The sequence below is a fragment of the Cariama cristata genome, unplaced genomic scaffold (genome assembly GCF_000690535.1).
Source record: "Cariama cristata isolate BGI_N322 unplaced genomic scaffold, ASM69053v1 scaffold30371, whole genome shotgun sequence".
NCBI lineage: Eukaryota > Metazoa > Chordata > Aves > Cariamiformes > Cariamidae > Cariama > Cariama cristata.
In genome coordinates, this window is record NW_009600374.1 from 1 (window position 1) to 58,029 (window position 58,029).

At 37.6% G+C, this 58,029-nt stretch overlaps 2 protein-coding genes across 2 annotated transcripts; one reads left to right on the forward strand and one right to left on the reverse strand.

Moving 5' to 3' along the window:
• The first annotated feature begins 3,866 nt into the window (after positions 1 to 3,866).
• Positions 3,867 to 8,522, forward strand: ZNF518A (zinc finger protein 518A). The gene has a single exon (XM_009710006.1). The coding sequence runs from the start codon at positions 3,867 to 3,869 to the stop codon at positions 8,520 to 8,522; it is 4,656 nt and encodes a 1,551-aa protein (XP_009708308.1).
• A 6,353-nt stretch (positions 8,523 to 14,875) lies between these two features.
• On the reverse strand, positions 14,876 to 46,437 carry BLNK (B-cell linker). Its single transcript, XM_009710008.1, has 22 exons — positions 46,373 to 46,437; positions 41,092 to 41,148; positions 38,995 to 39,044; positions 37,983 to 38,023; positions 36,942 to 37,098; positions 35,550 to 35,719; positions 34,958 to 35,039; positions 34,101 to 34,181; positions 32,635 to 32,660; positions 32,057 to 32,085; positions 31,642 to 31,737; positions 30,817 to 30,859; positions 28,345 to 28,372; positions 27,967 to 28,039; positions 27,339 to 27,369; positions 26,230 to 26,272; positions 25,366 to 25,444; positions 24,866 to 24,897; positions 21,813 to 21,892; positions 18,164 to 18,247; positions 16,992 to 17,147; positions 14,876 to 15,634 (listed from the first exon to the last, which is right to left on the reverse strand). The coding sequence occupies exons 1-22, from the start codon at positions 46,423 to 46,425 to the stop codon at positions 15,515 to 15,517; spliced, it is 1,611 nt and encodes a 536-aa protein (XP_009708310.1). The 5' UTR covers positions 46,426 to 46,437; the 3' UTR covers positions 14,876 to 15,514.
• Between the last annotated feature and the right edge of the window lie 11,592 nt (positions 46,438 to 58,029).

The following is a 58,029-nucleotide window of genomic DNA, read 5'->3' on the forward strand; positions in this document are numbered from 1 at the left end:
GTTGAGCTGTTTTCGTAAAGGGCAAGTTTTCTGTGTGGCATGGGTGTCTGTTAGCTTTGAGAGTGATCGAGTAGTTTAGTTTTATTTTATATTTTATTTTTGCAAAAGCAGCGTTTTGCTGTGTCAGATAGATTGTATCTGACAGGCAGAAGCTTCAGCTCTATGGGTTCTTAGAGATCTAGTTCTGTAAGTTCCTGTATGTGTCCAGATCTTTGTAGAGATGAAGGCACCACTCTCAGTTTGCAGACAGACGTAGGATGGGACCAAGCACGGAAAATACTTTAAGATAGTTTGGAATTTTTTTTAGTAAAATTTAAATGAGTATAAACAATTTTTACAGAAATCTTGAAAATACTACTTGCCTGGAAGTGTATTTTGAATTTCTGTTTTTTTGTTCTGAATAGAAAAACTGTAAAAGGTACCTAACTTAGCAGTGTCTTACTCCTATCTGTCATTTCTTGCTAGATTAAAGTATATAGCTAAAACTTTTTTCTCCATGTGTACTTTTTTTTTAAACAAAATACTGATATATTGGAGCATTTTTGGGGGAAGAAAACTGAGGCTTAGAACCTTAAGTGGTTACTTGTGCTTAGTGTGTTTTGGTTTTTTTATTTAATGGGAGTTAGCTGTGGTGCATGCTTATGTATTTTCAGAGTTTGTATTCATTATATCTTCTTTGTAATCTACTTGGTTGTTTCAAATATTTTGAATGTAATATTCTACCTCTCTCCCAGGCTTTTGCAAAATAGTCTAGAAAATTATAATTAGGTCTTTGCTATAGAACTTATTACAGTTTTTACCTAAGAAAAGATAAGTGTCTTTCGAGTTCAAGTTAAAATTTGATGGACTGAGGTACCAAAATTTTTTTCTGTCCTGTTTTTTAAGTTATTGTATGTTTATGCTTACCAGTTACGAATGCCTGAGATGTAGCCACAAAGCTAAGGTTAAAATAGGCCTTGTTAGGAGGAATTTGCTAGCGATTTTTAATCCCACTGATTAATTTAGAATTTGTATTGTATTTGATGGTGTTCTTCGGGAGAGAACATAGTACACGTTTACAGTTTTTGTATCTTCAACGTGTTAAAAATGCACATCATGTAAAATTGTGAAGGATTTGTGCTTTTCAGCTTATTCTTTCATTTATGCTTGTATTTACACCTTTTAAAATAACTTTCCTTTTGTTTCCAGACCTTTTTTCAGTATTTCTCCTGACTGTGGCCTTTTCTGAGTCTTACGTACTTACCTCTTCTATGTGAGTAGAAAAATGTTAAAAAGCCTGTTGAAGAATTGAAGTCAAGTCTTTTCTTAATGTGTAAGTCTGACTACTTCTTTGATAATGTATGTTTAAAGATCCCAGTTTGCCTTTTTTTTTTTACTAGTTGGTTGTTTCTAGTAAATATTTTTATTTGTTGTGCTGCAGGTGCTTGTCAATAGTTGCATGCTACCCAATAATAACAAAGTTAAACTGTAATTTGTGTGGTTAATTAGTTAAAGGAGATCTCAAGTCAGGTTTGAATATACCCAACTGAGACTCTTTGCCAAACATAAATGTTTTATCCAGTTAGTGAAATGTTGCCCAACTGAGGACCACATTGGCCCCATGTTAAAGTCCTGAGGCTTGTTCTGTGCAGCACTTTATCCACTTCTAATTTTTATGTTAACGGCATACATGTTTCAGTATTTGACAGTATAACACCCTAATCTGAATGATAGGCAGATACCATCAGGATGATGTATTGCATCATGCAACCTGTAATCTTCATGTGTTGCGTCTCTGTATTAAAAAAGTTCTTCAAACAAACTAGTCCAAGTAATTTTTAGTTACTTATTCTTTATATGGGTGTTCAACTTGCTGCTGTTCAGATAAGGGATTTACCAAAAGCATTGTAGTATGGTACTGTTTTGGTGAAAATGGAGTGTAATGTAGATGAGCTGTTCTTTTCTGAAGGCTCAAAGTAGAGTAATATCCTATGTGTTAATCCCCTGTGTGGAAGATGGGCAATGTATCACTGAGTTTAAAAAAAGAAATAATCCTGTACCTAAAGTGTTTTACTTTGGAAAGACTCTGAAGGAGGGAGTGTGTGTGTGTATGTGTCTGTGGTTTGTGTTTGTTTGTTTTTTGTTTGTTTGTTTTTTTGGATGTCAAATGTATAGTTGAATTCTTGCAGGTCTCATAGGTGGAGAACGCAGTTAATTGAATTTATCTGATATTGTAGTCTGTATAAAATGTCAAGTCTGTTTTGGTTATTATTTTCAAGCATTGTGCAGAAATGCTAATGTCTTTTCGAAAGGAATGCAATAAAGCATATGCTTAAAAAAATTTATTTTGCTTTTCTTGCTACGTGATACATGAACACGACCTTGAAAATTTTTCAGTCTCCATTTTCTTTGTTGGATATTTGCGTGTCTAGTGCTGGATATTTCCTTCTCACAGGACTATGGGAAAGTATTTGGAAGACTTTAGTGGTAATGCTTGTGACGGCCTGGAGCTCTAGAAGCTGCTCTTGCACCTCATTGCAATGAGGGAGAGGATATGATTGTTCTTTCAGTTTGAATGTGAAGAAATAAGATGATCTTAATGAGTTCCGAGTCTGTGTTGCTTCAGGGTGGCCAGGAGAATAGTGGAGAGAGATGCTGATCAGATTTCAACTAACACTTTACTAACTTTTGCTAGTAAAGAAGAAAGTGACACTATGACTTCTACTGTGGAAGAAGTTTTTAGTAAAAAGTGTCACATACTAGTGGAGAAACAGTCGTCTTCCTTTTCAGTTTCACTTTTCACAGTCCAAGTTATTTTCACTGCTATTCTATTTCTGCTGATTTTATGTTGACATGTGGGAATGTTGTTCGAGCATAGACTTGAGCTGCTATAAATTGTCGGTGCAGCCTGTTACGGAAACACTGACATTAAGTCTGTAGCGAGACAGTGATGCTGACCATACCTATTCAAGCCTCTTAATCCATAGAGGAGTACTGTTGTCAGTCATGCACTTGTTCTGAAAAGATTAACCTATACCTAGGAACATATGGTGAGAAACCAGAGTTAACTTTTATCTGTTGACTGCTTCAGACTTGTGTGATACTAAAGGCAGGCATGCAAAAAGTTCATTGTAGATCAGTGTGGTGGGTTCTTTGGTGTTGATAAAGATACTGTATCCTTTAGCGAAGTGATCTTTTGTCAGATTTTGATTTACTTTTTTTCTTTTCTTTTAAAGCACAATAGTTAGCTACTAATAGAGTAGCAGACTTGAGTAATAAAAATATCAACTCCTGCTGAAGTAGGTTCAGTTAGTGATCCATGCAACAGAGGAGGTACTGTGTTTATATTTGCTTGAAATCCTGAATAAGTAATAAATACTAGCTTTATTTTAAAAAAGCGGCTCTTGGGATTTCTCATGCTTACAGGCTGTCCCAGTGGGAGAAAACCAAACTTTGATGGCATGGAATGTCAAGGTTTTCATCTTTCAGTAGATGTTGTTCTTTAAAGCTTATTTTTCAAGATTTATGTATATTTTGTGGGGAAAAACAAACCCTCAAGCAACAAGCCAACAAACAACTCCCCCCAGCACAAACAAACAAGAAAAGGTTACAGTGTAATGTCTCATTTTTTTCCTCATCTTTTTTTCTCTCAAATGCTGTTATAAAAATCAACAGCTTCCAAGATTGGCATATATTTATTAATGAATTGTAATGAGTGTTCTAATTGCATTAGTTCTAAAAGTAATATTTGCTTTGTTTGTTTTCTAATTTCAGGAGAATAAAATGGGGAAGTTCTAGAACCTTGGTAATAACTTGGCGCAGTAGTCTTGCTTGCTGCAGGAACTAAGACTAATCTCAAGAATTCACTTAACGGAAAACCTAAAATCATGTCATCTGAAAATGAACAGGTTTTTTGTGATAAAAAGCAAATTATTTTGTTAAAACACAATGCTGCAAAGAATTTTTGTACAGATACTACTTTGGAAAAAGCACTGGTGAATGATCCTTTAAGTATGATGACTCAACCAGCAATTTTAGATGTCAGTCTCGCTTACAAACTAAAAAATGTGAAAATTGATTTACCCAAGGTGAACATTCCAAATGAAGTATTAATGAAACATGAAGTTGATAGATTTAGAAAACTCTTTCAGTGTAAACAGCAAACTGCAAGAAAGTCCTTAAGTCTAGAGAAAATAAACGGAAGCAATCCCAGTTGTTCAGAGAGAAGCCACTTGCAAAATAAACTAGAAGTGCAATTTGAAGAAGGATTGAAAACTACTGCAAAGATACTGAATTTCACTTGTACGAAGTGCAAGGATAACGTTAGATACAGCCCAAACGATCTACAGAAACATTTTCAGCTGTTACACTATGGCGAGTTGCCTTTGTATCCTTGTGAGATGTGTAACTTCTCGGCTAATGACTTTCAGTCATTTAAACAGCATAGACGCACCCATCGTAGCACTTTAGTAAAATGTGAGCTCTGTAATGATGAGCATACGTACACTTTGTTGGATTTGACAAAACACTTCACATCAAAGCATTGTGTAAATGGTCACTTTCAATGTGAAAAATGTGGGTTTTCTACCCAGGATGTGGGCACATTTGTTCAGCACATTCACAGACATAATGAAATTCCATATACATGTGGAAAATGCAATCATGTAAGCTTTACAAAAGAGGAGTTGCAGAAACATCTTCTTGTTCATACCAGTATGTTTCCTTTTGGTTGTCAATATTGCAGTTACAGAACACCACGGAAAGATTATCTTTTAAAACACATCATAGCTTTGCATAGAGACCACTTGTATGCAAAAGAAAAACTGGAAAAGGATAAATGTGAAAAAAGAATAGTGAAGACTCCAGCAGGACTGAAGCTTGTGTTAAGAAGGTGTAAAATGGGAGCATCGAAAAAAGCATTCTGGAGACGGAAAAAAATAAGCAGTGAAAGTGACAAAACTGGAGACAAAAATGCACAAGTGCTAAGAAGTGTGAATAAAATTCAAACAAAAGCTGAGGAGCTGAACCACTATATGAGAGATGCAGAAGCAAATGAAGAAAAAGATCAAAATATATATACAGAAAAGCATAATTTCACAGGGGGAATGCTCTCTGCTACTACTGCACAATACAATAAAGCAGATGATGGAACAAGTTATGGCCTAGGATTGTTGAAAAATGCTGTTCATGGGCCAACAGTATTGATGGTCAAAAACAATAAAATATCTGTTCCAGCAAATTACAGTGCTAAATTTATGGGATTTAAAATGGTAGATGGAAAACAACATATTGTTATAAAATTATTACCTACGAGTAAGCAAAATGTACATTTGTTAGGTCAGAAAGCTGATCCTATTAAAGATGGTTCTACAGCTCCTTTGCTACAGACTGCTGATCCCTGTGGCTTGTCTTCAGGTGCTATACCACAAGTAACTGCTCAGTCGACCTTAAAGAACAATTCTCTTCATCCATTAACCTCCCCTCCATTTTCTTGTTCTGCTCCTCATTCAGGAAATGCAAAAGTGGAAAAGCAAAATAACTCCTTGTTGTATAGCAGATGTGTTTCTCAAACTGTAGCACCTTCTAATGTAGTTGTAGGAAAAAGTTCAAATTATTTGCCAATGAAGTTGGGCTCAACTGTACCTCTATGTGATGAGGTGACAAAAGTTGGAACTCGAAGTAATATCTCATGGGGAAGCTATAGTCCACCAAGTCATCCTCAGGTATTACCACCCACTGTTACAAATACGCTTCACTATGACCCTATGAAAATGCCCTTATTTCCTGAACTGAAAATACAAAATGGTGGCCTGAATAATAGTAATGGAACTAATAATCTCTATTATTCAACTTCAGTGGATTCTTCTAATGAAGGGTTACTGTCTTTTCACAACTATTCCAAAATGGACACTTCAGATAATCCATGTAGCATTTGGATGTCAGCAGATGACAGATATAAAGAATTTATATCTAGCAAAACATTTTCTTTGCAGAACAGCAGGAGAAGTGAATCTGCATCTTCATATTCAGAGTCAATGAAATGCTTAAAGACAGAGAAAGTTGTATCAGCCCAATCAAATACTAATAAAACTTATGGACACGCAAACACTAAGAATAACTCTGTATCTTCTAAAAGTCAATCTAAATGTGTTGTTGACAGCGAGTGTTTTATGGAGGACCAACATAATGGCCAGCAGTATTGGGATGCTAACATACATCAAGGCTTTGAGAACGTAGCTGAGAAATTCCAAGAAAATGCCTCTGATTGTGTTAACTCGGTCTTAATGCCTAAAATTACATCTGTTTTCTCATTGCAGAGTGAACAGGCAGCTAATTATTTATCGCCTGAAATAAACCAGCTACTGCAAGATGTGTTAAAAGTGAAAGCAACTACTCAGCAAGAATCCTACAGCAAGTCAAATAACTGCGTAAAACTTCATTCTGACAAGCTGCTTTCTGGTCACGAGACAGGGAGTAAAGCTTTTGCGCATTTAAAAAGCTCTGCAACTGCATGTGGTTTTCAGAGGCCTCCTTCTAATGTAGGCTTTCATTTACATAAGAAAGAGATGAACACAAGATGTAGCACAAATGAAGGTACACATTGCGGGAGAGACAGACAGACAGACAGAACATCGTTTGATTCACAGGGAATAGATAAATTATCCAGAACTCCGGGTGTTGGTTCGTTGCTAAAAACTCATACAGATGCAATCATAACACAGCAGTTAGTAAAAGATAAAATGCTGTCTACAACCCAAAATCCTAGCAGCTTTTCGCCAGCTCTTCAGGAACAGAAGAAAACCCTTTTAGTTCCGTCCCCTCCATCTGGAATTTTTGTTCCTTTGCACCTTGCTAACCAGCCTGGACTACAGGTGGTTTCAGGAAAATCTCTTCCGTCAACCAGTTCATCAGATGGGCATGCGACTAAAGGTGTACCTGCATCTTTTGTTTTAAATAAAGGACCTGGAATGATTTTAACTTTTAGTGGGGCAATTGGAACAGTTGCAAATGTCCCTAGTGATAGTTCTCAGGTTTTAGGGAGAGTTGCATCCAGAGAATATGGTAAAATAACCATACCAGCGTCAAAAGTGGAGGGGAAAAATGACAGTTTCAGAAGTGTAAGAAATTCCTGTAATAGGAGAGCATGTAGTACAGCAAATGACTCATTGAATCCCATGCCATTTAAAGGACCTCTTGTAATTACAAACTCATCAGAGTCATCTGTGAAAGGAATTTCTTCTGTGAAGGTGTTATCAGAGCATCAGGATGCTGTCTTTGGTTCCTTGGAGTCAGTAAACCAACAGGAAGTTAACCAGAAACAACATGTTTATGCACTTTTGCCTGAGGGACGGCAGGCAGTTTTTCTGAAATGTATGACACCAAACAAGCCTGTAGTTCATAAACATAGTGTTTTTCAGGATCATGCTCATTATCAAAATTGTCAACCAAAGAAAACTGGAGCCATGCAACAAAAGCTTTTGCTGAAAATTAAGACCTCTACTTCAGATACACTGGCTGATACCACTCAGTCAGTAAGCAACTCAGTGCCCTCACTACAGTTGGATAACTTGCAGTCCCTTACTCCTGCACTAGCACAGAAGCAAACTAATCTTACTTCTAATGATGCCTTAATCTTACCAGGTAGGTTAATGCCAGCAAATGCCTCTTTGGCAAGTTGTAATCCAGCATGTTGTGTTCCTCCTGTAGAACCTGTTTATTCTACTAGGTCTGCAGGGACACAGTTGCAAAAAGGTTCTCTTGAGAGTATGCAAGTAATAACTGCTAACAACAGGAATAACTTTGGTAGTCAGAAGTCCACATGGAGCACCCGAAACAGAACCACAAAAGTAACACCTCGTTTAAAACAAACTGGGTCTAAAAGTTCAGAAACTGTGGGTCTGCGAAGAAACAAGAATTTCAAACGTAAAAGTAAGGATAATTGCCCAGAACCTCCAAGAAAGAAAGTAATGTTGCCCAGAAGGTGTAAGGAAAAGAATCAAACTGAAGTTGTTAGCGAATCAGGTGGCCCTTACAAACCAAGAGCATCCAAAGAAACTGTGAGGACTTTGAAATTACTTCCTTTTAATTCTAAACAGCTTATAAAATGCCCTCGGAGAAATCAACCAGTTGTTGTGCTTAACCATCCTGATGCAGATGTTCCAGAAGTTGTAAATGTAATGAAAACCATTGCTAAATTTAAGGGACATGTTCTTAAGGTTTCATTGTCAAAAAGAACTATCGAAGCGCTTTTGCAGCCAGCCTTCTACAATACTTTGGATGTAACTACTGATGTTCTTTCTCAAAAGAGGCACAGGACAATAAAACCTATTAGCCCTGTAAAAGAAAGATTTGTCTTAAAATTGACACTGAAAAAGACTAGCAAAAACAATTATCAGATTGTGAAAACTACCTCTGATAATACTTTGAAAGCTAAGTTTAGCTGCTGGTTTTGCGGTAGAATATTTGACAATCAGGATAATTGGGTAGGACATGGACAGAGGCATCTGATGGAGGCTACTCGAGATTGGAATTCATTAATGTAATGATGACCGGTGAAGAAAATAAAACTTAAATATAATACATTACAGATTTTTTTAACAAGAGAATCAGTTGAATTAGGATACACACATAATTTTGGTTTGTATTTCAGTATTGTAACTGAAATTTAAAAATGATGCAAAGTGCTTGTGTTTTAAAAGGAAGAGCAGATTCTCTGTTGCCATCAAGCTTTGGGATAGATCAAGGAGCTTTGTGGTTTAGATAACTTGTAACTAACTGCAAATACAATTCCATAAAAATCTATATTATTTTTTGTTACTACTATCATGTCCTATATTTTTATTCTATAGAATGAGTCTTCAGGGCTTTTGTTCTGTACATATTTAAAAAATCCTAAACATGTAAATATTTTTATACTTTTCAGTTATTTGGTATAATTCTTGCACAGAAATCCCCCCTCCCCATTTTTGAGTTCTGTGCATGCACTACTAAAACCAGTTTTTAGAATTTTTCAACTACACACAGCTGTTATCCTGGGATTTTTGTTATTTTCACTTGTTAGCTCTTGATTTTGTTTTTCAGGGATTGAACACTATTGTTAGCAAGTGCCTAAAGATGTGAAGCAGTTTACATTATGTCAACTGTGTAACCATAGGTCCATATAGGGCCTTTTCCCCAATAGTTTCATTTAAACAAAGCCATATGTGAATGCTTTAAGCTATATTGCTATGCACATGACACTTGTACTATTTCTGTGCAGTTTGTCTACTTTCTTAGTGAAGTATTTTTCATATAAATTAATAAAATATGTTACAATTGTGTTAATACGGTGAGCCTGAGAATGGAGTCTATTGAAAATAATACAGTATATATATTCATAAGGTATATGGTGTTTAAGAATGGTGAACATTCCTAATCTGTATTGACTCTGTCACTATTAAATTTGCTATAACTTGTGTTTACAGAATATGACTGTGAGCATTTCTAGAAAATACTTCTATTTTGTTTTATACTATGTCTGTCACAAACCGTATAGGAAGACCAGGGTACGATGAAGTGCAAAGTACCATTTCAGGCCTGTAACTGCATTATAGTTTTATTCCAGGTGAATGTAACTTGCCCCCATAATATGTAATATGCCCCGCCATAAACTAAGTACTATTTTCTGCTATTGCTTATTCAGATGAAATGCCTTTTAGGATACCAGGGGTTTGGCAAAACCAAGGCTTGAGTTATTCCTCCCTCATTTTACTGGCCAGTAGGGTAATATTCTTAGAAGCCTGCTTGCTTCCTAGTTTAGGGATAACAATGAAAGGAGAATATGCTTCACATTTCTTAATGTTTATGTGAGGCTATGCATACAAAAGACCTTATCCGTAGTGACTGAAAGTATACAAATGAAGGTCCTTATTATCCACAGTAAGCGTTATGTTTAGAGGCTTTGTCCTCCAGATTCCTAATGAACCCAGAGGCTAGATCCAGTCTTCAGTGGGAGTGCCCTTACCATATGGCACCTTTTGCCCAAGTACTGGAAGATTACATCTTAGGTGTGCAAGTCAGATTCCCAAAGTATTGATGGAAGAACTGTCAAAATTGAACACTGGACTCGGCAAGGACTGGGGCATTTAGATCTCTGAGGTTTTAGATTGTATGCAAGCCCAGGGGTAGTGCTCTGTGACTATTTCCGTAAGGTGAAAGTAAAGATTGACTTGCTACGAAGGAAACAATTGGAAGTCTTTCAGGGATGTTGCCAGTAACAGAATTTGACTTCTGTTTTAAAAAGTGTTAAAATTAAAATGATTTAAAAAAAAATTACTTCAGTAGCTAGATATATTTTTCTTTCTTGATGTGTCTGTTGGCAGGAAGATGCACACTAGCCTTGTAGCTGATGAGTTATGTACAGCAGTCAACTGAAGTACGTGAGACAGTCAAGGCAGTGTAGTTTGGCTGAATTAGTACACAGTTGGTGTGTGTTCTGTATCAAAATTGTAATGGTCTCAAGTTGCACCAGGGGAGGTTCAGGCTGGAAATTAGGAAGAACTTCTTCACTGTTGGAGTCGTTAGGCATTGGAGCAGGCACGTTTAGATGTGGCAGTTCAAGATGTGGTTTAGTGGGTTTAGCGGGCATGGTGGTGTCAGGTATACGGTTGGACTTGATGATCTTTGAGGTCTCTTCCAATCATAATGATTCTATGATTCTGTGAAAATTGAATCATTTTGTGCTGCACAGTGGGCTTGAGCTCTGACATTAATTTGGCTAGGAACTTTGAAGACTACTGTAGTGGTGAGGAAGTGTATTGGAAAGAAGCAGCATTAGGAAAGGAGAAATATGTGTTAAGCTTTTTTGACTGGATGGATCTATTGGCTACTTCAGCTTGCTCTCCTCTAAACCCTGAAATTGAACTCCTGAATTCTGTGACATTGTCATTGCCTTCTTTGGCAGAAATATCTGTGAAGTTTGTTGCTAAAACCTGCTTGGTGCAACTTCACCAAGGATGACCAACTCTAGTTAACAGTTACTTAGGATTGAGGTGGAGGTTCTGCTGTAGAGTTAGGGGGTTTTCTTTATCTTGATGAATCATGAGAGTGACAACTGTCATTGAAATTTTTTTTCCCTCCAGCTTGTTTTCTTATGAATTGGGTAACTTTAAACAATACTGTGAAAAAGAACATTGTAAAGCTAGGAAATGTTGAAATAAGGTTGCTTTATACAGTCTTAAATCATTGTCATGTGTCAGTTTATTCATGGACATCCATCTCATTCAGTGCAGAGAATTGTTGCTGCTTCTTGAGCAGTGATTTAATATTTTGTTTCCCCACCCTTAATTATGTCCTTGTATTATTTCATGCACATAGCTCAAGTACCGTTCTGAATATGTCATTCTTTTTTTCTTAAGAGCTTTTCCATAATACTTTCTTTGATGTCCTAAGAGTTTGGCACTTCTGCAGATCAGATTTCAAAAAGACTTTCAAGTGAGACTTCAGTGAAATTAAGATCACAATGATCATCAGGAGAAAGTTTGGCTTAAACAATCCGGCCAGCATTGCAGTGGATGGTGCAGTAGAAGGTGCAGGGACAATATAGTTCTTCAATGAAATGTTCAACTGCTTTAACAATATCAAGGCTACCTTTTTACTGTCTGACTCCTGCAATGTTTGCTTGTGCATCTCTCAGCATCTTCAGTAAATGGGAAAGGTATCTTACAAATATCCTACAAACCACAGGCTTTCATTACACAGCTACAATTTATCCCTGAAGTATCATGCAAACTAAGTGAAATATATAAATCCATATGGAAAAATAGTCAATTATCACATATTTAATGCTTATATTGTAATGTATATATCTGATGCGACAAATTAAGATTGCATGGATAATCTGATCTGAAGAGTATCTTGATTTTGAGTGCTTGACTTTGCAACCGTAACATTTTAAGATAGCTTGTAACATCGCGCATATAGCAAGATAAGAAAACCTTAACTTGGTTATAGTGTTTTGGGACATACAGAAATAGGTGCAAGTGCAGGGTCAACAAGTGTTTGTACAGTATTTGTATGTTTGTGTAAGGTGGCCTTAAAGAGGTCTAAAATCTAGCCCATTGTATATTCTTTGCAAGATGTATATTCATCAGTAAGTCATGGTTTCTCTTCCTCAGTAACTCCAATGTTTTAACAAAAAACTTGTGTTCAGTATTTGTTCCAGGGCTGTTATCATGTGATACATGGGTTTTTTTTTTACACTACTTCTTAAGAATGTCTGCCTGCTTCTGGTGGTTTAGATTGAAGGAGGAATGTAGTTTTGTAACTTTCATGTCTGAACACTTGGATTTTTGAGAATGCAAGTTCTTACTCCTTTCATGGAACAACATTGTCAGGAATGATGTGCAGTACTCATTGTACTCTCCTTTCTGTATCAGGTAGGCCAACAATACTTCTGCTCCTTTGTACATTAGTAAATATGATACTTTGCCCTCAGACAAAAAATTTACCTCAATTTAAAGCCAATTTTTTATTTAGTTTTAGTTTTAGGTCTTCTTTGTTTATTTTCCTAGCCATTTGGTTAAGGACAATTACATGGAAGAGGCATTAGTTAACAATATCAAAGAAATGTGGGGGGAGAGGTGTGTTGCTCTGTCTGTCAGAGGTCAGACTTGACATACCTGCTACCTGGTGGAAACACCTGACAGCATTAACTAGCGGCAGCTGCTGGCACTGCAACAATTGCAAGATAAAGTTTCAGGTATAGGATTGCACCAAGTTACCATGTCCTAGATTATGTATTGGTTGCTGAATCAATAGCGTCAGGATTTTTAACATAGCATGCTCCATTCCGAGTGCTAATTTTTTTTTATATCCTTGCAAATGCAAAATTTTATATTTTATATAAATTTTATATTCTTGCAAAATGCAAAACACAAAATTAAAAATTCTGACATGATTGATTCAGCAGTCAATACAGAATCTAGGACATGGTAACTTGGTGCAATCCTATACCTGAAACTTGCTCAAACTTTTCTTTTCTCCAGCTAAAATTATGTTTCAAAATATGTCTACACTGCAGTCTGTCTAAGCTACAAAAGATCTAGCTTGGGTATAGAAAGCAGAGTAACTAGTCTGCTTCCTTCCTGTATAAAACTGTGACTATAGTAAAATAGGTGATCACGTGCAGATGGGTTTGTTTGGGTCCCCCCTGCCCTCCATGGAGCCTTATTTTGTGCCTAGGGTGTTCTCATCTCAGGATGAATGGATTATTTTGTGGAAGGTGGTGTTGCCTATCAAATCCCTGCCTCATTTTGTTGTCAAAACTGTAAGGTACCCCTGTAACGATGTAGAACATGGCTAAAAAGAAAAGAAGGGTTTGAAGATAGAAATAGTTGAATGTTTATCATCTAGAGCATATTTGTAGATTAGCCACAAAGTTACACATAGTGCTGAGCACTTGGAGCTGAGGGCAGGAACAGCAGTGCTTTTTTCATTGCTAATTACTTTAAAAACCTGATACTTACTTAGTCTCTTATATGGAAGTCTACTGGTACACCTGAGTTTCACTTTGTCATGCCTTTTTTCCCCCAGTTCTAGAATGATGGTGGTACTACGCATTTAACTCAGAAAGCAATTTTTGAAGAACCTAGACACTTTTGTGAGGAGCAACATAGAAAGATTAACAAGAAACAGTTTTGTTAAGAACTAAGTTTAAATACTGTGCAGTACACGAGTGAATAAGGCAAGGACTCTCTGTGAATGCAAAGAAAGCTAAATATTGAATGGCTGCTTTTTCACAGAGTATTTTCCATTGTGAGTATTGCTTGAAATAGTAACCTTCTAAAGTGATGTTCCATGTAACTAAATAATATCAGAGTACACATATAAAAGGAATAAATTAAGCTTGCAGAGACTAGTAAGTTAATTTTGAGGCCTTGAGTTGGCAATCTTAATGTCCTAAACATTACACTAGTACTAAGCATATTATTATACTAATTAACACCAACTAAACAATATACTAAACATAGCATTTATGTAGTACTGTGAACAGTCCATCATAGGCAGGCTTGTGTAAAGTCTGTATACATTGTTTCTTCCTTGCCAGTGTCTCATTTGCTTCACATCTGGGGTAAGTATGATCTATGTTGCAGGGGGAAGAAATGGAGACAAAGCAAGGTGGGTAGCCTTGTGCTGAACATCTTTGTCGTATCGGTAAGCAGTTCTTTCTAGAAGACAGGTGCATTATTTGTAGAAGTAATTGATCAAAACCACAGAATACAGCTACAACATAGCTCTAAGTGACTTGCTGAGATTTTTGCAAGTCTTGGCTCAAATCTTGCCTTAAATGCCTTGCAGATAATACTGGAGAACACTGCCTAATCTGGAACAAAAAGAACAAAGCAGGTGCGTACAGTGTCAGTTTTGGAAAATACCTTTAAGATGGATGAGTTTTCAGGTCCAGTGAAATCAAACATCTCAAACTAATGAACAACTGTTCCTAAAAGGTTTTCATTGGTGCAATTTATACATTCATCAGTTTAATTGTCACCACTTTCACCTTTGTGGAAATTGGTTTGTTCACAATAATACAGTAAGGAAACCACTGTGATAGAACAGGCTTGAAAAAGTTTTTGTGTGTGTAAACAGCAGTTCTGCAAGAATTGATTGGATAGTTGGTTTAGCAATGAAGCAAGGTGCTTGGGTCACCAACAGTAGGCAATTTGAAGACAAAAGATTTCAGAGCTATTAAGCCAAACATACATGCTAAACCTGTAAAAAGTGATGGTTTTCATAACAACAGAACTTGCAAAAGAGCACAGACAAATGTATACATTAAAACATCAACTATAGTGAATTGATGCTTTCTTGCTCAAAGGATGCTAAAAATGTGATCCAGCAATGCCTCCATACACTATTGACTTTACAACATTTTTCACTTTATTTGCACATTTGAAAATACAAACAAAAATATTAATGAAACAGAGTAAAGCTGAGGAAAAGGACAACACATGTCCATTAATCTAAAACATTCAGACAGCTTTATTGCCACTAATCACATGAAGTACAGTCCTATTTTCAGCTTATACACAGCAGTACATTAGGCTGAACTGCTCTAACTTCTGTGGCTGTGCACTTTACAAAGAAATTTCTGAAAGCAGTGATCCGTGGTAAACGTAACAAACGCAAAGAGTAGATCGCTGTGGGTATTCTCATTTTTAAAGTGAAAATGTCCTACAGGAAATCTATCTTCAAATAGCAGTCAGAGAACCAGGCTGTGGTGTGCAGTTGTTCTTCACGTGACTTTGAACACCCATGTTATCATAGATGGAAATCACAGACGAGAGGCTATCTGCTTTGGCTTCTTGTGTTCAATATGAGTGCTTTTCTGATAAAAGTGACACGGGGTTGAACTTCATGAACGGCATCTCTTAGTAAGTGCTCTCAAAGAGTATTTTCCATCATTTTGGATTTTCTTCTTTTAATACCTGCATCCACATGTTTTGGGAGGTTGAAAAATGATTAAAAATGTCTTCATTTTGGCAGTTCAGTTTGATTAAGAAACTCTTACAATGTGTTTCAGTTTCGTTGAGTCTTTTGTGTTGTTTTGGCTGTCAATTAGAACCAGGGAGGTACGCTGATGATTCTCTACTATTTCAGCAACACTGTCAAAGCGCTGTGTAGAGAAAACAAAAATTAATTAGTTGTGGCTTCCTTTAATGCTCTAATATTGACAGTAATCACTGCATAATCTTTTTCTCTTTGCTTCTCCCACCATTGAAGGGAATGGAGCTATGACTGTTACCAAGTGAGATGCTCTGCCTTTTTGCAAGAGCACTGATCCTGCTCTTAGTCCTGATTCTAAACATTAAATTTGGACAATGGAAGATACTGTGGGCACCAGCTGTCTCATCTCATGCTCCTTTCCATTTGTGATTGCCACCTGCACAAACTGAGCCACAAGGGTTGTTCTATGGCATATTAAACTGGCACCACTTTCAGTTTACCTTTATACCAGGCTGCAGACTGTGGCAGTTTGGAAGCTGCTTCATCTGTGGTTCAGACACCTCAGAGCGAAGGTGATCTCCAGGAGTAGTATGGTACAGACAGCCAGTGAGAACTGTTTTAGTTACACAATTTTAATGTTTGTCACTGTAAATTAACATCCAGAACCTGCTATGTCTGTTGCTTTTCCTTTTAGTCAAATACAGATTCTGAACTATCTTCCTCTTTTCCTCCTGAGGTCATTTTTGACCCTTTGTTGAAGGCCAGATGAGCTTCAGACTATTATTTATTCTGTAACCTTAAACTGTTGCATGGGAGGCAGGTAATTAGGCTAAGGCAAGCCTACTTTCACATCCTTGAAAAACCTACTCTGTGCAGTGATAGCAAACAGTTTTTATTGGTATTTGGGTTCCAAGATTCTGTTTTGCTGTCAGATTAATTATCTGTGTGGTAGAGTAGCCAACCAGTGATTTTTGCACTCTAGAACTAGAGTGAAATGTTTTTTTTTTAATGTGAAAATAGGATTAAAAGTACTGTGATTATCATTTTTGATAGAGGTGTGGTGTTTTTTTTCTGTTTAGGTGGGTGAGTGGTGAGTTTGGGGTTGGTGTGTGGTGGTGGGGGTTTTTTGGGTGGGTTTTTTTTTTTGATCCAGTTTGGGGTCTTTTTGTTTTAGTTCTTCTTTTACGATTTTCCAAGGAACTTAACTAGAGTCTTAGGTGAATACAGGACTATGAACAGCTGGAGAATTTATCTGGCAGCTGCAGCTCTGATCCTGCTAGCTTTTCAAAACAGTTCTATGAGTTTGTTTTAAACTTGATCTGTGGTTTTAATTACTCACAGTATGCAGGAGCTGATGTTACACTGGTTTCTCTAGCTTCATAAATCAGTCATTATATAGGGTATACTTTTATCTTGATACATGAAGAATCCTTTTGGTCATAGTGGAATATATCTTAATCCTTGCTTATGAAAGATACATAACTGAAAACTGTTCGGAAACACCCCCAGCCCTCCCATCATCTCACCTCTTCACCACTTTTTTCTCTGCCCAGTGCATATTGTCTTGTTGATTCAATAAATCGTATAGGAATGTTGTATACTCTTCTGTTGTAAAACACAACCAGTGTGTATGGTTGCCGTGAATCCTGTCCAGAACTCTTTCTTACTAGAAAAGATCCATCCTAAAGAAAGAAAAGTAGTAAGTATATTCAGCTTATTTTTTCCAACAACTTTGTTTTTATCTTAATATTTTCATCTATATTAGCATTAAACCCTTTTCTCCCATTAGAAAAACTGTACAGCAGGAGAAGTAGCATGTGTTCCTGCTGTTTAGCAGTAACTTACAAAGGTGTCATTTAAGAGTTGCCTTTACTGCTGCCTGTTCTCTCTCAACCAGAGAAAGAAAAAAGAAACAAACACATGGTGGCAGCCACCTGTTGGAGTCCACAGATTATTAGGAAATGAAGTTACTCTCAGTGGAAGTAGGTAGGCAAGAAAGCAGCGAGAGGTGGAGATGCTGTTTCTCCAGAGCTGTAAAAAGCACTCTGATAAAGACAAGCACCTACAGCTACTGACACTTAGCCCAGTGCTCACTAGCAAGCAGTAGCCTACACTGGTGATAACCCCAGTGCTCTGCCCCTTTATCCTGCTTTGTGGAGTTAGGCAAGAGTGGAAATGTACCTGTGATGCTCAGGATGCAACTCTACATGTTACTATTCTCTTCTGTGACACTAGCTTTTGTACACAGAATAGTTGAGAGAACTCAAATTCTCCAAATACCTAAATGCATAGTGTTGCCTTTTCAAAATGCATAGCAGCATCAGCCTTCCCAAACAGTAGCTGTTTTTAACATGAGCCATTGGACAGTGGTGGAGATAGTTTAAAAGTCACACGGCCTTCCCTTCCATTTTAATGGATGCACATGCGCTATCAGATCTTCCTCAGCTCTCTAGTCTATAATAGCTTTCTCTATAGTGGACCAGACTTTGAGTTACACTAATGCAATTTTGTCTTGGGATGGAAACTATAGTTAAATAGTTTCATCACAATAACTTCATGTTTGACAGTATATCCATGGCACAGTATTCTGACCAGTTCAGAATACAACTGATGTTCTTAGAATATTTCTGGTTGTATTTTGATTTTTTTATTTGAAGATTTTTTTTCATAAAATAGACATTCTTTTAAAGTGACCTACCTTGTTTGATTGGTACAATGCATCTTCTGCTGTTTTCCTATCACAGGTAGCAGCATACCATGCTTTATGATGAACACCAGCATCCTAGAAAGAGAGAAACAGTGTTTCACCTGTAAAACAATAATGATAATAATAAAGAATATGGCCTGTAGTGGAGTTACTACTAAGTAACAACAGCTGTGAAGAACTCAAATGCAGAACATTTTAGAAAATACAGAACTTAGAAAATTCTTTGCCAAGAGCTCACTGTTTTTGTTGGATAGAGGTCGGACAAAGAAAAACTACTGTGTCAAAACAGTGGTAACAGATGTGTTATAGAAGGCTGATATAGGACAGAAGATAGATACCCTGAGGAAAGTAGTCAGGTTCAACTGGAGGATAGTTTGGTATTTTTAAAGCAGGAAGCTATTCTAGTATAACTTAAAGAGGGTATCCAGGAAATGTTGAGGAGTAAATTGACCATTAACGATTTAAGTGCTGCTCAGCTGTAGGCTAGCCAATGGAATATCCACACTTGGTAGGCATCTAAGCTTTGGTAATGAAGTTTCCCATATACTCAATGCTATTTGTGAACGTGATCATGATTGCCTCCATCTGGATAGCACTGAGGTTGGATTGTTGGACTAAGTGCATCTTTTGCTCTTTGTGTTGTTATTAAATAAGGACAAATGGATGGAGTCCTATGAAATTCTGTGATTCTAGAACAGGAATAATTAATGTCCTTACTAATACAGCAGTTCAGACCTCAGTGCTTTCACCTGAGACATGAGATACAGATTCAGTTCCGGTTCTCTGTTGGATTGAGTCTGAATATATCCTTACATTTCAAACAGTGCTCTTTATCTAAAAGGCATAAACCTATGTTTACTGTGGAGAAGGATTATATCTATGACAGAATACAAAAACGGCTTATATTTTATAACATATCTCTTAAGTGTCTCATTTCTGTATGTTACCCCGTGTTAACACCTCACTAAGATCATCTTCCTTCTCTCAGTTCTGTGAAATGCTTGGCAGTGTTCTGTACAGTAGATGAATTTAACCTGTTCTTCCAGTGGAAAACATGGGACAAAGGACTTCATGGATGGGGGCATAGGTGCAGACCTGAAGATACAAGGTAGAAAGACTGGCACCCTAAATATAGGTGGATTCTGTTTTAGAAGATAAAAGCTCTCACAGCAAAGAAAGTACAAAGATAAAAAGATGTGAGGAGGTGATGGCAGTTGGGAGCAAGTGGTATGAGACTGTAATTTGAGTAAGAGAAGGAGTGGTAGAAAACAGGGTAGTAAGATGATGCAGGATTGAGCATACATTTGGGAACAGGAATGGAGTTTAGGGGAAAAGTATGGGGGATTTTAAAGAAGTATGAAAAGAAATGATACTCAAGGGAAGGACAAGATGAGGGATTAGAAGCAACATGAAACCTATGCATTATCAGACTTCAATAGCTAGAAGATTAACTGGTAGGTTATAAAACCAGCAATCATAAAAAGTGAGCTCTTGCTGAGGAGGTTGATGCAAAAGCTAACGCAAGTGGAGAGGCTATAGAAATAGTACTGAGAGTATTTCCTAATGAATGCTTCTGGGTATTAACCTTCCTGGTTAATAAAATGCATTTTCACACAAGCTTTGTCACCTCTGTATAAAACAGATTAAAGATGAAGTTGCACATTATGGCTGAGCTGGTGTAGCTGGCTTATTGCTGCAAAAAAGGGAATGTCTTGGCTTCTCCCTTGTGCTTATTTTGTTGCTTATCTGATTCCACAGTGAGATAAATCACTTTAGTGATCTATCAGAAAAAAATTATTTCCTTTTTTGTTTTGTGTTTGTCTGCCAGGTTAGTTTTCTGTCAGTTTAAGGAGTTGGCCTCAGCCCACTGCATGATCAGAGGAACACCAGAGAAGTCTGTGGTTGTGGCTGGGAGGGGAGTTGACAGCGAGGAGAGGGCGGAGCCTCCATTGTAGGGGCATTGCACTAAATTCTTAGATTGGCTCAAGCCATAACATACAACTTGACCTCCAAAGTTCTTCCATGTATTTCTTGAGTCACACTATTCATTGGAAAAAAGATAGGATGAGAGGAATTGCAAGTATGCAAGGTATTCGGCCACTTAAGAGAATGAGCCCAGTAAACCAATCTTTGTTCAAAAGAACAAGGAATCAACTGCCCCTAGACCTTTCTTCTAGTGCTGTGGCCTACAATCTGGAAGCAGAGAGCTGCTGCCAAAGTTTGGATGGGAACCAAACAAATAATGAACCTTATGGGCATGAATCATGTCTGCTAGGACCTGCATTGTGCATGGTGCTACAACAAATGATACCAGCGTACATAATTGGTGGGAAAATAACACTAACAGATAAATATTTTTTTTTTAAATAAAATGGATGTTTTATTAAGCTCTGGTTTTGCCCATGGCTGTTATATAAACACTGCAAATGTAATTGCTACAAGCTGTTTATTTAGTGTCTGCTGGATTGTTTATTTGAGAGAAATTTTTATCATAAATATCCAGTATGACACACAGTCATAATTTTTCCTAGAACTTAAAGCCCTTTGTGTTCTTCATTGTTGCATTATCTTTGTCATGTCAGGCTTTAGAACATTTAATGTTATTGACTCTACATAACAGAAACTTTGTTTTGCACTCAACAGAACTATTTTTACCTTGTTTGTGACTACTAGGCTAATAAGAATGGCTTCCTGCATTTTGTAGTCTCCCTTCATCCAAAATGAGACTAGGGAATAGCACTGAAATGAAAATAACTGCATTTGCTTAGATTATTCAAAGCTTAAAGTTGCAACCAAACACAGAAAAAAAGAATTGGTCATAAACCTGACAGCATTAACTGTAGCGAGAAGAGGTCTGTTTAAAGGAACAGAAAGGAGTAGGACTTGAGAGAGACTAAAACATGTAGGGACAGGCATCACAGCATCCTCCAAGAGGGGCAGCAGTGACTTTCTTCTTGGTTCTTAAAACTTTGCTGACACCCCAAACCATAATACATAGGGCAATGTTCATAAAAGTGATTCTACCCTCTGCATCCTGCAGTGTGGGGCCAGTCAGCACAGCATCCCTGTTTCCACATAAAAACTTCTGGGATTTCTTAGCGCATTGCATCAGTGCAGGCTAATGCTAATAGCTGCAGATGGCTTCATTGTATCTGCTTGGTGCACATTATTTTTTTTCAGGACACTGTATGTACAGCTATTAAGTTAGAAAAAAGTAGGCAATTAAAAACTCTTTATAGCTATCTATATCAAAGACTAAACTTAAGTACATCACCACAGATTTCATTGTTTTAAACAATGTCAAAGTAGTATGAACTGGGGAGTCAGGAAGACCTGAAACTAAGAAGCTTTTTCAGGTTTTGTTTAAAGTGACTGGCAGAGTGCCAAGGTTTGGTATAATGCTATTTACATATTTTTCTACAGCTTGTTAAAGCTCTCCTATGCTATATGTTCTAAGCATTCTTTTTGTATGAAAGCTAACATTCAATTTATTTGTGCTACAGAAAATCTTCACTGCAAAAGGGGACGCGGATGCCCTCCACAAAAGGAGTATGATTTTCATTTAGAAAGGGGGTAGGGGCGAAATACTACTTTAAAGGATAAGAAGATTTCTGTAATGTGAATTTAGCTACTGTTATACCTGGTCTGCAGTACTTGAAATAGATGAAATATTGCTGTGAGGGGAAGTACCCAGAGAACGGTTTGCAGCTTCTGGCACTTCTAGAAAACACAAAGAACAACATGTGTAAGTTTTCAAAGTATGTTTGTTATGCTGTAAGAAATTGATTTGTTACAAGGACTTTGGAATATCTGGAAACACTTGACCTTTGGTGTCACTCAGGAAAGCTAACTACTGTAAATGGATGGGCCCTGTCTAAGTGCCTGGGACATTGGCCTGCTCAAAAGAGGAGCCTTGCTTATGAAGAGAGAAACAGTTTAGTTAACAACTTGGTTAATAGCCAGAGCTAGACTTAAAATGCAAGAAAAAAAAAAAAACAAAGTGAATCAATGTAGCAACAGATAAAGAAAATGAAAAAAATGCAATGCAAAAAGCACTCAGTCCAGTGTGAGAAGTGGTCATACAGGTGAGGGAGTCAGGAAAACAAATGTAGCTCAGAGATAATTTTTCACTAATTCAGTCCCACTGAAATATTTGTGTATGTGTGCAAAAAGTCTAGGCAGCTAAATAGAGAAGCAGAGCTAGTAGGAAAGATTATGAAGCTTAATTATAATTCTAATAACAAAGCATAGTAGAAAATAGCTATTAGGGCTCAAATACAGATGTCGAAGAATTTAAGAAATTGAAGGGAAATGGTTGAGTAGTGTTGCGTAGAAACAATATGATAGAAATATGAGAAATAAGTATAGATAATTGTTTTCTGGTAAAACAGAATCTTGGTCAAAGATAGTATAGGTGTCTGCCATAGGTACTTGTGATCAGAGTTGGGTACAGATCAATATCATTAAACTAGAGAAGATAGTTGTAGATGTAGGAAGTTGACTGTTACTTATTCTGTTATTATGGGAGGTTTTATTTCCTGTTTGTTGTACTACTAGGGAAAAAAAATGCTACTATGGTTGTTAGCACTCATCTATTCCTGGACACGATATTTTGCAGACTGCTTTATCAAATCTTCACTAATGTAATTCTGATTTACATTTTAGTTTCACAAAGTGATAAGAATGTTACAGAGGAGGTCAATTGAATTTTTTAATTCTGAGTCACTGTATGGAGTGGAGAGCTCAAAGACACCTGCATGAAGTAGGTTTAGAACTTCTTTTGTAGTAAAGATGCAACTGTCTGGAAGCTGTATTCCAAATACAGGTGAGACACTGTAAGGAGCAGTTCCAGCTCTCAGTGAATGAATAATCACCTGAAGGCAGCTATTAAGAATTTTGGTTTTTCTGTTCAAATTTTGACTCACCAGCTGCAAAAGCTACAGCTGAGAAGTACATTGTATGAATAAAGTAAGAATTGCCAGAAGTTAGGCTGAATTAGACTTTACAAAAGGAAATTAAAATAAGTAATAAGAGATTCCTTAGCTACGTAAAATGGAAAAAGAAATGGGGCTGTCTGCAGTAAGAATTTTATTGCTTTTAAAGATAATCTAGGTACTAAACCAATAGTAGTTCCGGTACACAAATTGAAATTGAACTGGTGGGCCCAGATAATCTTTATCCCAGGAATTTAAAAAACTGGCACATTAAATTGGTAACAGTTATTTTAAATAAAATTCAAGACAGGGTGGTACCATATGGTTAAAGAATATGAAATAATTGCTGTACTTAAAGTGAAAAAAAAAAATGACCTGAGCTACTACAGGCCTTTTTGTCTGACTGCATAGAACACAAGGCCCTAAGAGAGAATTTGAAGGAAAGAACATTAAGATTTGGAGGCGGAGGTAGAGGTACAACTAGCAAGAGAAAACCTGAAATTTACCCAAGTAAATAAAATGTTATAGCTCTTTCATAAAATAACAGAATTCTACAAAGAGGGAATATGGTACTGTACTTACTCTGGACTTCAGTAGAGCATTTGATACTATGCCATATGGGAAATTAGTACTTTTTATGAAGATGATGAAAGTTAGCACTAGGCTTGTTTCGTGACAAGGAAGAGCTGGCAGGTTATGCTGAAGGGACATAAGTGATTGGGACCAATTGTGTCTGTGATTAAGTTGTTATTGGACCTGGCACAGAGTAAGAGTGTGTTGAAGAAAGTTTACTAATGAGAGCATCATTTAGCACTAAATGACCTTGAAGAATAATTACACTTTAGGGATTAATAAGAATTTATGCAACAAGTTGTAGCACATCAGTTGTGTGACAAGAGCAGACAAACTTGAGAGCATCAGTCTATTGCATGAATATCAACCATTATTGTACTTCCACAACATACGAGATGTTTGCTTGATGTATGTTGCAAGTACATTTCCAGGAGATGGAGAGAAGTACTAATAACAGCATGTAAGTTTAAGCTATACCACATGCAGATTTATATGTCCAATTCTCATAATCCATTTACAGTGTAAAAGATACATTCAGACTGAAATATGTGCAGAAAAGGGCTTGTAGGAAGGTCAGACAAGTGTCTGCTAACAAGAGACTAGAAAAATGTTAGATCTAATTTACACTTCTGTGCAAAGAGAGTTCATGTACATATTAGCCAATTTGCGTTTAATTGTGAGCTGAAACAAAGTCTCTCTTTGAAAGTGTTACTTACAGAAGAGCTTTAGCGTTTGCCATTATAAAAATACCTTCTTTTTTTTCCCCTGTGGAGAAAGAATAAATTGCTGGATGCAATAATAATCTGTCTGGCTTCTAGGCAACAGAAGCTTGGAACAGCCCAGAAATGTCATATTTAGGGTTCTTCTGTGGCAAGGAAGATTGATGAGATCTTTATTATGATGGGAACTGACCCAAACTGCCTTTGGTAGAAATTTCAAGTAGTCACAAATGGGAATGAAGCACCCAATTTCCATTGATTTATACAATGACCCTGGCATACTCCCTTAATTTTACTAGCTGAGCTAAGCCCCTGGATACTTGATCTCCTCTTTGTATGCATTACAGAGACAAATGTTAATTCCAAACTAATGAATATGCATGGCATCTTGAAATAATCTTAATTCAAAGATTACTTTGAAATTACAGGTTAATCACATTTTACTTCAAAATCTGAGTTATACTTACTTGGCAGAATTGAGGACTTTTGGAGCAAAGGCCTGAAATAAATATCAAGAGATTACAGAAAGGTCTGAGGAGATCTACCCAGTTCTGAAAAATATTAAAACAGTATATTTGAAGCATGCAGCGGTAAAATGTGTTCCATCTCACCCATTTGTCCATTGAGAAATAAGGGCCAGATACAGGTATTTAAAAAAAAAAACCCCAAAATTGTATCCCACTAGTAGTACTGATAATTGGGAATTTAAACATCTGATTTAAATCTCCATCACCTAATTAGAGATTAAATCCTCTCATGCTTTTTGGTGGTGGTTATAGTATTTGGCTGCATTAGCCATGTTTTATTTTTTGCTACTGTGAGGCTTCAAGAAACATGACTTTCAAAAAGCAACAGAAGGCTACAGAGAAAACAGTGCTCCCCTTTGAACTTCTGACACCTGTGTTCAGACAGAGCAGTAGGAGCTGGTGCATTGAAATATTCAAAAGATGATGAAAAGGGATTTTACTTTTGGGCACTACTTGGAAGTGGTGGAAGTGGAAGCTCTTGGCTGGAACCTCGTCGTCGTTCTGCTGCTGTAGGTTTTTCTGTAGTTTGAGACAACAAATTGTAAAGTCAAGATTTCTTCAGAAAGATAATTGTCCCAGATAAGAGAGTCCCAGTAGTTGAAGGAGGGTTTCTTCTATTATTCTAACTTCTGGGGTTTTTCCTTACGTGGCAGCTTGCCATCCTGCTGCTTTCTTTATTAACTAGTGGCATACCACCACATTTCTAGGCAAACAGCTGTGCTGTGAATGCCTGCAGGAGCTCAGTGGGAAATTTGCCTTCCGAGAGGCGAGCAGTGCGACACAGGGGAGGACGCTGGGGCAGGCTGCCTGCAAGACCTCAGCCAGAGGAGGTGCGGCTGGCTGGCTGACCTTACCCTTGTCTTAGACAGCAGCTCCTGCTGAGTTGGTGCCTGGAGGAGTTGCTTGCACAGAGGCAAGATGCATTTTCTGCCTATGCAAGAGGCTGGCTCTTGCCAGGAGTTGGCTCTGTGTGAGGTGGTTCTGACCGAGTTCAGAATGATGCGCTCGCGCTTTGCCTCCCTTCCCCCTTCTCCGCTTTCAGGACTATACGGCACATTGCTGGTCCATGATGTTGTATGCTACCCTGCCAGTAACCTCAATAATTTTACTGTGACTGCTTTTAGAGAACAATGATATTCAGTGCAACTAAGGCTGGCCAGATCCAGTTCGAAACTGCTAAGACCAAACCTCCTCAAAAACCTAGAATAAACTGAATGTGGTGATTGTTTGTTTCATGCTTTTAGTAAAAAGAAAACTAAATTCTGATAAATGTCAACTTTTTCACAGTAGCAGAGATAATTTACCTTCATTTGTAGTTAAGATCTCTCTGGAAGGTAAACATGGTTTCTATAATAAAACAGAAGGAAACTAAATATTAAATGGCATGTCACTAGTACAGCAAATTTTTATTTTTTTTTTTAATACTTCTTGTGAACTAGTTTACATTTAGAATTGACAGCATCCTGGAGGGATTAGGAGGTACGGACATCGCCATTCTGTGAAGATCCTCTAGTTATATGACCTTGAAGCCTCAGATTTTGCAAAGCAGATTTGGAAAGAATCCCAGTTTGTGTGTATAAATAGATGGACAAAAGTAAAAGTAATATCTAGAGATACGTGTTGGTTTTTTGGTTGTTTTTTTTGTGTGTGTGTTTTGTTTGTTTGTTTTTTTAACACCCATCACTAAGTTTATGGTGTAAAAAATGGTTTGTTCTTATCTGAAGTCCAAAAATGAAGAGTCCATCCCAAATACTTGCAAATCAAAGTTTCAGTATTTTCATCTTTGTCAAGCTATGCTCACAAATGTCTGAACACATTCCTTTTTACTGAAGGTTAAGCTGTCAGTTGCCCAACCTTCCAGTTTCAATTTTTTTTTTTTCATTTTGGAACAACAATAATAAATTGTTAGTTTTGAAACATTTTTCAAATTAATTTCTTTTCTCTCACTTTCTCCCACAAGAGGTTTTGGGATATTTTTCTAATGATGAAATACTTACTGAAAAACCTTTGACAAATTCTGGTAAAATCCCGCACCTTTCTTGAACTATCACTCTTACAATAAATCCATGTTCCCCATATGCAGCCCTGTATATTTCAGGGAATCCTTCCAAATGGCCTGTGTTCCCATTTACTTCTCATTTTATTCAGTTCTTGCACTGTGTTTGTCACATCCTGGAGTACTGAATCCAAACACCCCTTTAATCAAAATATTTTTCTACTTGAGCTTTCTCACTGCTGCTTAGTTCCTATAACAGCACCCAAATATTTCCTTTCTTTGTAACTCTGTTTACCCTATTCTTTGTATGCATTTATGTTGTACCCAAAGTCATGATAAAATTAAAATAAAAATTACAATAAATTAAAAGTCACCTGTAAAATTATAATTTGATTATGCAATTACAAGTCAACTTACCAGTGAATTTACTGCATTAGAAGTTTTCTTTCTGCACATTGGAGAAAAAAAAAAAGTATGGTTACTTAGCAGATACATGAATTCATTTAGCAACTAAGCATTAGGTTTATTGATTCCCCAGGTATTTCTGGCCAAGATGGGATGCATCTCCTTATTGGATAGCTGTAGCAGTTGGGGGTGGGGGGGGAAGTGTAAAAAAAGAATACGGGTATCAGATGTAATGTGGGTACTCAGGAGAGGTATTTATGATAAGCAAGGAAGCTATACCCTGTCTAATACTTACAATGACAACTTGGGTGGGGCAGAAGAGTTTTAATGAAAAACACAACTTTCTGCATTTATAGGCAAGCACGTGCTATTGCTGCAGTATGTGACTAAATTAAGCAAGCCAGCTAGCATCTGCTATCAGTGGCAGGCAGTGAAGGGCAATGCCACTGGCATATGAACACTGTTCCTCCAGAAATAACAAAATAATAGCTTGCCTTTACCTACTCAGGATATCTTTAATGAACAGCAATAAAAATTACTCCTGAATTGTGATTGCCACAGGCAAGGATAGGAATTAGCTCCTAATACACCTATTAACCCCATCGCCATCAAAGAAGTAGTTTTATTATCTTTTACTCACAGGCCCCTTGGTAACGGAGATGGAGCTGCTCCAGGGGGAAATCTGGATTCTTGTGCGTTACTGAAGCTATGATCTAGAGATGCAAACAACATATTTAGTATGCAATATTTGCTGTATCTGAACAGTGGATTTTCCTCACTGCCATTTCAGTCTTAATGTAATAAAAGTAACAAATATTCCTTCGTTTAATTTTTGTCTTACTATGTTTTCACTCTGATTATACTAGAAAACAGTTCAGTAACATTTCTTGCTTATTGCTGACTGTTACAGATAAAATTTACACTGACATACTCAACTACATGCTATATTAAGGTCACCAGTGACATATTGACAACAAATCCCTCTCATATTGCCGTGTTTTCAGTACAGAATACTTACTTTCATTATTATTTTTTGCTTCATGGTCCTGTAATGGAAAAATACTTTAGATTTGATAAGAAACAATTAAAAATTAATTATTATTAAACTGGAAGTGCTTAAATAATCTGGTCTTGGTAATCTGTGGTAATGTTTAAAGAAATATTTGTACAGAATGCACATAATATCCAGAATACTTTTCATCAGCTTTTACGATGGCATTCGAAAAATTTTAGCAAACATTCATCTAATTTTGAACATTCTAATAACCCTGAGATTGCTTGTAGTATTGAGAAAATTGGCCCTGAATTTTGCAGCAAGACCTTTTGGTTCATGTTTCATTTCTAAGCTGGAAAGCAGAAATTTTGCAGCAGATTTGAATATACTGAGAACACATCTTCCACTGAACACTGAGTAGACTGTCTTTTCACCATGCTAGAATTGAAGCGATCCAACTAGTTTCCCAGCTTCTTTCGGAGATGCTTTCTTTTGGCTCCCACTTCTTCTCTTTTAGAGAATCAGACTCCTATATGATAAGTACCTTTCAAAGAGGCACCAGTTATTAATTTGTCCATCTTCAACCACCAGGTTAATGGCTTTTCACTAATGTTGGTCACAAATGCATCCGTTCTCTAGTTGGAGAGGGGTAACCCATCATCCAACAGTTGAGGGAGTGAGATGTGGAGAAATTTTTCTCCCAGTCAGCCCAGGCCTTTGAGAGGAACAAGGGTTACAATTCTGTTAACATGATCAGTAGCGGTTAGTGTTGAGAATGGATGGAATGGGAGCAGTTAACAGATGTTTCAGTTATTGTTTTGCTTTGTCAGTGTGCATAGTCAGGGATGGAAAGGCACAGCACAGCACTGGACAAACATTATGCTCATTATCATGTTTTTGCTTAAAACCGTAGGGGCTGGCCACTTACACAGCAAGCAAAGACCCAAAAATTTGGACTACACTGGGTAATTCTTTCCTAGGCTGACTCTTGTGCCAAACTGGGTAACTGCAAGTACCCAGGAGCTGAACATACCCATTGTGCAGATAAGTGAGTGTTTGGGAGCTCCATCCTTGGTGCTGTAACTAACTCGATGCATGACCCCAGCAAAATGGTAAATCTGTCTTGATTCTCTGAAAAGCTAGGATGATACTCATCTCAGAGGTAAGCTTTGAGAATGAATTAATGGAGAGGTTTCAGCTGCAATATGGCACTCAAGTCTGTTCTGAAGCAGCAGTATTCTTGTTAGTGCTGATCAGAGAATGGAATTTCTGTCCAACATTCTCCCTTCAGAAGGATTTTTTTTTCTTTTTTTTCCTAATCTTACATTGTTAAGAAAAGCTAAGAAATCAAACTATTTCCTAAAAGAGAAATCCTGGACTTGGCACCACTCAGGAATTATTCAGCATCTTACAGGATACATATCTAAATTGGAAGAAGGCTGTGATGAGGTAGAAGGGAAACTAAAACACTGCTGCTGTTGTATGTAGAGGTGTGCAACCCCCACCCCAGAAATACTTGGTGTATCTAGAAATTTAAGGATTGAAAGTAAGACTATAAGATATTCTTACACCACCTGCATTATGTTACCATAACATCAAATGCTATGGTATGACCCCAAATTCCTAATTTTAAGCATCTAATTTCTCTATGTAGTTATTGGTAGACTGATTATTTCTTAAGGACCGCTCACAGCATTGGGCTGGGGCAGAGTTTGATGCCCACAGCTTTTGGCACAGATGCCCATGCAGTTACTGTCACCCTGTTTCTTGGTAGTTTGCTCCTCATGTGCACCCTCTCTTGTGCTGGCACGTCTGTTAGTAGAGCTGTCGTGCAGAACAATTTATGGAATCTGGCTGAAAAAGAACCATTGATGCATTTGCTTTTGCCCGTTTGCTGCAGTTAGACAAGTTTCCAAGTAGTTTGCTTCAAAAAACCTTTGTTCCAGCACAGTGGAATGGACAGACTAGGGACAAGAGTAGAGGAAGAAGAGGAATGACTTAAACACAGCCTTAAGAACCCAAAGCTTGTAATTACTCCTTCATGGACTGCATTTTCTAATGATACTGGCTACTCAGGCTACCCAGTCTGACATTTTAGAAGGATTCCATTTTCAGAAAGTATTAATCATTGATCATCTGAGAGGAATGAGGCTCAAGAAAGGTGCTTCAAATTGGGCAAAATCGCCCGTTGCTACTGAAAGTAAGGTTCCTGGAGTTCAACTGGTTTTTTTTTAGTACAAGAAATTATTTTTGTGGACTGAGACATATAGCCCTTACAACATTTGAAGTTTTTCTTGGATCAATACAGATGTCTAATGGTCTTTTGTCTAAAAGATTAATAGCCACATTTACAGTATTAGATCAATCTGACATTCAGAGTCATCTGTTTCTGTTATTTAATCCAGATAATAAAAAGCATCCATCTATTTATATATATAAAACACAGAACAGCCTAAGTTTAACACATTCTTTTATAGTGGCACATTAATTACTCACTGCTTTGGGATGAAGACGATTTCTGGGAAGAGGCAAGATATTTCTGGAAAATATACACAATAAGTTAAGATGAGCAGGATTTACTTATTTAATTGCTTGGCTGAGATATGCATTTCAAGATCTAGAGAGGAGGAAGTCTGCAGTAAGTGGATTTAGTTGTAGCTATGCACCGTGGCAGTGGTTGTGGTGATGCTGTGCTGTTAGTGTGGAACTGCTCTAGAAGAACTTCTGCCCTGGACCTTGGGTCCCCTGCGGCTGTGCACAGGACCTCACCAAACACCGTGACACACACAGTGTTGTGGATGCCACCTGCTCTTCCTGGGACATATGGCCTCTTTTGTAGAGCAGTGTCCTAGAGATGAGACAGTAGTTATGAAGCAGCTTCCTACACTTCTGGGGACAGAGTGAAATAGGCTGCATCCTCAAGTTTCCTTTGCCTATTTTCCTCCAGAGACTTGGAATATAAATAATGGATTTACTGTGCCCAGTTTCTTTACAAGCAATCCTGTGCCCCATCCTCTGCAAAACCATCTCATTTGCAGGTGTGCAGTGATAGCTAATAGGACTTAAATGGGCTTGCAGAGTTTTTTTACCCCTGCACTGGATCCCTAAAGGGATATTCAAGAAAATAGTACCCATTTAGCAAACTGGCTTGAGTACAGAAGTTCATAAGGAAATTAGAACTTTCAATTCTTACCTTGTCCCAACATCCCTAACTATTTGTGTATCCTGACAATTGCTTATTGTCTGAACACTACACAATAGAGAGGAGAAAATTTTGTCTCTGCTAATATTTTCTATTGATATAAGCTGCTATTGACTTACCTGGAAGTATCCAGCTTAGGTGACTCTCTGGTCATGCTGTGCATGTGGGAGCATTCCGTATTCTGAGCAGGCATAGACGGAAGTGGCTTAGTGAACCTAGTAATAAAACATGAATTAAGAAAGGGAAATTACATTTAGCAACAGTGAATACAAAGGCAACCTCTCTTTCTCCTTCCCTATCTGCTCAAAATTCTAAAAAGTACCCTTAAGAGGTATTTCTTTCTAATATGTGTTATGTTTGGGTTACTGAAATTAACATAGAAATGGATGACAATCTGTGTAGATAATCTAAAGAAAGAGAATTACTATATGTATATATTCTAGAAAGAATTATCAAATATATAGTGTCTAAATGACAAAATATATTTTCTGACAAGTTTTAAACAATGCACAAACATTCATAGCAATAGGTTACCTGGTTACTGGTGGTGGTGATGGTTTTTCCTGTAAGAGAAAATGCACTGAATTATTCGGTCACTTTTTATCTCATAAAATACATTTGTATGATCCTGTTTATGTTATCACAGCAGTATCTTATTTTTGTGATTTCTACTAGAACTCTGCCTGGTAATCTGCACTAGGATGGGATAGGCAAGAAGTCACCACTAGCAAATCTGTGAAGCCCTGAGCACACTGTTTTGGCCATGTGTCATGTCAGTACCAGCAAATGGGAAGAAAATGACTGTGTCGAACTGTCATTGTTCCTTTGCTGCAGTTCTGCTTCTGGAAAGCACTCCCTTAGGCTGCTGCTTCCCAGACTGGATCACTATTGCACAGGACTGGGAAACTTCAGCCCCTTCCCATTTACTCTGTTCTGCAGACCTTTTGAATTGGTTTGCCAGCTTTTCTGTGAGGGAAGTATCAGAAAGTTTTAAGTGCAGACAGATATTTGTTCCCCTTTTTCCCCTTTAAAAGACTGATCAACTTTTTTTACAAACACATTTGTGCCCTGCCTGAGGGCAATGCAAGTCATAAACTATAGAAAGGTCTTACCTCTTCTTCAGGAACCTCATAGACTTCTGTAGAACAGGGAGGAAAAAATGTGTTCTTTGGTTAGCAAAAACGTACTGCATGTTACCAGAAAAACGGATCAGAATTTGTATCAATTGTACTTCCACCTCTGGAAAAATAACTTGGAGAATCTGCTCAGAGCTTGATTCTGCCTCCAAAACCCTGGGGTAGCTACAGCCCTGGTCTTCTAATGGGAACTTCAGGAAAAGTCCCAGGAAGTCTGATAAACAGTCACTGTATTAACCAACCTCCCCCCACCCCATAACCTTTTTTTTGTTTTTCTTTTTTCTCTCCCCTCGCCCCCAAGCAAGATGAATGCTTGTGTTTTGCAAACCTGGGACAGTTTGGAAAAGATGTGTTATCACACCTGTGGTACCATTGAGCCTTTCCTTGACTCTCAGGGAGGAAGAGATTGGGTGAATCATAAATACAAGCTGGCTCATTTGCGTGGCCAGTGTCCATCCCTGAACTTTGTCCCGCAGGTGTATTTTAATTGACAGATATTAAAAGCCAAAACCACCAGCATCCTTATCTAGGTCCAGTTTCTTCAATGAAAATTGAATCGTATTTCAACAAATTTCATGTCAGGCTGCATCGCTTTTATTGTGCTGAAAAGTGTCCGAGTTCCCACCAGGGGGAGATGTTTTATTTTTTTAGTAACGTCTGTCAGGGGCTGGTCGTTGCTCGACACTGAATCACAGACAGGCTAAGACCGGAAAGGACATTTTAAAATGCCTGAGAAGTAACTCACAAAATCTTAAGTCATTCAGAAAAAAACTTTTGTAGTTTACGACTGGAAAGCTAAACACATTGCTGATGAATATGCAAAGACTTTTAAAGAACTGTGTGATCAGTCTGTAAAGGTTACATTCCAAGTAATTAATGAGACGATGATGCAAAACAACTTGGAGTTAGCACAGCTAAGGAAGATTAAGCAAGTATGTCTGCACTTACAAAAGCAAATACGATTCCTCTTTTTGCTTCTGCTTTTGTTTCTTTTTCCAAATAAATCACTCTTTATAGAACTTAAATGGGAATATTGTTATCACAGGACATGCAAGACATCAGCCTATATGGAATTTCTTTAAGGTTGAATCTTGATGTGGTTTTCAATTATTGAGTCTTGATTTCTATAGTCAAATGGGATTACTAACATACTGAGTCCTATAATTGTTTTTGCTGTATTGATCGATCTGCGTTCCTCCACTACAGCAAAAGACTAATAAATTAGTTTGGGGCAAATGACTTGTTCTAGTTTCACTCATGCTTAAAACAGATCTACTATTCAAGCTAGAGAAAAAACCTGCTACAACACAGAAAAACCTAAAGGGGAATCTATTTTTGTTTTACTGATGTCATATGGTTTGTGTTGTGAATACATCAAGCATAATTTAATATTCCTCAGTCTTAGATTTTTTTATTTTAACAGTGATACAAACTCCACATACCTTGAATATCAGAAGTAAGAGAAGGCTTTGGAGAAGTAGGGGGGGCTGACTTTGTTGTCTTCATAAATCTGTTCACAGGAGCTAAAAACCATATTTTATTCATATACGTATATACTTGTATATGTGTGTGTATATACACATATGTACTTTTATATATACACATATGTATTAAAAACTAACAATGTAACATTTATACAATAATAATAAATATAAGTAGGTCCAAGTGATAGCCTTTTTGTGTGACCCTGAACAAATCAACTGAGGCAGAAAGCATCTCTCATTTTAAAAAGGAAAAATTATTCAGTGTTCACGCCTTGCTGAGTAGGTTTGATACTGTCAGTAAAGTCAGAGAGCAGAACTACACACTCTTCTCTATTTTCTTTTCACCTTTGGACTCTAGTAGTTCCACTCTCCAGATAAATATACTTCAAATAGCGAGGTTAAAAAAAAAAGAACAAAGAAAGATTCAAAGTCTGTCTTTATCTACTGAAAATGTAAAAATGCTTGTTCTTCTCCTGAGGCACTTCAGCAAACAGAATTTTAATGCTGTGGATCCCTTGGATGAGGAGGGAGATCACATACCATGAAAAGCTTCCTGGTTGTACAAGGACTAGACTGTGAAACAGCTAAGTGAGAGAAGCAGGAATTAAACATGGTTTCCAATGAAGTTAAAAATAATTCTCCTTGGCCTTGATATGGGCCAAAGGAGCCAACTGCCTTTTTGCAGGCTGCGTTCTGTTTAATAGCTGCACCTCCACTCTCTGAACCCTAGAAATAGACATTAATTAGATCCCTTTTTTCCCCCGCTGTTGTTCCCAACAAGGCAATAATTATTAGCTTAAATGGCTAAAACTCACATCTTGTAGGTTGAGACATGCTGCTTTCTGTGGGTTCAATATAGTTATCGTCGTCATTGTCCACTGGCACAATATAATTATCCTATGAGAAAAGCAGGACAAAAATCTACCAGTTAAACCTCCATCATATCAACAAACTGTCGGGATTGAAGCCCTGGCAGCAGTTTACAATAGTTGCCATTTCAGAGTGACTGCTATTTCAGACATTTATCATCCTACGTGGACAGGGTTCCCCAAGACTGAAAACCCTTTACCAAATTACTCCAGTTCTAGACTGGTGGATAAAAGCCCTCCCTTCCCTTTAGTCCTCAGGTAGCCTTTGAGGTTGCGCTCTCTCCACTGCCTGCAGCTTGTTATAGATGAGCAGAAACTATTCTGTGGTCTGAAGAACCTCCTCGATACTTGAAGTAGGCAGATATCCCCTAGGAATCAGCATGGTACTCCCAGGTCACTGTTCATGATGTACAAAATGATTTGTAACATAGAGGCTAAGAGAGACCAGGCCACCGTATTGCTGTGTAGTCTATCTTATGACTGGTCCAGGGTCATCAGTCACTTAAACTGTCAAAACAAGTATATCTATAAACATTACCTCATCATCACTACACTCCTTAGGCTTCGGTGGTACTTTTGGTTTTGCAGCAGATGGCGGCAATATCAGGGCTGGCACGGATGGTTTCTTTGGTCTGGACATGGCTGGACTGGGCGTACTTGGGAGAGGTTTGTTGATGGGAGAAAGCTGCTGGTGACTGGTGCGATTGTCTTTTAATATGGAAGAAAACAACAATTTTAGTAAAAATTACACATTAGCCTCTGGACCGTCTCCTACTACCTGTGCAAACAAGTCTTTACTGTAGCTGCAGCTCAGGTCAAAAGGCAGACCAGAGTGTATGCTGGTCCTGATGTTGAGACTTGTGTGCACACTGGTCCTATTTCATCGCTCAAGGTAGCAACCTAGTCCTCTGTATCAGAGCGTGGTTAGACGCTGACTGTTGTATGAACAACTGCTTAACTCCTTGGGGAAAAGGTGATGGCTGGATGGTTAGTCCATTAGTTAGTTATGTCCTGTGCCAGTATGAGCTTTGGTGACAGAAAGTAAGAAAGAACGTATCTGACATAGGAGAAAAACAACTGTTACACAGCACAAAGGGTGGGACTAAACACAAATTACACCAGGTCCTCTGGGGTGTGTAATTTTAAAAATTCTTCCCCTTTTCAAAGAACATGTAGGTGAAGTGCTGATAAACTTCGGTGAGTACATATGTGGTATTTTAGCACTTTGATGATTATTCTATAACCAGTAACCATCTTGTGTCTTACAAAAATGAAAGCAGGCATCATGACAATGTTTCTTTTCCCCATGGCTCAAATCATCATCTAACTGAAGCTAACTTTGATTCACTTCAGTGCAATCTGCCCATGGTTGAAAAGAATCAAAACAGAAAGAAAAAACACCTTTATGCTGGACTGATGCAAATAAAATCTTGATCCTGTCCTGTTTTTCAGGATATTTATCCTCCTCAGTACCAATCTTGAAGGACAATATGGAGTGAATATTTGGGCTGCTTTGTCCTCCGTTTTACTGCTTTTGGAATAATGATTTCAGATACAGAAAAGATTAAGGGACCTGTCTAGTCTTATGTGATTTATCTTCAATATGAACTCCTGCATTAAAATATGTGGATGAATCTGGAGCCAAGCTAGTGGCCTCTCCCATATCTTTGCATGAATTTTGTAGCTAGTAGATGTCTATTAAAGTCTCTAGGACACATTATATTAAAATTCTAAACATCACTACCAGAAATACTAACCTGTTTCATGCTGTAATAACAAATCATACCCCTGAAAGCTGAAGACCTGATTGTCAGAATTAAAAGCAAACTCTTGAGGAAAGGACAGGTTAGTTCATTTGAGGCCACTTTCTCTTCTGGTACTGATAAGTAAGCAATTATCAAGCTGACATAGTCAACTATTCCGTAACTACCTGCATATTCACCCCTAGAAATAGGGAAGGCAGAGGGAATCTTCTTTTTCTCCTGCTCACTTGGAGGCGGCTCATAGCTGTCATCAGGATTCTCTTCACTGGGGACCACATACATCTCAGAGTCTGAGTGGTCATCCGGATTTTCATAATCACTGTCCTAGAAAGACAGAACTTCCCATTTTTCATCTCATAACATACTTATGGTTTCATAGCAGCGTATGACACAAATATCCTTGCACGAGTACAATTAACTAAATTAGGAGAATTTATCCTTGAAATGGCACATTACACGCCCTTTTAGTGCTCCCTCTCTAAACAAATAAGCACTCCCATCTGCCTCCCCTTCTGCTCCTCCCAGGGGCTTCCTGCTCCCTGTCTCCTTGCCATCTCCAAGGGGTCCTTTCATACCAAGAGCTCAGTCTTCAAATTATGGACCAACAGCTTGTTTCCCTTCACAGGACAGTTCCTTCCTAGTTCCAGCTGTGGCTCTTGATGTGTCTTGTCACTTCCTCTCACTTTCCTATTAAAAGGGTACTCAGGATCTAACTCCAGAAGGAAACTAGTCACTTCAGGCTGATGGTCATACCATTACTTCACAAGGCTGATGACCATGACTTGCTTCATTCTAATGTTCTCTAAAATCTTCTTAGAAGCTTTTCATTTTTAGGAAGAAGTACTTTCCCCTCCTCACTCCTCCCACCCTCCCTCCTCCAAATAGAAGACCTTACTGGTTTCTGAAATTATTGTTCAGTTTGAGAAGTCCCTCAAATTGATGCTATGCGCTTACTTATCCAAAAAGCTTAACATCCATGGCTACCACTGACGGTGCTTCTGAGTGTACTTCTAAGTTGAATGCAAAAAAATTGAGTAGCTAAAAATCAGTCGCTGCTTGTAAATAATGCTGATGTAACAAATCAGGTAACATTTCAGTAGTATTAAGTTCAACCACAAGTAGATGATTCAAAAATAAACTTTTATTATTATTGCTTGTGCTAACTTGTTGCTACAGTAACCTCCTACTACCCCAAAATATGTACTTACAAAATCATCTGACCATTGTTCCTCTTCATTGTCTGCATGTTCTAAACCAAACATTAGAGTTATTTAAGGAGATGGAATTGTGAACATAAATGTTTATCTGAGACTGTTTTTTCAATCTATACTTACCATATTCAGTTAAAAAAGAGTGGTTAAAATTTCCTAAACTGTTCAGAGCAACACATCTGTTTGGACTGAATAGTAAATTAAATGCCTGCTTCCTTGTTTTTGATAAATTATTTCAGAGCTGTTGGAAAAAGCATTAGAAAATGGCAAAGCACACATGGTCTGGACAGCAGAGCGTGCACTTTACCCAGAGTGTCCTGCTAATGCATCTCATTTTTAAGTAAAAGTAACAACTTCTATGTAACAGAACTATCGCTGACCTCTGGGCCTCGCACTTTGTTGTTTCTCAGTTAAAACTCCAAGACAGCACGCTAATTACAAGTGTATATATATACACAACAGATAACTTCCAAACTCTGTTCTGTTTGCTTCGGTTTTCGTATTGCTGTTTCCTTAACAAGGTAGCAGTTTTCTTGTAAAAATGGACATGAACTAGTTTGTGGGCAGTGCTGTACAATAAGCAAATATAGTTCTACCTCTAAGATAATTCATGATGTCATCATTGTCACGTTAATAGCATTAGGTTTCTGCATCTGTGATGATCCATTTGTTCAATCTTCTTCCCCATTTACTTTCACATCACAATTTCTGGCAGAGAGGGACTGGATGTGATTTCTCCTCCATTGTTAGAGCAGCTCACATGCAGAACCCTGGTAAATACTGATTTTGAAAGAGCAGCTACTTGCTACTCCTTCTTCATACTGGGACAAATTGCCACGTTTTGCTTACCTCTCATTTCAGAGGTGTGAACTACCTTCAGAGTTGTTGATAATGGTATACTGTTCTCTCATTAAAAACAAATTATGAGGAAATGTATAGCTGAAATACCATTAGCCTTATAGGCATCAAATATACCCAGACATGCAGTTTAAACTTAATACAACCTTACCTGAAGCATAATCCCTTTGTGGTAGACTTGGTGGAGGTTTTTTTTTCAGCCTGTAAACAATAATTATTACATTTATGATCTAATAAGTAACATTCACTAGAAGGGAGCATTAGCCAGACACATAAAAAAAGCTGATAACAAAAGATACCTGCAGCTGAAGAAATACAGCTTACCATCAGAGGTGCTTAGCAAATAGCTGCAGCAGAATGCTTTGAAAAAGCTAGAAACAGGTAAGAAATTAGAATCTAATCTTTCTTGCCCACCCACCATCCTTTTCATTTCCAATGCAGAAACAGATAACATAGGGGTCAGAGATAAATGCACGTCTACTTGAGGATGAAAATCTGTTCAGGCTCACAGAGGCTTTGCTAAGACTATGGCATAAGAAAGTGGTGCACCACTCTCCAGTCATATTTTTGCTTGCACTTTATTTTCTGATTAACGTTTAAATGTATACCAGGTCTCTCAGGGCCACATTCTGTTTCCACTTACTATTATTTTATGCTGTTATGCCCTTTTTTTGGTCAATACAACGGCATTTGTGATACTAAATGAATCAAAAGAAAATCTGTAGAAATACTGAATGGATCTTTGTGGCTTTACCCATTTATCTGTATGTGCACGAATATATATATTGAGCAAACAGGAGTATACATATATGTGATATATGTGTATACACACATATATGCGTGTACTCCTGTTCATACATATATATGGGGTGTTGGACTAGATGATCTCCAAAGGTCCCTTCCAAACCTGACGATTCTGTGATCTGTGTATATATGTATGTATACTCCTGCTTGCTAAAGTGCAGCAGTCCAGAGAAGACATTGAATTACAGTCAGTTGATATATCAATTATTTCATTACCCTGTAAAAAAAGAGAAAAATTTGGGTTTAAAGTCAAAACAATGGTGCATGTGGGACAGAGGCCAGGCTGATGCATCTGAAGAGGAAAAACACCCCTTTGCTTTTTGTAGTCATATAAAACATTAACACAATTTACATTAAAATGACTCTTCAAAGTGACTTTTGAACATTGTCTGACAGCTTCCCTGTAGCACTGACGAGACCTCACCATGGACCTGAACCTTTGTCTACTGAATTCATGGTTTCACTCATTCGTCAATCAGGTCCTAACAAATTCATTTGCAAAAATAAGCAAATTATTTACATAAAAATTGTCCACAAAGAATTTAAAATGTTTTCTTGTGATCTCTGAGCAACAGCTATGTCTACAAATTTTGCTTTACCACAAGAATTTGACACTCAGTATTTAGGTCCTAAGCATGCAGCTTAGGTGTCACTGGTACCTGAACAATGTAACTCAGGGTGGTGGCATGCTGGCACTAACACATCAATTTACAAACTTCTCCTGTCTGTTCTGAGGAATGCTTTGGCTACTTTTGAAATGAATTCATGTAGTTCTGTTTTTCAGATAGTCACCAAAAGAAAGCATATGCATGAATCAATGAATAAATGGTGCAGGCATTGCTAAAGCGCAAAAAAACCCCAAACCAAAAAAAACTAAAACCAATGTAGGCATATGATTTTTGAAGCATTTATCTGTTCTGTTCATTACAAACAACACTAATGATGTATAGGTGCCTCCTCTGAGTCTTTAACTTCCTGCAGCATAATATAACTTAGTGTACAAATAGTAAATTAAAAAGCATTCTGAACAGCCCTGCTGTTGTCTTGTGTCCAGGTTAGCACAGGCATGTTAGAAAGAAAAACCCAGGGCCACTGCCAGGGCACATCTCAAGTCTTAGGGAGGGTAGACCAAAATCTATTAATATACTTTGGAACACGTCTGTCGTGAGCTGTTCAGAGATGGTGGAGACTTGGAAAATAGTGGAACTGAGGCAATAGTAAGAGACTGTCTGGGTCACAGTGTAAAGTATGTGGCTTAAGCCACGTTATACATTTCCAAGCTGCTAAGCAGAAGACTTCAACACTTTGTCCCAGGCCCTGTAAATCCTGGCAGTGGCCCCAACAGAAAACGTAAATATGTTATAATGAAAGCATACGAAGCACAGAACAGAGGTCTGTGCCTAAGCAGCCTATCATGCCATTGTGCAGCTCCAAAATAGCATACCGATCCCAAGTATCTTTCCCAGTTTTGCAAATTAAGGCCACTTGTTCATTTTGGAACCTGAATATCAATAGAAGAAAAGAAATAATGTTTCTGTCACAGAGCTGAAACAGTTCACAGCCACATCTATACTTACTAGAATCTCTTCAAATATGTTATTTATTTTAAAATTCAAATCCACTTAAAAAAATAATTCTCACTGTATTGGTGTGATTCACCAAGTGCCAGAACTGAAATCCAGGCTCTTCTGAAGTCAATTGGAGCATTGCTTTGCATGAGCCAGAACTTTACCCAACATGCAAACCACAATGCAAGCTCAAAAGACATAACCCCTATGCCAAGGAGTGGTTACCTAGCTATTTCAGATTCTGACGCAATTATCCACAGAGATGCTTGCAGAGTGACAACTGACTCTGTCCTGTTCCACTGAAGTTAATGAGAAGGTACTGAAAGAATCAAATGCCATCCAACTGACTGTACATATTTAAGTGGAAGACAGAATGATTTCCTAACATATCTTTTAACAGAGTTATATAAAATTACAGCAAATGCAATTTCCAAGTAAAATATCCTAGTGCTACTCCTCTCTGGACTTAAGTTATAGGTGGTGAAGTATCTCTGTGTTAGCTGTGATAGAACACAATTAAATAATTCAAATTTCTATTTACTTTAATGCAACTAGTATTTTTCTAAAATTTAATCGAAAATAAGTAATTTTATGGAGATTTTGAAATATCCCTGAGAAATTTCAGTTCTAAAGGACTCAATAAAAAAACAAGTACATTTTTGAGAGTGTGTTTACAGGTTTTAAAAGCAAAATCACACATCTTACTATATACATTTTAGCTTCAACAAATAACCAGGTAGCATTCGAGACATTTCACACAGTGGAGGTCTAGATGCTGCTCACAAAAGAACAGAATGCACTATACAGAAATTCATAACAACTTTTAGGAGAATAAACTATTTAATTTTAAGAAACAATGTATTCCGAGATTTCCCCTCTATAGCATGCTGAGGCTGATCCAACAAAACCTTTAGGCATGTGCTTAACTTTTCTCACATAAAGAGTCCTGTAGCAATTGCAAATATTAATCCCATGGTTCCAGTTCATAGCACATTTCTGTGTTTTCCTACACTAAATGGAGAATTTTTAAATAAACTGCTGCAGAGGTCTGGGTTTTCTCTCTAGCAGCTCTTGTTTTTATAGGCTACATCCAGAAAAGTAACTAAGTGTACGTAGTAGTAGCCTTTTATGTGTAGCACTTAATTCTCCCACAGATGCATTTCCTCACTACTGTTTCTGTTCACTCCCCCAGCATTTAAGATGTGCCTAAAAACTCTTTGTTTTCAAAAGTCCTTCACTTTTTCTGTTAACTCTGTGTATAGAGTCAACTCCCTTCTTAAGAACCATTTTAACTTAATGGGTTTTACAAAAGATATATTGACATCTTTAATAAGTTGAGTATTTAATAGTATGTATTAATCCTAAGTGCACTAGATCATCACACTCCTGATTAAAAGATAAATTAATTGAACTTTGCCAAAAACTTTTTCAGAGTTCCAAACAGGTCCAATCCAGCTGACAGATAAACTTTTCCTGTATTCTCACGACCTAGTGGAATAGCTTGTTATAGCTTTGGAAGTATCTGGCGATTACACAAAATAAAATTAATCTGATTTTTTTTTTTTTAAGTGTTATTACTAGTCTTTCACCCATTTTCTTTACAATGTGCTGTGGCAGTGAAATGGCATATAGTTGCAATTTATTTATCTTCATTTTGATGAAATATTTTTATATTAATAAAAGACCTGGTACTCAAAACATTCTATTCAGCTACACACGGAAATTCATGTTTCTTCAGAATACAGTTGAAATTAGCTATTATACTTTTCCCTGGTTTCTTTTTCTAAGTGTAGTACAGCTTGATTTTAGTACTTTTCTCTCATTGTTTGGCCCATAAAATACCACTTTTGTCTCTGCCAAGGGTTTTATCATGGATGTCTTCTCATTGCAGCTATACAGGTTGAAGAGACATCTAGTGACACAAGTCCATTTTTCTGCCTGAAGTTACTGCCTAAGTTACAAATGGTATAGAAAAATAGACCAGACAAATCTGAAGTAAAAACTTACCCAACTAAAAAGCTGGGTGAAACAGATGAGATGAAGGCATATCTCCTTTCTAACCTATGATTTCTCTCTTACTTCCCTGTTGTGTATTACCAAGGATGTGAATATGAAAAAATGCCCACAGCTTTCATTGTTTATATAATGTTGGCTATACCTATTGTTTCTACACCCCAGTACATAATCCTCTTTGACATCGTGATCTGCACAGCAGCTGGGATGCCAGTATTGTAAACAGTTTTGCATGCGATTAAGGGCAAGGAGGTGAATGCTATCCTGCAGTGGACAATATTTCTACTGTCAGAACATTTTGAGTCAGGATGGGGAATAAACAACAGGAACTTTTAAGCAATGAAGAAACAGCCTGTAGTTTTCTTTCCTGTTACCACCGCTGTTCAGACTGCTTTCCACAAACCTTTAAGACACATATGGATGGTAGATGTATCGCTCCCCACCTGCACCCCGCAGATGAACTAGATTGGAGAGCAAGACACTTGATGCAAGGGCTTCTCTTAGTTTTCTGCATAATCAAGGGCCAAACCAGATTTTAGAAGTATCTTAACAAATACTGATAATAAGTCAAATGTATTTCATGAGTATTTGATCATTCTTTCAATTTCAGTAGCAGAGGCTTACAGTATACAACTGCTTATCACAACATTAGGATTGGGGTAAGCAAGTACACTATTTGACTTCTCTAAAATTATTTCTACTTATAATAGGTTTGAATTTGAGTCAAAACAATGTTTTTTCCAGCACATAGACAAATTCCAAATCTGTGCTACATAAAGCCGATTTTTAAATATGATTTTTTCCTCCTTCAGTCATGTTTAGATCTTTGACATTTAATAAAATAATCCTGTAACTGAAATGGAGGAAGTGATCAACTGGATAACCGCATTTTTTAGAAAAGGCATCTAAAAATCAAACAAAAAGCCCCCAAAGGGCACATTCAGAGGAATACAGCCAGTTCTAATTCTGCAAAGCTTGGCATCTCTTGTACATATCCTTATCAGTGTTGTCAACTCATGGTTTTATTGCAAGTCTCATTATGTGCCGCGTTCAAGATTTGAGTTCTGAAGTCATATGCAAATGTGAGAATTTTTTTCTTCAATTTTTTAAAAAATAAGAGCAAGTTTCTGATCTTCATAATTGCAGAAGAGATTAATATGACTCGTATGAAACACAGAAGTATCAGAAAGATTATTATATGTATTATTTTTACATCTCAATTTGCATTCTTATAGCTGGGGGAGGTGAAATGTGAGCTTTGTGCTACAGTCATACGTTAAGAGAGTTTTTAGGACCCTGCTCTTTTTTGTGGATTTTTTTTTTTTTTAATCTTGAGAGAATCAAAGATTTGCAGTGTGACAGCAGCAATCTTGTATTTGACATTTAATGATGGCACCTCTGACCTTCCCAGCTTCAGCTACATTTAGTTCTTGTTATTTCTCCCTTGTCTTGTTCTTCCCCTCTTACTCTCAGGGAAGGACACACAGTCAGAGCAATACTGATTAACAGCAGAATTCATGTCCAGGCAACTATGGGACACAATTCGTTGCCTCAAATTATAAGTTTGAGATACTGGTATTGTTTCTGCCATCTGCTTTCCTCTGAGGCATTTGAACTGGACCCACTGCAACATTATTAACATTAACTGCCCTTAAACTACTACTGTGAAGTAGGAAGCCAACCTTTATTAAAAAGCAATTACAAACCCCACAATCCCCCTTCCTCCCCCCTCCCCTCCAAAACCAACACCAAAAGCCTTGACAGCTTAGAAGCTCTTCCCTGTGAGCAGGTCCCAGGTGAAACTATGAGTTTTTGCAGACAGATCTCTGTACACAGTGGCCTATTAACATACACACTGCATTAAATACAAAACCATGGACCTTTAATTTAATCTAAGCAAGTAGTTGAAAGAAGGTCATTTTAAGGGAAAATTTGCTTTTGTGCTTGTGTGGAAATAACAAGTACATACACCACATGACTGCGATTTACTGCAAGTTGAAAGAGGATGAGTAAAGGAAAAAAGTGGTCTCAAGAATCTATCTGATATATCAGGTGTTACCACCGGAGCCTGCTCAAGGTTTGTGGACAGAAACACAACTGTGATAGAGAGACCACAACAGAGGGCTTGCAGCCTGGGGTTACTCCTCCTGCCTGGGGAATGGGAGATCCAGGTGGTCGCTGCTGCTCCTAGAAGTGTTATCCCCCTCCTCTGCCAGGGACAGCGGCTGCCCCAAACACCAGCCCCACCTGGGCGGGCAGCGGGGGCCGTAGCTGAGCCAGCCCGGTCTTCGGAGCTCTTGCATAGCCAAACCAGGTAGAGCCCTGCTGCTTCTCCCACCAACATACTGATCGCTTTGTATATACCTAGCTCTTGTTAAACCCATACTACTTCTTTTCCTTGAACTGAGCCATCATGGTCACTCTTTAAGACCAATTTTAAACAATGTTAGTATGTGCCTTTTATGTACAAGAGCTGTATTTCTAGAATTTAATATTGTTGTCCTGGAAACACTGCAGATACTATGTACTAATTAACTTTTAAGAGTACTTAGTACTTTTGTCGTCAATGACCCATGTAAAGAAAGACATCTGAATGAGAAAATAGCATCCAAATGGAAGTTCAATGCAAATGAGCTATTGCATTAAGAAAAAGAAAAAGTGTGCTAAATAGCTAATTGGTTTAAATAGATGTTTGACTGGAAACAGTGAATAGTGTATTCATTTGTCAAGGATGCAGAATTACTGGAATTTCTTTCTATGTATAAATACACATGAATATTTTATGATACTCATATGCACATGACATCAATATGCATGCTGTTCAGCACTTCTTACTGGAATAAGGATGTTAGGTAATGTTGGGGTTTGTTTTATGGGACTGAAACACAGGAGGACCTAGCATTTTTATGGGAATTCTATCATGTCTGACCAGTTGTTTCAAGGTGGAGCTCAGATTAAAACTTAATTGCAGCAGGTAGCCTAAACAGTGGCCTGAAGAGAAAGGCACACATCCAAACAACAAGCAATGATTATTCCCAAAGAATATGTAGAATAATATGGTCCCGTCACTGAAGTAGTATACACTATGCTAGCCACCTGAATTTGCCCAAATTAATAAAACTAGGACTGGCATTTTAAACTCACTTTTTGAACTTGTTTATTATCCCACTTTCATTTTTCTTGATGTCATGCACCATCTTTTGAAGCTTCCTGTAAGACAGTAAACAAAGCCAGCATTAAAATTACCATGTGGTTGAAGACCCATTTGTATAAATTAAGAAAAATATGCTTAATATATATTCAATAAGTAGTTTAGTTGCTAAATCATTTGTGTATGAAGTTTTCCTCCCTTTTTAACAGACCTTTTGACTTGTGTTATCCTCCTTTACACAATTAAGTGCAGTTTAAACAATCGATTTAAGAGTAAGTGCATCAGGAAGTAACATCATTGCCTGAAATTAAGAGTTTAGAATATTTCAGTGTTAACATTTTGTTCAGAACTGACTTTACAACACTCCACAGCTATAATGGGAATACCCTCTGATTTCCGACCTTACACAAGTAATTTTATCAGTGGACTGTTTAGCTCATTCCCATAGTGTTTGGAGTTATAACAGGAGAGGGAAAATGATACATTCTCAGGCCCACGCCATCTGAGAAACCATTAGAGTATCTGTGACTCTCAGCTGTAAAAACTCAGGATGTCAGGACTCCAGTTACATGGACTGGTATCTGGAATCACAGATTTTTTTTTTTTTCTTTTTAATTCATCAGCTGCACTGACCTCATTAAAAATTTACTTGTAATCAAGGCAATTTAAGTCAAATATCTCATTTTTCACTCAGCAACTATCATTTAGAATCCCACCTCCCTTCCCATTTAAAAAAACACAGCACTAAAATCAAGTCAATGTCAGGAACACAGATACATCTTTCTGCAAAAACCTGATTTTTATAGTGAAACCTTTTGGAAGTCTGGTCATACTAGAAACTTCTATAGAATGCGTATCTATTTTTAGTTTCTTCACACAGTGCACGTTCTTTCTGTTCACCTAAACTAAGTATCTTTTATTAGACCTGAGCAGAAGATTTTATCACAACCAATAAAAGAAAGTAATGATTTTTTTCAAAAAGGGCTTAAAAAAAATTTGCCTTCCATTCTTCATTATAAGTTGTCTATGTCATTCCACGTTTTAGTCTTGCCTACCTCATCTCTGATGCATGACCAGGCTACCAAGACTCTTGGAAGCTTTGGTTACAGAGAGAAGTACAAATATCAAAGTGTTCTTTCCCTTTCTTAAAGCTTTCTTTAAACTTGAAACCTTATTATTCAGAAGGTTGAGTAACGCATAGAGCTTTGCTAAAAAGAAACCATCTTCCAGCTTCGTTGTTAGTAATTACAGCTGTCTCAAAAATGAAAATAACTTTTTCAAAAGAAATTGGAATTAGATAAGAATTAGCTAAATGAAATCAGGAAATAACTGCACTAACATTATGTGATTATTTGTCTGCAGTCCACGGTTCAGGCACCAGTCGAGTATTAGGCTTATGCTGAAAGGGACCTTCCTACCTCTGCTACTGATTTTAGAGCAATTGTGGTAGTTAGTGACAATTAATCCCATTTTATGAGACTTGCTTAAAAAGAACAGTTAACCAAGTACTTTAAACTTTTTGGAATCCTGAAATAAATAACAAAGGTTAATTTTAGTCTTAACAACAGAATAGAAAAATCTGATCCTTTTATTATATTGGCTGGAATTGAATCATATTCCACATTTATCAGCAGCCCTCTAATACAACATGGAATACCCTGCTCTGACAGTCTACGTCATGGGTCTGATACTTAAAGAGTATTCCTAGAGCCTAAATCTTTGTCCAATTTCACTTAAAAAACAATTCAACCTATTCTTTTTAGGTTCTCAATTCAGGAAAAAAAAAATCATGAGAAAAACTGACAAATAATTCACAAGCACATCTTTAATTTTTGCTCAAAACTCATACTATTTACAGAAAAAGGATATAGTATTACCTGCTGATATAAAAAAAATAAATTACTTAAAGCTCTGAGAAACAGGTGCACAGCAAAATGTTTCAAGATTTCCTGCAACAATGCACTACATCTATAAGAATAGCTTGGATTATTATCTAAACTAACCAGATACATTAAAACTACAAATCCAGGGTGAATATCTCAGAAGAACTTCCGCTTTTTTGTGGGGTTTGGGTTTTTTTTTTTTCCCTAATAGATTCAGCTTCTGGTTATGCTTGAAACATCACAAATAACCATCTTCTGCAGTTTACTGTTTCTGTCCTGTGCCCCAGCTGGCACCTGGCAGTGTCTAAAATGAAAAGTAATGAGGAATGAAAAGAATGAGATGAGATTTAAATGGTTTAGTTCTAGATTGGGGAGAATGGTTATGCACAAGTGTTTCTGTCCTTTACAAAAAGGCTTGCTGCCCTTTAATTAGAAATGCATGTAAGCATCAGTTATTTTTCTTCCCGTATTTATTGTTTGTTAGAGATAGGACCCAAATGGAAAAAATCTAACTGTAGATTTATATCTGAATATTGCTTATTGCTCATCTCTGACATTAATATATCTTTAAAACAGCAAAATTATGGCTTTATTTTGAAAAAAGGGTGTTTCTTTTTTCACAACTGATTTTATTTTATATTGTCACTTTGGTCTCTAAAAAGATACACACAAATAAAACTCACCCCAAAATTTATAACTACGAGTACCCAGAACAGTTTGCTTTTCATTTAATGATATTTAGGTGAATTGATTAGACTATCACAGGTGCTCCATGTGCACTGAATAAGCCGATAGTTTAAAAGAGCATTTTAATACATCTTTCCATTTAAAAAACATGCATTTAAATTAGATATAATCGCATGTGCTGCTACTGGTGCAAATGGTTATTTTTCCCATGCAGATGGACTGAAATAAAAACATTCCCATTTTTGCATAATCAAGTTTCCTAAAAATCTCTGCCTCTTTCATTCCTCATTCTTTTTCTCGAGCCATTTCATTTTCTAATTACAAACTGTGATAAATTAGGGAGTATTCAATAAGTATTTGTGTGATTTTTTTAACATTACATAGCTCTTGTAGGAGTTGCTAGAATGCTTAGTTTGTTGCCACCGGACAACTTGTATCAACCCTGTGAGAGCCAGAAGATAACCAGCGCACTCTATAGTGGTAAGTGTAAGAAGTCACCAAGCATGGATAGTCTCCAGTTCAAGTGGAATCCCCTTTGACCCATGAAGTTGAACAAGCTGCAAAAAACAGTCTGTCCAGTTAGCTAGAGGCTGAGATTTCTTGAGGTGCCAGCCGATATAATAGGCTACAACTGACAAGTTTTACAAAGCGCGGTCTGTCTAACTTGCGATTTTAGAGAGACAGTAGAACAGATGAGAGGCAGATAGCAAAGCCTATTGCAAGAGGATTCTCTAAATCTTAAGGGTCTCAAACCCAAGCCCAAAGGCCATTCCAGAGTGATAAGGAAAGTGAAGCACAGAAGGGCATTTATACACTTAATGTTTTGCCGGGATCTGTGTATCTGACTAGCTCTCAAATACTTTTTGTCTATCAACTACTTTTTTTTATTTAAGGGCAATACTCCAACTAAAGAGGTTCATTGTGGGAGGAACTTATCGGAGCAGCAGTCCTGAGAGTAGCTAGGAAATGGAGGCTACCGTGACCCAACACAGGCAGCCCTTACTTCAGGCACATAACTACAACCATTTTTCACAACACGGCTGAGTCAGGACCTCATTACTGACTAGTATTTATTCACTAGCTGTTCTCTTGGAATGAACAGATACTAGAAACATTCAAGGACCTCAACCAGGTAATACTTCAAATGAAAATAAGTAATGCTAGTTTTACTTTGCATTGCATGTGATTAAAGATAATTAAGAGGTCACACTTGAGTTGTTTCTTAACTACGAGCACCAACTCTTCGTTCAACTTGGTTGAGAGCTTTTTACATAAAATTGGGCTTGCAGATAAAGGTGCAGTCTGCATCACTGTTAATCTTTGAAAACACTTTTCAGCAATAGCTAGATATTTTAAGACCCAGTTTAATTGTGACAGGTATAGACTAGATGGGACCCTTTAATCAGGAACTCACTGCACACAGAATGGATTTCCAAACTTCTGCAAATGAGAAGTTTGGAAGTCCTGGCTCTAGGCACTTCTAAAGTTTTAGGTTTCTTAAACAGATTAGAAATTCTACATGTTGGAGGGAATAACAACAACAACAAAAAGACTTTTCAATGAATCCTAAAAGGAAACACTTTTTAGCTCTGTGTTGCTGTTTTTCGTATCTTGCCAATTTTGACCTCCAGCAATTCAGGATTACCAGATGTATTGACAAAGGGTCACTAGCTGTGATACATATGTAAAGGAAGGTGGAAAGGTTTACCATTGCAGATACAATATACTCTGAAAGAAGGATTTGCCATGTCACAAAATACCTAGCTGTGCTCAAGGGCTGGCAGAGCTGCCTTGAGATAAAACAAAATGAAACAAACCCACCCTTTCTTTGATCTGGTCACAGCTCAGCATATGAGGAATGTATGTCAAGTGAAAGGCAATGGGTGGGCCTGGCCTGTGGCACATCCCCACTCTCAACATCAGCTGGAAGCTTTTAGTATTTTGCATACGAGCTATCCTACAAAAGATTTCCAAAGTTAAAATAGTTTAAAAAAGAGAAAAAACTTAATAACATGAAGAAGAATGAACTCTGTAATAAGCTTTCAACTCAGATGTGAGATGAGGTACAGAGTCTCCAGACTTGAGAAAGAAGAGTCTGTCTTAATTTCAGACAGGTCTGTGTAATAAGGAATTCTCCTACCATTTAGACTAGTTTTTAAGAAACTGTATTTGTCAGTATTATGAATCTGTGAAGACATTTACAAATATATATTATGTAAATATGTCCATTATGGTTCAGAGCAGTTGGCAGGAATGGCTCCTCAGTGGCCATGGCTTCCCCCTGCTCCTGGGAACAGAGCAGGATCTCCTGTGTGCATGAACAGCGTGGTTCTCCTACCGGCACACAGTGAATCCAGTACTTTGGACCTTCAAGTGTGCACATTGGTTGTCAGTATTTTAGCTGTACAGCTGCCCGTGTCACGTGTTGAGTGACAGCCCTCTGCTATAAGAATATATTACACGGTCTCCAGGGTGGGAAGACTGGGCACGGTTGCTTCAGTGCACCCGGCTGTGAGCACTGATGCGTCAGCTGGCAGCTGGGAGTGGTCCTGATAATAGTGTTGGAAAGAAGGCTGGCGGCAGCATCAGTAGGGAGTGATGGCAAAACAAAACCCAGTTTTAAATGAATCACAGGAAGTTTTCTATATTACAAGCCTACTTATTCCTGTTTATCTGAGGATTAGAATTATACCTCCATAAGTTTCTGATGCTGACAGGACTGTCTGAATTATCTATTTTGCCTGTTGAAAAATCCCATCTGCACTCACGGACCAGTTTCTTTACTTAAAAAAGGGCCAAATTTTGAACAGGATATATTCAGATAGGTCTGCAAGGGAAGCTTTGTAAGCAATATTGACACATTCAATATTAAGTGACCTGCATATTCCTTCTCCTCCTCCTAATGTCACTTAGATCTTTAACTGATGAAGTTGAATTGGTTTCAAAACAGTAATAATAATTTTAAAAAAATCCTCACACTGTAAATCAGCCAGTTTGCACTCCAGTTTCAGTTCTTATACCTTTTTTGGTACATCTGTTTCCCACTGACAGCGCACCCTGTAGTTCTGTGTCTAGAAAGACCCATTTTCTGAAGATCATTACTACCTCCATTCACTTAAAGTAAGACTGTACGTAGCTGTAGCCCTCATTTTTGTCTTGAAAAAGGCAGCATAACAGATCATGTAAAAAAAAAGTAGTTATTTCTTTTTTTCAGGCAAGTTCAAATGCTTAGCATTGGAAACCTAGAATGGGATTTAGTGAGCGCAAATTTAGACTTAGAACAAAACCATCCCCAAAAAGCTCCACCTGGTTCAGCTATAAAGTTTTACAGAAAAGAACCGCAAAAAAAAAAACAAACCCCAAACCCAGAAAGCAAGGATGAGTGTAATGGAATTTGGAGAATAAAAGCTAAGCTATTAGAAGATAAAACCATAACTTCAGGAGCAGAAAATTTAAAATTACTACAACTACCTCTGTTATTTAAACACACCCTCCTCCCATTAAAACATAAAACTAAAGAGGAACAGCATGCCCAGCCCCCTCCTTTTAATGCTTCTCACAACAGAATTATTCCACCACCTTCTCCCCAGCTGGTCTTTATTTTGTGTTTCTATTAGCCTTTAGTTTTATAAACAGATGTGCAGGTGACCAAATTAAGAGGGAAAGTTATTGTTTCTGGACAAAGAGGAAGAATCCTGCTTGCTGGGGGTGGGGTGAACCTGCTCACCTAGAAGGGGATTTGTAAGAGTACCGCTTGAGACTTTGAAAAGCTTGAAGCTCTTATCTTGAACTATCTTCTCAAACTAAATTAATGAACAAGAAAAGGACCACCTTTCTTACAACAGGCTTCTGTTAATACAGTGCTCCTGACACAGCCTTTGTGGAAGAGCATCAATCTCAGTGAATCCACTGAGTGTCTTCATAAGATGTATTTTTGTATTACTTGCTAGTTTTGTGCATCTAAACCAACCCAATTAATTATGTAAAGCAACTCCACCCCCTTCCACTTCCCTTCTAATTGCTCACTAGAAAGCAAAAGAAGATTCCCAAATACAGAAAGCATCTAATTATGCTTGTTAGGCCTCCAGATCTCCACATGCATGCACCCCTACATCACATGCTACTGGGAACACTGAGAGTGGCATTGCTTTGCAAGGAAATGCAGGCTGTGTCAGCAGGCTGGGCTGGAGCTGGCGTTTTCAATGGCTGTTACGCATGTATAATGCATAAAGACACAGCTGAATTCTTGAGGTGCAACCAGATAAACTGCTTCAGGTGCTGCTGGTCTAAGATAGAGGCTTACTACCCCTCATCCACTCTGGGGGCTTATTGCAGCCCACCCCCTGCAATGCCTTTCGTGACAGGAGAGGAGGAAGTTTGGAGCTGGAGGGGGTAACTTGTGACACCAAACCATCAGTTCAAGTCACTGAGCCTTTGATCTTTATCGGTAAAGTTATCTCAAAGATGTGAAGAAAAGTTGAAAGAGGCTTGCTTATGGGGAGGAGTCAATTATAGACACCTATCTGAGGGGAGGAAGGAACAATGAATTGTCTTCTGCTGCGTTCATGAGATGCACAAGAGGAAATAACTATAGTTTAGTCAAGAGTGTTGATTTTTTTTAAAGTCTGAACAACATCCTATTCTGCTCACTTTTCAGTCATCCACTATTTTGTCTAAAGGCAAACCCCATAATTAGAGCTAGTGTGTGTTTACATGGTACACAGAAGCACAGAAAGGCTAAATATTGATTATACTTTTCATCTTTGTATGCCCTCTACACAATCTTCACAAAGAAGCTGTCAATCTCTCTTGTACTAGTGACTACTAACATAGACCAAGTAAATGAAATTATGTAGCATGTAAAGGCGTAATACATCTTTGACACAAATCAGTCCTAACATGAAATTAAATATTCTAATTACTTTGAGGTGACTGGGAATTCTGTGCATTGAAAGAACTTATGCAGATTTATTGGTGGGGCTGAGACAACTAAAGCCCTATCAATGACACCAACTGCTTGGTGCAGCTGCTTCATCATTTTAGATCAAGGCTGAGGTTTGTTCTGAGTATATATGGTCAGTATATTAACACCAAAGATTTCATGTGTTTAAGTAGCACAGTATTTTTTGCAATTACTTTTTTCTTTTATTTAGCAGAGAAGAATAGTAGATCTGGTTCCTGTTACCTTTCTTTACTACTGTTGGGGACTTCACAGCTGGTTTTGAGTATCAGAAAGCAGTAATAGCTAGGCACTTTTTAGTACAACTTCTAAAAATACAGATACTTAATAACAGCTGAAGGCATTTCAGGTTTGGACGCCTCTTCCCTGTTATCCAGTTTGCTCTCCCCTTTATCCCAACTAAATAATAGTGATGCTGCAAGTATTACAGAAAATAGTTAGCTATTAGGGTATGCTAAGTGTGTATTACATGTCACTTCTTGACACTAAAATTTAAAAGGTATTTTCTGTTCTCTAACTGACCTTCTCTGTTCTGAATCTTTTTTTGGTTAGCTGATCCCTTTTATGCACCAGCTGTCTGGATATAAGCTGATGTATTAAAAACCAAAAAACCCACACAGAAGCTACATTCACAAGGCTTACTCCATTTTTCTGAAAGGTTTGCAAGCAGTAGAAGAAAACTAAATGCATTAGGTTACTCTAAAATACAGTTCCAGTTAAAACTAAACAAGCACTGTATCTCCCTGAAGGACTAGTAGCCTACAGCCTGGTAGGTGAAGGAGAGCAAGGACAGAAATATAAGAGAGTAAAGTGGTTTTTATATTTCACCCAAAAGAGGAAGCACAAAGTCATTGCAAGGAAGTGAATAAAGACAGGACTTGGTATTGACCCAGAAAATTACCACCTGTCAGTGGTAACAGTTTTAGTCACAATTCTACAAGCATTTTTTGAAAGGTGAGATAACATTTCTGTCATTCCTGCAGGCATGTAGATTGAAAGACTACTACAGGCACATGAAGGACATGAAAGTGAATGAAAAAGTAAGAAAACTGAGTGAATTGAACACAGGAAGATGAAGGCTTAATTTTGATTTGGTGCTCCAACATGGTGAGCTATTCTGTTTTTCTGCCTCTTTTACCTCCTCCACAAATTTAAAATCTGCCATTTTAGTTCTGGTCACCTATCAAAGGACATCGAAAAAGTCTATGTCTCACTATGTAATAGGCTTGACCAAGATTTAGCCAGATGTTTAAGCACATGTTTAACTGCAACTACCTTAAATTAGATAAGTAGTTAAATTTTGTGTTAAGGTCTGGCTAGCGTGGGCACATAGGCACTGACACAAGATGAATAACTATACTTCATGGTCTGAATGCAGTCTTCATCAGTGTCTTTGTGCCATTTAAGTTTGCTTCTAAAATACATTTCCAATAGAGTGATTTTAATCCAGTAGGTTCATAGACTGTGAAAGGATAAAAACAAAAAAAAGGTGTGCTTTTTCAATGGGCTGGAAAACTTTGTGGGCTCAATACTTTGAAGGCAAGGTGCTGTGTGCACTAGAGAAAAGGGAGGCTTTTCTAAACTGTCTCTTAACTCTTCTCCTTATACCAAAAGTGCATTTATGTGCATAATGGTCTGCATTTGCTCTACCAAACAGTGTTCTGACAGCCAAATAAAACAGAGCAGAGCTTCTAGATACAGCACTAAACTTTAAACGCTCCCATTAGCCTACTCCTAGAGACAAAATAACCCCAGATATCTTAATGCTGCCCAATATTTGCAAGTCACTAAGACTGGTTCCAAGACAGTAGCTTTTAGATATATAGGTTCTAGATAACTTCATACATCTACTCAGTCTAAGAGAACCACTAATTTTAGGATTTTTATAAATTTGCATTGCTTTTTGTAGAGCCAAAATTTGTCTTTAAAAAGTATTGCACTATTGGTTCTGTTTGTACTTGCTCAGCACCATCCTTTAAACAGAAGAAGTAAAACCAATGGAATTCTTAGGATATTTTAAAATGTTCCAGTTATAGCTTATCTAGCCTGTTACAACACTAAAAATGGTTAGTCAGGATTTCTGATCAGGTTAAATGGTTTTCCAGAACTAAATTCACCAAAACCAGAACTAAAACTCAATTCCCTTACTCTTGATTAATGTTTTCAACTGTTGACTTGCAAGAGCTTTGCTTTCAAAGACTATCAGATAGCTCTCAGAGATAACCAAATAGCAGAGGCATTTTCCAAGGTGAGAAAGGAAGTCACTTAAAACAATACTTATTTACAAATAAAGAGGTATTTATAGCAATTTATAGCAATGGAGTTCCTACCAGTGTCAGAACTCTTTTTCCTCCTCTTGATAATCTAATGTTGTTTTCTAACACTGTTATAGCTGACACAAGCTATAACAGTGTGGAGGACTTTTTTGCAACGTTTAATGATTGTCATATTTGCCTTCCAAACAAAAAACATCTATCATATTATAACGTAGTGTGCAGTATGTAGGTTTTGAATGATTCTGTAAAACACAAAACAGTTTTGTTCCGGGATCAACGTATCACTAGGTCCCTGCAATGTGATATTATGATTGAATATCTAGCACTCTGCACAGCTGTATGGGGTATAGTTTTAAACTAATGGTGAAAAATGGTTATGCCAAGTTTGCTGGAATGTTAATAGCTTGGCTATTAGTTATTTATTATTTGACTTACCAAAAAAAAAAGTAAGTTTTTAGATCCAATCTATATTACTAGCTTTTCCTGAGTAACTGACAGTCCCAGGCCTAAGACGATGTCATTTGTGATTCCTATGGTTGGCAAATGCCCCTACTGTGGACAGTTATTCTGGCAAAACTACGTCATCACTAGAAGAACTCATTTTATTTGGAAGAGTGTGCACATGAGGCAGTGGTACAATAAGCTATGCCAGTGACTGAACACTTTTGCCAGCACAAGTAAAATTAAACTATAGGTACTATATAAGCATAGCTGATCTTGTTAACAGACTATACTCTTACACTGCTACCTACACAGAGAGATTAAACCAGGGCTTTTCACCATAGTTTCAATATTACACCGCATCATTCTGTCCACATTGCCGTATTTTCATTTAAAACATAGGTAGATCACAGTCACACTTAAACACACTTTTCTATAAACAGCACCATAGGCAGGAAATTCTGTATGAGAATAATTTACTATGTGGTGATTTAGATTTTACAAAAAGGTAGTGGTTGTTGGGGGGTAGGGGTGGGGTGGCTGTGTTGGGTTATTTTTAGGGCAGCTTGGAGATTGGTCCAGGCAGGTTGACATAGATGGAAAGAAGGATGATAAGCAAGAAAAAAAAGAAACTTTAAAAGGGTTGTTAGAATGAATTGCTTGTGCAGAGAGAAAGGAAGAGAGGACAAATTTAGATTGGGTACAGGCTATGCCATGCTGAAGCAAAGTCAGAGGGAGACGCAACAAGAGGGTTTGACTGGAGAAGTCAGACTGGAGGTGAAAGAAGGGATTTTTACAGCAGTATTTGGGGAAATCTGCATTTCGTAACTCATTCTATTCCAAAGTCCAGAGGTGAGAGAGATTCATGAACTGTTTAAGCTGACAGAAAGCTAGAGGAAATAGAGATTATACAGCTTTATCATTTAATCACAATCCCATGCTTTGTATGGCAAACTGGACCTAACAATCCTACGGAAAGAACTTTTGTTTGTATTCATCAGCATGGCAAACATAGCCAGTGACCTCCTTTACCCCTGTGCCTGTGAAATTCAACTTTAAAGACCACATACTGTTGGCACTGTGATTTCATGTGAACTTACATTCAACCTACATATTGTTGGGCTAAATGTGGGTGCACCACAAAAGCTGCTTTAGTGACAAGGTGTTACTGCACAGTGAAAGTTGTTAGGAGAAAGTGGAAGCTGATACAGAAGGCTGCTGGAGGTGGCAATGGGTGGTGTCCCAGAAGACCTTCATGGCTGTTATGTCCTTAAGGCCTGAGGGTGGAGGCAGATTAGACTTTTGCTAGAAAGAGAAGAACAAAGCAGGTAGAAGAACAGAAGTGAGGGGGCCACGACTTGTGAAGAGAGAGCAATGAACAACTAGAAGGGGTTGGTCTGGGG

What these genes read in the sequence shown, in the direction of transcription:
- BLNK (XM_009710008.1), bottom strand. Translation starts at nt 46,425, where the DNA reads ATGGTGCATGACATCAAGAAAAATGAAAGTGGGATAATAAACAAGTTC. An exon ending in ACAAAGGGATTATGCTTCAG is followed by an intron (nt 38,024 to 38,994) that starts GTAAGGTTGTAT and finishes TGTTTGGTTTAG; the next exon opens with AACATGCAGACAATGAAGAG. An exon ending in GAGAAAAAAGTGGTGAAGAG is followed by an intron (nt 15,635 to 16,991) that starts GTGAGATGATGG and finishes TTCTCTACACAG; the next exon opens with CGCTTTGACAGTGTTGCTGA.
- ZNF518A (XM_009710006.1), top strand. Translation starts at nt 3,867, where the DNA reads ATGTCATCTGAAAATGAACAGGTTTTTTGTGATAAAAAGCAAATTATT.